The 72,089-nt window shown below is 38.0% G+C and overlaps 1 long non-coding RNA gene across 1 annotated transcript; it reads right to left on the bottom strand.

The window, feature by feature from the left end:
- Positions 1 to 30,472: 30,472 nt before the first annotated feature.
- LOC311444707 lies at positions 30,473 to 57,180 on the bottom strand. Its single transcript, XR_014698007.1, has 4 exons — positions 57,066 to 57,180; positions 56,898 to 56,925; positions 33,082 to 33,228; positions 30,473 to 32,142 (listed from the first exon to the last, which is right to left on the bottom strand). It is a non-coding gene; the product is annotated as an uncharacterized lncRNA (long non-coding RNA).
- Between the last annotated feature and the right edge of the window lie 14,909 nt (positions 57,181 to 72,089).

Below are 72,089 nucleotides of genomic sequence, written 5' to 3'. Positions count from 1 at the left end.
AACAAAAATCACTTGAGCATGAAAAAAGAAAAGAAGTTTTTTGCCAAAGTCTAATTTCTGTGTACCTTAAAACATATTTAATCTCTTGACTAAACGTACAAAAATGAGATAGTGGAAGCCTCTTTTTAGCTTTGGGTGCAAGTGTCTATTTCCAACTTGATCTTGCATTTTCACTGTCCTTAGAAACAAATTCTTCATGTTCATATTACAGGCAATTTCCATGTCTGTGCAGGAGGCTGAAGGCTGTCATACTGTCTAATTCCTGTCTAAATCCACATTGTATAAAAGGGATTTTTTCTATTTTTTTGTTTGCCCACTGAATTTTACCTTGAATTGATATTGTGTGCTTGAGATTGTGGTTTGATAAAGCGTACAGTAGACTAAAATCAACGTAAGGCTTTGTTTTCCATTTACAGAATGTGCTAAAGCAAAATACATGTGATATTTTATAGTTTATTTACATCTCCTATGCTTTCTGAAAAATAACGAGAACTGAAAAAAGAGAAAAATGCTGATTCTCAGCTGCTGATCCTAGTTCATGTGGCTTAGTAAAGATGCATCAGAAATAATTCTGGGGAGTTTGCAGGTACCCTTGTAATGATATATATATATATATTTTTAATGTATTTAGGAGAGAACTATATTATATACGAAAAAGTTTGTTTTTAATGACCACCTAACTGTTCTGTAATTTAGACTTACTGCTTCTCGCATGCAATATATTGTGATTTTAGTGATGGCTGTAGCATAGTCAGTCTCTAGTGACAGAAATTACTCCTGCATTTTATATCTCAGATTTACATGCCAGTCAGGTGCTCTGTTAGACAAAATCAGTTAGGTGCTACAGAATACTATGATCACAACCTGGCAAATACAAAATCATACATGCCACAATAAAAATCAGGTAGACTTGATAGAAAGATTCATATTAGTTTCAGGGTGCTTCAAATAAAAATAAAAATAAAAATAAAAATAAAAATAAAAATGCAACTGTTGGATCTTAAATGAAACTATGAGCACAGCTGTGGCAAAACTATTATTATAAACTGATTTTTTAAAACCAAAAGAACATCCTATAATTTTGGGAGTGCTTTACACTTGCTCACTGTGACATGGTGGGTTCCTTTTTAATAGGAATATCTGAACAGAATTTCATTGGGGTAAGGAGATTTTCTACAGTTGGTATGGCATAATACCATTATTTATAATATGCAATCTGTTTAGCAAACTGACTGACTTCACAATTAAATGAAGAACTTTACAGCATAAGAGATTTACTGATACATATATTTTCCTTCATATGTTAGAAGTTTAAAAGATTAGTAACTTTGCATGTTTACCAAATGGTTAATATAATTTATATGTGCACCAAAATGTTAAAAGAAATTAGTATGCCTAACTACCAAAGGTAAGAACTAAACTGAAATACTGGGGCACACTTTGGGTGGTTTTCATGTTGCTTTTGTTTCTACCTTCACTTAAAATTACATTATATTTATATATATATATACATATATATATATATATTTCTTTTTTTCTTGTCTTAGAACCTCCTCAGGTGATATTTTTTTTGGCTTCATTTCACAAAGAAATTAAAGTTTTTGTGATTATGCTGTGTACATGTGTGTGTATGATCAATGCCTGTGTCTGACTATGTATGATTCCTTCCCCTTTGACTCCGGATTCTGTTGCATATTTTCTGCTGGATTTGATAAAGAGAGATGTTTCAAAAATGCTAACAGCTTCCAGGAAAAAGTGGGTTGTTAAGATAATGAAGGGACTTGCATTCACAACCCACAGTGAGGGAAGGCTAATACTTGTATCTTTTGCATTACTTTACCCAGAAATCTGCACAAGTTAAAATTTGCTGTTCCCACAACTGTTTTTCATCATAATAGTGATAGAAAAATTGGTAAAAACTATTTGCCTTTCCATACTTCCTCTTCTTCTTCTTCTTCTTCTTCTTCTTCTTCTTCTTCTTCTTCTTCTTCTTCTTCTTCTTCTTCTTCTTCTTCTTCTTCTTCTTCTTTCTTCTTCATCTTTCCAGAATAAGAGACACCAGAAATCATCAGGGAGCTAAGAGCAGAAAATTCTAGAATCAAGTTCCTTCATATGCTAAAATATGCTTAATTTTATGTGATGCAAGTATTCTACTGGAAAAAAAAAAAAAAAAAAAAAAAAAAAAAAAAAAACAAGCAAATAAAGTTTGCATTTAGCATGTGTTATCATGGTAACACTTATATTACTGTTTCATATGACTGAATTGTTCTGGTCAAGAGGAATCATAAGCAGGCTGCTTGAGCCTTTTATTTCAGGATCCAAAGTTTGTGATATGTATTAGGAATCTTTCCATTGACTTCATCAGTCTTTGATTCAAGCCATGTTTATACTGTACATTCATAGATTAAACTCATATGTGATTTTCAATAAATGGCAAAAATGAATACTTAATCTGTTTCTACTCCAGAAGTTAAAATGCTATAATATCACAACAAATAATGTAAAATAGATGAACTACAAACCCTGAGTGATGCTAGGACATTGTTTTGTTTCCAGATAATTTATTTTTAAAGGTTATGTTATACTTTTGTTTGTTTGTTTGTTTTTTAAATGGTTAACCAAACTAATTTTAAAACAAGCCAATGCCATGCATGGCCATGCATAGGTTTTGTACTTACATTGGTGGTAGTTTCTGTGCGGTGTGGGTATCCATCCTACCTCCCACCCCCACTGCCCAAGGAGAATATAATTCATTTCAAGTCTGGAAAAAAGTTGTATGCATTACATGGAAAAAAACAACATAGTAAGGACTAGGAAAAGGGGAAAGACATGGTGCAGGTTTTCCTGGTCTATGAGAAGTGGCTTTCATGTCTGGATAAAGAATTTGGAAAAGGCGAATAACCTGCTTGTAGATTGTGACTCAAAACATGTTGAGTGTAGCATTAACAGAAAAGTTTCATGTAGACCATGCAGAGACAACTTACTGATTCTTCTCAATGAAACCTTGAACAACACTGTCCCTTAGCTGACAGACACTGATGATACAAATGCACCAATTCTACCTAATACAGCAAAGTGTAACACATGTAAGTATGCTAATATTTATGAAGTCAAGCCCAGAACTGTTTGAGTTCTGAATATAGATGGGGCCAGGACTGAATTGCTTGTGGTCTGCCTTCATGTTCAGCTCTCTCCATGCTGGCATGCTGCTGTGTGTGATGTGCCACTGACTCATCAATACAGACTTTCTCACCATTGAGATATTTCACATGATATCAATTTAAGGATTTGAGTACAACATCTGTGATCATGCAGCTTAGTCAGATCTCATTTAATTGTCCCTTGTAAGAGGGGATAAGTTATTGAGGATCTCTTTTGCAAGACAATCAGATTCTCCTAATTTTCCATTTTGTATGTATTAATGTAAATTGTTACCCCAGTTGAACAGTAAATTAGAAGGGAATATAATGTGAGTTGACAGGTGCTGTCAAGAGAGAAGGACTGAGCTGACAGGATTCTTACCTTTTAACCTTCTGGGCTTGGCTTTCAGCCATTGGTTGTATTGGCAGAAAGTCTACATAAAGACTGTGTAAAAATGGAAGGTCATTTCCAAGTGACTAAACTGTGTTTTTCACAGAGTCTCTGTTTCTCTTTGCAGAAAAAAAAACATAAATATATATATATATATATATAAATTATATATATACTGCTCAACGCAGTATAGGTATATATATACCTTGCATGTAGCTGGTGCAGACTTTATTTCATATCTAATGGTCTTCTCTCAAGATTCTTGGTAAAATACTGAAAGGAGCTCATCAAAAGTGTGTGGAAAGAGCTTCAAATTCACTTTTTAATATGTGAAACAGAGTCTTGTTTCCTTTTGTTTGTATTAAGAACTGACTGTAGACTGAGACAGAGTTCAATTTTCCTTGTAATTTAGGAAGATATTAAAGTAATAAAATAAATGTATGGGTAAGGAAAGGTATGTATTAATATTTACATTCATATAGACATATGAATACATCTATTTAAATCTTTTATCAGTTTGGACTGGTGAAACTTCTAATACCCATTTTATTAATATTGCTTTCTGCATGGTTCCTTTTTTTACCTGTGAATTTATGATATACATTCTCATAGCAAATAGATCTGTAGTGAAATTACTTGTACATGTTTTTTCTTAACAGAATAGTTTTTCTGTCTTTGTTTTTCTCCTTACTTGCTGTTTTCAAACCACCTGGTAGAAAAATTAGTAGAGATTGTGAGTCCTATTTTCTAAACTGGAAATTTCCCCCCTAACCCTTGTATTTCAAATCTCAGTTGAAGTCATGCAAATCTTTAACCATCTGCACCTGGAGTCCCATATGGCTGAAAAACTATTCAATACATAAATGTCAACACATGGTCATTCTTTGGGAAGTCTGAAAGCTAATTTAGGTTTCCTTGGAAAATGATAAGTTAAATGATAAAAAAATCATACAAGATAGTATTAGATTCCTCTGCTGAATGTCACCATTATATATTTATAATATTTTCTATTTAAGCTTTCTCCTGTTCTGTTGCTGTAGTGCTTACTTTTACTTTTAATGAAGATAACTAGGATCAAATAAATTCTTTGCCTCCTTTCCTGTGGTGGATGATTTAGTGTTGACACGTATCAAATTGGCCTGTTTTGCTCTTGCTGACTAAGCATACACTTTTTCCATAGTCTAGTGATCTAGAATTTCTTATGATTGAAATGATAATGAGTATTTATAAAGCCCATAGAATTATTTTTATAATGAAAAATGATAATGAGAACATGATGCAGTACACAGTCTCTATTAACAGAGTGGTGGAAGAATACAGCGTGTTAGCTTGATTGAAAAAGAGTTCTGTTCATGCATTCACTTTTTTTTGCCTTTAATATATTTGGCCTATGTTACTGATATTTTAATATTAGCATCAAAGACCTTAAGTCTGATAAATAACTAGGTTTCAAACAAAAAAATCAATTTTGGAATACTGTGCTATGGAAGCACATACATGTATGTACTGTCTCCTATATCTTAGGCAGCGATTGCTTCTCCTGCTTATGGACTGTATAGAATTTTAAATCCTCGAAAACAGTGTTACAGCAAAAATATAATTCCCAATTGTTTCTGGATTTTTATTGTTTTCTTGACTGACTGGAAATAAATCTGAATTCACATTCCATGGGAAGGACTTCTTAACAGTAATGACAACAGTTATACTTATTTAAAAACAAAGTACAAAAAAGATATTTCCATTTTTTTTTCAAGGAATTTGGAGAAGTCAACATGACCTTTAGTTTGGTTCTATAAAGCATTTTTAAGGCAGAGCAAATAAGGAACTGGACAGTAGGAAGAGTAGGAACTCCCATGGATGCTGGGGCTCATGGGCTCCAAGCACTCTGCTGCTCACACAGCCATCAGATCTGGAATAGCATCACAGCCTGGGAAGCCCAGGATCCCAAACATTTTAGGGCTGTGAGCCTAAGACCTAGGCTTCCTAGGAAGAAGTATGCTGGAAGTCCAGACTGGGCCCCCCACTGTACCTAAAAGTTGTAAACTGCGGGGTGCTTGGTATCTATGAGACAAGGAGAGCCTATGCTACTTGAGAGGTCAAAAGCCACCATTTCCAGACTCCCAGATCCTGAAATAGACCTCCTGATGCCCAAGGAAATGGGCATCTGGAGGACTGGCTGCTGACGGTGTGATGAGAATCTGAAGAATGTTGTGCTTCTGGTGAATCCCCATTTTCTATCAGAAAAGTGTTCTCTGGAAAATTTCTGGGCAGCTGTAACTCTTCTGCTGATGTTCTCTTTTGAGATACTTTATTTTGAGGTAAACAAACAAAAAAAAGAAGCTGTGTCGATTTTGGTCCTGAGGTTGCAAACTAAAACACAGAAAGATTGGGAAACCTCCTCAAGGGGTACATTTATTCTCTGACCTCCTGTATATCTGTTTCCACTAAAATCAGTTATAAGTTTACTGTAACTATCAGTGATATTAGCACTGCATTCATAAGAGGAGATAAATTTGTGTATCAGTAGGAGTGAGACTGGGGGAACAAGACCTGAGAGATTTGGAGATGGTTGCTGCAATTATTTTCTTCAGTAGCCATGTGCTTAACTGTAGGTAAGCAATATACTAACTTATGTCACATTTAAGCAACTGTACAGTGTTTTCAGGATTAAGGCTTAAAGGAGTATTCTAGTTTCTGCACTATGGAATGGCAATGTTAATTAACAACTATATTCCTCGCAAAAGTAAGCAGGTTGTATGAAGTCATATTCCTGAAAGGCCTTAAAATATTTTCATGGGGTATTATAATACGTTTTAAGTAATCTCTACTGTTGCATCCTCTTGCACAGAAAATTTACATGAACTGATTTTAGCCCTGTTCTTGCATTTGTGATAAGAAGTAGAGGCCACTACTTGGACCATTTACCTCTTATGGTCATTAATTTTTGATTCTGAGCTGTGAGTCTCTAAGCTTTATTTATTCTTTTGGCCTCTGGTATTTTTGCTGCTCCAGCTTATTTTTTATTTTTATTATTTTTAAGTCTCCAGTGTACTGGAATACAAACTCTGCAAATTCATCAGGTTATAATGGATGGCCAGGAATGATTAATGTCATGTGTTAGTTTTGGAGTGGTTTTGGATATAGATACATTGCAGACTGCAGTGTTTTGTGGAAATTTAGATTGAAGTGCAGCCTGCCTGTGTCTTCCACATATTGTTTGCTGTTTGTGGCTGATTAATCACATCTATTGCAGCTGTCACACTGGGGGATTTGAAAAAATCATGGACTTTTTCCTTTTTTCCCCTTTTTGTAGTGCCACAGAACAAAATATATTTGAACAAAATGTTCATTCTGTCTTCTAAATGTCATTGAAAGGTAAGATGAATTGACTGTATTTGCTATCAGTACATTTAAAGTTGGATAATCTAAGCTTTGTCAGTAGACTTTACCTATTCTATTAAGAGCAAAACCTGGAATCCTTGTTTCCTTCATTATCCACATTGAACTTGCAGAGATATTCGTGTAACTGAAGGAGTTGTATCAGATTTTTTAGGCAGAACCGGGGATAGAAATGGTGCCTATGTTTTGAGGGAAGTACTGTGTGCAAGCTATATATATATATATATGTATATATACACTATATATTAGATACAATTGTTATTCCTTTTCCAGAGTAGTTACTATTAATGTTGTTTTCTGGTTAAGTGATAAAGCTGGGGTCACAAGTAAGTGCTTTTCATTATACTTAGATCCTTATGTCCTTGAGGCAGTTAGGCATCTACTGTGTGTCTCCACAACAGTTATCAAAGCAGAAGAACAGCCACTGGAATAATTTACTGCTTTTGTAAAACAACAAAAAAAATACAGTGAGTTCTGTTAGGTTATTTCAAAATGTCTTTTAGATCTACATATAAAATCCCCTGCTGGACTACAATCTTGTGTTTCTATATTGCTCTGAAGATATTCTGTTCATGCACAGACACCTTCTTGTTTTGAATCCCAAGATCCTCTTTGTCCCATGAGTATGGTATAAAGAGAACCTGCACAACGAACAGGTTAGTTTTGTGTCTTACCCTCAGGATATCACTGCATTCCTAGTCTGTTCCTTGAATAATATATCAAAATCCTTTTGACGCAGCCAGTTGTTCGCATAATCATATTTTATTTTTGGACCTCAACATTACTTAAAATTAAACAGTGTCATCACAGGTAACACCAGCAAGATGTGGCATATATTGTTATAATTACAAGTGAAATCACATTTTTAAAATATTTTCCTTAGATATTTTAAGTATTTCTACTTTACAAACAAAAGATGATGGATTATATTATAACTGGACAGGAAATGCCCTCCTCATCTAGTGAGTCTGGCTTTATGCTCTCTTTATTTAAATCAATCATTTTTCAAAGAATGACGAACGGTGGAGGTTGAATATACCAGAGATTTTTTTAACAACTTTGGCTTCAGATACTGTGTGTGAAATTAAATTTTAATGTCTTTTTAGATTCAAAGCAATACTGAATGAGAACAGACTATTTGTACTGGAAATGCTTTACCCCTGGTTTCTGGGAAACACCCCCTCACCAATCCTCTCTGACCTTGGATATATCCAGTTCTTGTTTTTGTCTGCTTTATGAACTACCTCTTACATATACAATGGTTGCCTATGGTTATCTACAACCTGAGTGTTACATAAAGGCACAGGCTTACTATATGCTGCCTTAAAGCTCAACATTATTTCTTAGTAGGAAAGATTTTCAAGAAATTATCATAGCTCAGTATTTTAGATAGTTATTGATAAGCATCCAGACTTGGACATGTGGACTAGAATACATTAGAGTTGAAAGGAATGTCCAACCACTAGAAAACTTTTGAAAAGGTTGTTTGGAATTTTGATTCTGAATGTCCTCTTTGACAAAGATGGGAGATACTTGATTTTCAGTAACTGCATTCTTTGGAAACTAGACTCCACTGAAAGAGCTTCAAAAAAGCATGCAAGGTCCCTTAACAACGTTGAAATTATTGGCTATTTTGTTTAGGCAGAGAAATATTTTAAATTATTGAAATTATTATATGTGCAAAATGATACTATAATATTTGTGAAGACAGCATTTGTTTCTATAAAGACAAATGGCATACTTTGCACCTGCTCTTGCAAATGAAACCTAAAGCTCCTTTTACCTTCAACAAGGAAACTACTCTTTCTCTAACTATATATAGAAGTGTTTTTAATCAAGATAGAAGCCAAAGAAAAAACATCATTAGTCAAGTATCAGGATCAGCAAGATATCTCCAAAGAAATATCCTAAATTATTTGATTTCTTTGACCATTCTGGATATCTTGTATCATTCCATCAAAAGTCAGTCAGAGGTTCATAAAGCCAGAGAAATTATCTGAACTCATTTGCTGATGAGTCTTTGTAGAAGTATGAGTACATGTACTTGGAAACAAAGGAAAGAGGCAAGCAGTTTATTGCCATATTGTCACTAAACACTGTATTTTTTTGATGTTAGAAGATTAGATGGTCATCACTTAATTAAGATCCCAAAGGTTAGCAGTGAGAAACATGAGTTACATTTTTCAGCTTTCTACACAATATAGTTGAAGGCAATTGCTAGTGGCCTGGCCTCATCCCTTTGGGATTTTTGATCTATTTCCAAACCCACTGCATAGCCTTGCAGTCTTTGAACTATATCAGGCCTCAGACAATATTAACTTTTCTTTCTGAGCAGTAAATTGATATTGTGTAAGAACATCTTGTAGTCTCCACACAGTATCTTGTAATTCCTAAAGAGGGGGATACATAGTAATGACTGACTTTAGAAAAGGTACAACAAAGCTTTAAACAAAACAGCAATTGGTGAAAACTGTCTCTCTGTGTAAATTCTAAAGCCCATTGTACCTTTCAGAAATGACAGAACACATTGGAATTAGACTCTGTAAACTCAAGACTATTGTTTATCCTTGAAATGCAACTGGTGTGACCAAAGAAGGATTAAACATGTCTTTTCTTGTGTTACTGTTTCAGACATTTTGGACTGAATTAGCTTTTGGCAACAGTGAGATTTACTAGGGCTCTTTGGTCTCATTTACTTGATGATTTGCTTAGTACATACCTTTGTTCTTTTCTTTCTTGGTGTGCTGGTTACTTAACTTCTTGTTTGGTCAACAACAAAACTCTAGATGGTATCTGAAGGCCAGGATTTTTACTTTTTTATTATTATTTTTTTTTAACATAGTATATAATGGAGAAAAAAAGGCTGCACCTCTGTTAATGATTCATCTTTGTTTTCTCATGATCAGCATTAATAAAAAAAGGAGGAAGTTTAGGGGTTGTGTTATTATTTAATACCAAAATTACTGGGGTTAAAAATAATGCATGAGCATCTTTAAGCTGGAACTGGTTGGTGCAATAGTTCACAGTGCAGTACTGCAGGATTTTCAAAATGGCTTTTTTCTTAAAATGTCTTTTCTGAACTTCTTAATACTGTGTGACCACAGTGACCGCAAGTGACCACAATACCTTTCATCTAAGATGAAGTTGTACTTTATCATACAGTTAGTCGGCCTTACACACCAAGTAAGATGTTTACTAAGCCCTATGTTTATTAAGCCCATACTAAATAGGGTTTAACAAAGCCCTATTTAGTAAGACAGCCTCTGTACTGTAAATGTTTCTTCATGAATGAGACCATCTATGTCACAAAGCATTGTTTTCTACTGCACTTCTTGTGCATTGCTGTTTTTTGCTTTGTTCCCCACACAGGTAAAATAAGTTAGAGACAAAGTCCCTGCCTAAATCTTCTTCACCTTCAATTCTACCGTAATTAGAAACAAATGAAAGATTCTGGTAATGCAAGTGTTTGGGCAAAGCTGACATGGAGAAAAGATAAGATATGCTTGGTTTTCCTCATTTTCACCTGTCTCTTGCCTCTAAAATAAGAAAAGAACAAGATGGGTGGTGTAACCCATGGTTAGTAATGTATCTGCCTAAAACGTGAGAGTGATAGTTCTGTGAGCAGACTCTATATGGGAAAGAGGAGACAAGCACTGCTGAATTTTCTTTTCACTCTGAAACACAACTGCCCATGCATTCTTGGTAACACATTTTAACACATTTGTCTGTGTTCCCCTTGGTTTTAAGCCATTTTCCAGCAGTGCTAGAAGAGCTTATGCAGTTAATGTTTGGAAAGCAGCAGAGATCAGAACTGCACCGTTTGTATTTGTCATTGGAATAAATCAAGTGATTTTCAGGAGTAATGACTATGGAATTAAATTTTACACTATCACCTTGTATTTAATTTTTTTAAAAAAATCATACTAAGAGATCACTGAAAACTTGTCTATAAAATATATTCTGTCTGTATTGTAGGACATGAAAAACAGAGATTTGAAAAGCTTTCTTACAAGCAGACATATTACACCTGCACACTGAAGTCAAATCAATGACTTCTTACTGAACTTAATGATTACTGAATGAGATTCTAGTAGAATATGCACTTGTTCCCTAGAAAAATTGCAACATGGAACTTACACTTGTATTACAGTGTTTAAGGAGTAAACACTTGTGTGCCTCTTTATAGTCTTTGTGTTATCTCAGAGGAACAGAGACTGGGTATGAAAGTGGATCTTAGAAGAGACGTTCAGGTGAAGCTCTTACTTTGTGGTAGGAAAGGGGATGTACCTTAGCCAAATAGGTCTAATATTTGAATGAGTTTAATATATCCTGTTTAGTCAGTAAGATGTACATCAAAATCATATAATATAAATAAAGTATTTCCCTTTCCCTTTCTCTTACTCTCTCTGTAAATTGGTAAATGCACATTTATTGCTGTCTGAATATTGGTAGTGTTCTGTTTTCAAAGCCAAGTGCAAATATGTCTTTTTTTCACTGCTCTTTTTCTCCTGCTGTCATGTGTCATGAACTGTACTTTTTAGAAAGATGTAGGGCACACATGGGACACTATAAAGAAGTATATAAGGAAGCAAGTCATTTTACATGACCTTTAATGACATAAGTTTTGTAGGGACTGCATGTAGTTGGTCTATTTACTCCAGGGATTAGTTACTCTCATTATGCAAACAGTGCAATGTTGAGAAGCTGAGTCACTGAGGAAATGGGGCAGGTTTTGAAAACTGATCTCTTGCCATTGACGTACATGTGAGAATATAAATGTTTTTGTTTTACGGGAATAGAACGTCTTAATGAAAGGAGTCGGAAGGAAATCCAACACAATCAGTAGTACACATCACATTCATTTTTTTTGGTGTGGCTATCTCAGGAATTCCACACGTACCAGTTATTTTAATTATAAGTAGAATGCGCCATTCAGACCATAGTCTGTTACCTATTAAAAATGGTACGTTCTGAGATACACCCCTCCCACTTTCTCTCTTATTCAACCAGCAAAATTAGGTCACTGGGTAGCAAAGACCATAACCACAGATTCTGATGTGCCTGCCTGTGAAAAATTCAGTCTTCTCTGAGACTGCATTTCTACCAGCTGAGGGTTTCACATTTGCCAACAAGCTGAAGGCATAAACAAACTTTTCTGGGAGGAGATAGTACTACACACAGCAGAGTTAATGGATTATTTTCTGAATGGAATATCAAACATCAGTTTAAAATATGAATATCTGTCATTACAAATACTAATTCCCCTTACTGCATATGCAGAAAGAGAGACATAATAAGAAAATGTATTAAACAAGGTCATTGTGAGGACTCAACCACTATAAGTTTTATCCCCCGTTCAACAGAGAATTCAAACACATGTGTAAAGTCCAGTCTTTTTGGAGGATGCAATTGGAAAACATGACATTATTTTGCCCACTTCTGTGTGACTACGGTCCTTCCCAATAGCACTACTTTCCCAGTCACAGGATATGTTGCAACAGTATTCAGCTTCCCCAGCTATCCTCTTTCCTCTGGACATGCTGCCTGAGAATTTTGCACAAACACTTACATCATCAGAAGTGTTTATATGCTGAATTGCCACTGATGAAAGATAGAGAAGAAGTTTAGACTGGCCAAAGCCTTCCATCAATATGAAAGTTAACGTAAAATTTTTTTTACAAGAACAGTGAGGTAGAGCAAGAGAGGAATCAGACACTCTGGACTGATTTGCTTAGTAACCTTAGAAAAGTCTCCTTATAGGAGACCTTATATAGGGTCTCCTATACTTCTGTTTTCCAATGGGTTCATTTTAAAGCTTTAAAAAAACTGAAGAACATTTTCTTTTTTCTTCATATAATGGTGGGAAAACCACCCCAAATGTCTCTGTGGTTCTATAGAGCGAGATACAGCTGAAAATAGTTTCCAGAAAAAAAAGACAATTTTTTTCCCCAGTGCTTTGTATTCCTAATTACATTAAAAAAGGGAATTTTGGTTCCTTTCCTGTTTGTTCAATTATTTTTTCATTATTTCTACCCTATATCTACAGTATGCAGCATTAATAATTGTTGATGATTTTGGATTAAATATTATGAAAGTAGCTATCTACCCCTGATGCTTTTGACCAAGTTTCTGCAAAGGAAAAAAGTTTCTACTTTAACTGCTTCAAAATATGATTTGGCCACTAAGTGAAGAGGGGAAGAGAAGCACTCCCAGTTTGCTTTGAAGACTTTGATGTGGAATATGCATGGCCATAGGAAAACTGAGATTGTGATTGTGGCTTCATGGGACTGGTGGTTTTCATGTGGTTTTCAAATTTTCTGTCATTTTGAAGACAAGCTGTAGCCATTAAACTAGCCAGAAGGGCAGTGCCAGGCCACCTCTCTCCTTGCATGGGAATCATCCTGGCCTTGTGGTTCCAGGAGAGGTTCTAGCTATGCTGGCAGTACTAGCTGCCAGATTTCTGTCAGAAATCAGGCTACCAAAGTGTGAGAAAAAGGAGGAGCTCTCACAAGCTTTAAAACAGAACTGAGTTAAAGCAATATAGTTATTGTGGCAGTAGTTACAGGCAGTAGTGCTGATACTCATATGTTAAAACAGTGATGGTTTCTAGACCATTTTAACTGTGATTCCATTGACATTTGCAGCTGTAAGATCAAGACTGAAACAGTGATCTCTAATACTGATATTCAGAAAGTACTTCCCAGAGCAGCCCAGCCTGATGTTGGCCTTAATCACAACAGTTTAGGAATATCTGGACTCTCCCTTGTGCTCTGAAAGCCTCATCCAAAGTCTGCAGAAGTTGTTTCATTCTGGAGAATACCATTAAAAAAGCTGTTTCCTTAGTTTCACCTTATCCTTAGTATTACAAACGATTACTTTCCTGTTAGGTCCATTTTAGCCCCAAGGATTGGATTTGCAAAGCAGATTTGGAAGCATTTAGCAGCTTACAGGGTTGTATAAATTGTTATCCTGATAAGTGAGAAAGAATTCAGGAATGGCATGGAGTAAGGAGAGAGGCCATACTTCTCTAAACATGACACCAGCAATACATAGTAGTTCATGTGAAGTATCTGGCTGCATGGACCTTGCTCTGTGTGGTTAGTGGAAATTTCTTCAAAGAAGATATTACTTTTTTGAATAAAGAGACAGATTTCTTACCAAAAATTGGTATGAATCAGGCACAAGAAGGACCCTGGAAGAAACAGAAAACTTCAAAAAGAGTTTAACTGGGCTACATCAATGGTCAGAATAGACATTCAGACTCTTACTGCTTATCTTTCGATGAAATCAATCTGCAAAATGTACTCTCCAACAAGATCTTGAACGTGCTGAAAGTTGGACACTAACTGGCCTCAGGCTGAGCCGATGTACAGTGAAGGAACAGCAACTTTCTCAGAAAAAGACTGTAGTAGAATTTGAACATTACTGAGAAAAACAAAACAAAACAAACAAACAAACAAAAAAAACAACCTTGGACTTGAAGTTGCTGCATCCTTCATCAGGCCTGTCATGTTGTCTAACAGTTGCATCATGCATATAGGGGGCAGGTACATCATGTATATGGGAGGCAGGTACAACAGCTGGATGCTGTTGTGCTAACAGGACAGTACATTTCCTCCAAACAGTGATATACCTAGAAGCTGCCTCTAACCTGAATATAACAGCCTTTTCTTCAGTTTTGAGTGTCTGCAGAAGTGTGGGTGAAATATTTGTCTACTACCTTAATGTCCCTTTTCTCTTGCAGTGGCTATGTTAACGTTTTTTCACTTCTCCACTCCAGTAATATCTCATAAAAAAGAGTTCTGCCTTACTGCATTATTTAAAAACACAACACTATGTTTCACTGGTAAAAATGAGCTCCTTCCCATCCTACAAAGAGGAGGGAGTAGTTACCTGTTTTTCCAGCGAAGATTCTTGATCACTTGTTACCTGACTGCAGGTAACATCTGCTGACTGTGGTCAGTTTTGCAAAGCATGCACTGACAGAAGTGTGCTGCTGGGCATCAGAGGGGCCATAGGCTGTGATACTCCATGGGAGAGGTTAATTTGGGTAGCGATGAGCCAGACTGCAGGGTTGCTTTGCAGCTTGTGTGGGGTTCAGGGCCACCACTGCTGATTTGGTCTTCACACCTGGGCAGGGACACTTACCACTGGTCCGGCTTAAGCTGCAGCAAATACTGTATTGTGGGTACAGAAAGGAATTGATTGTTTCATTTGTTTTGGTATCCTGGAATGCAGAAGAATTAATTAATTGTAGTTTAAAAGTGCTGAGCTCTCCTGAGACTTAGATTTGCTTCTTCATCTGAATACTTTCCTCTTTAAAGCCTCTTTTCCTGAGAGTGTACACATTTTTCAGCAACTAATATTTTCCTTTGCATAGCTATATATACACTCGTTCTCCACGTGCTAAAGAAACACGTGCCCAAATGAAACCACACATATCATTTAACTCAAAATACTCTCCTGTGTACATCTGCTTCTCATTAGTTTTTCCTTCTGCTATATACATAGTTTTTGCTTTAAGAAGTGTCATTACATTAGTTTGTATTACCGTATTATTTTTCACTCAGCTGTGTAGCAACATAGTGGCCAAATACTTCCCTTGGAATTACATGTGTTTTTTGGAGGGCAGCACTTGGCCATTGCATTCGTATACAGCATGCATACCTGTGTATATTTACACATTAAAAAATGTATATTTGCACATTAAAAAAGTATCATTTTCAACTTGTGTTTTATGCCAATATTCAGAACAAAATATTGTAAACAAAATGCAAATGTGACATGGTTTGTACCTGTATTCTTTTAGTATGCACATGATTCTCCTCTACATATGGACATGAGAGAGAAACAAGTACAGTACTTTCAAGCCGGGACATCTGTGTCTGCTTGAGCTATATATCTGCCCCCAGATTCTTCTTCATTAAAGTTTTTTAAACACTGCAGATCTCTAAACACCTGCATAACTTTTGGCTGCAAAAGAAGCTGATTACAAGAGAAGTATTTCCTCACCATTCCTAGCATAATTTTCTGAAATCTGCAATAACTAACCCAGAATGGGGAAAAAAAAAACCTTGCATTATAACAATGACTTTATACACTTGTCCAGGGGAGCACCTGGACTACAAAAATCAATTTACTGCTCAAGGTAATAATTGTAAAAATCAAAATGCATTTATAGATTTCCAGTTCTGAAATATTGCTTAGAGTTTGCATGTGTTGCAGAATAAAAATACACACTACATTTTGCATTTACTAATGTTAATTCTAACACATAGAAGTTCATAGACAATTTACTGATATCACATTTCTGCAAAATCTTGTCAATGATCTTTTTCTCATTTCCTCTTCATATGTGTTGACCATTTGTACTTCCATAACTCATTAAACTCTTTACCTGCAAGTTCCATTTTATATCATAGTAATCTAATATGCAATCCTAGATTGCACAAATTTATGTGATAATCATGATAGACATCTGCTGACTTTATTCGCCTGAGTACCTAGGCCAGCTACATGTGTTATCCCAATGCTTGAGTTCTCCATCTGTTTTCTACAAACCTTTCACCAGCTGTATTCCCTAAATCGTGCTCCAAATTACTACATACTGACTGCTGTAGGGTGAAGGAAAGGCCTGCCTCCCTGCCTGCTCAGCAGTTCCCTCTTGCCAGAAGTGAGGATCCCCTGGGTTTCTGTCTCTGCCTGCTCCCCCTTTGAGCTCTGGGTTCCTTGTGTAAGTCTTGGCAAGGTTACCATTGCATGGCCTTGACTTAGGAATTGGTGACTCAACCTCACCACCAGGTGACTTGACCTTTCACAGTCACAGGGAAACATCCAGAAGAAGGAAGCTGGTTCCCATTCACTGCATTGCTGGCCCACCCCAGATGAGAGCAGCAATGAGGCACATGCACAGATTAAGGACCATTATCACACAGCATGCTAGCTTTTCCCACCGCTGCCATGCCTGAGATGTCAAAAGACAGGAAAAGACATTGCAGGATACAACTGTTCTTGCCCTCCAGTCTCCTGGGACACAGCCAGGGAAGTGATGCTGTCTGAGTAACACAGAGGAGTGGAAGAAGGTAAAAATGTGCTCCAAACATGATTCTTCAAAGAGTCCTGACCTTTGTGAAATAACACATTGGCCTTTAAGCCAAGAAGTCAGCATGACCATGATTTAAAACTTCATTAACAATATGGTATGGTAAGTAACAGTGTCAGAATGTATGACAGTATTGTGTTATTTAATTCACTGAATATTAGATCATCTCAATAATTCATGATAGCATTGTTTGTCATAAGTAAAATGGGGAAAATTTTTGAGAGAGAGCACCTTTAGAAATTTTCTCTTTAGAATAGCTCTTTAGGCTTGTATTTGTAATACAGGCTTGTATTACCATAAAAGTTTGGATATATATTTTCATAAAATCAAAAAAAATATTTTTCTTATAAACAGTCTAGTGTGAATTTTGAATATAGTTCATTTCAAGACTTCACTTCTAACTAGGAAGTAATCTGAATGCAAGTTATTTCAGGTCAGTTTGTGCTCTGCATTCAAAAAGAGGAGGAAAATGTATAATGCAATTATTTATTCTGAAGTTTTTGCTTAAGTCTAAGTGTACATATCAGCTCAGGGTTTTCTTTGAGGATTTCCCTCATAAGGATCATTAACTAGTTTAAAAAAAGAGCATGTCCTTAGTCACACAATTAAAATTTAAAGTAATATTTAAAGTTTACTCTGTATTTCTTCAAGAAAATGAAAGCTTTTTTTTGCAGTAAACTAGGATGTATATGCCAATGTCTTCATGGTGATTTATAATCTGTGCCTTGTGTCAAAAAATATGGCTTGTGAAGGTTAGCATACAAAAATTCAAAGCAGGATTTATTTGTTTATTTTTTTCAGTCAGAAGTGTTCATCCTTAAGTCAAATAATATTTTTATAGCTGCTGGGCAGGACAAACTGTTTAAGTTCCAAATGAAATTTTAAACTTAGTTACAAAATTTGACGGGGTATATGTTTTCAAATTGGACACATGAAGCACCATGAAGGGTAGTTTTGCACTATTTGTTAAACTCTTTTACATCTTTTTTTTTTTTTTTTTTTTTACATTTTTCAGTAGGTGGTGCCATAAAACATTGTGCTATTGTGCCATGTAAACAAAAAATCATGTACTAAAAGCTAATGACTTCTAATCTCATTAATGACATTTAATCCAAATTTATTGTGATTTATTATATGGAAATATTGCTATTTGAATATGAAAAATCAAGTCCACAGAATTAATTTTCAGAGTTTTAGGTGGGCTCTTGCTATGCATAAATTTCAGAGCCTTGTAGGGGATTAGTCATTAGCTTGTGGTCTAACGCAGTTTTACAGAAATTCTTAACTGTTTTGCTGACTGCATGCAAATACTCACTTCTTTTGCTGAGTAAAGAAAGGAGATGTTAGCAGATTCAGCACTTGCATAACACATGTTGACTCAGAAGTCTAAAAGGTTTAGAACAAAGAGCATTCTTTATTATAAAAACATAGAACAAGACCACGTGTTTTTTTATGTATAGGGAGAGGAAAATGGTTGTACTGTTATAAGGTGCAATAAAGCTGTGGTATTGATTGTTGTCAATGTAGCATTGTCTATTGTCAATGGTACAATAAGCTAAATGGGGTGATTAGAAACTGCAGAGAAAGCAAGATAAATGAAGTACAAAGATATTATTTGGCTTGTTGTTGGATGCCTTTTCAAAAGCTCTGGAGTGGGCTTTAATAGTGTCAAAATTTTGGTGGGTTCTGAAGACCCTTGAAAATAACACTTTAGATGCACAAAAGATGGTATGTCTATACTCCTGGATTCCCCTGCATCTTATTAAATCTACCTATCTACTTATCTGCCTATATTCATGGGTAGTTGTATACATTAGATGTATACACACACAAAGGTATTTGTTGAGCTGCAAAGCATACCTCCCATTCTTGTAGAACCTATTTCAGTCTCATGCTGGGTGCTCAGCAGAGGGGAGTGCCTGCAAGCTCCAGAGAAGGGTGTGAGCCAATGTCTAGAGGGGTTTTGCTAAGGGTTAAGAGGATCCAGAGAAGGGCTGAGTGTCTAGAGAAGGTCTGAGTGTCCAGGGAAGGGCTACAAAGATGGTGAAGGGCCTAGAGGGGAAGACACATGAGGATTGGCTGCAGTCACTTACTTTATTCATCCTCGAAATGAGAAGACTGAGGGGAGACCTCATCGTGGTCTACAGCTTCCTGATGAGAGGAAGCAGAGGGACAGGTGTTAATGTCTTCTCTCTGGTGACCAGTGATAGGACCCAAAGGAAAGGTGTCAAGCTGAGACAGGGGAAGTTCAGGATGGATATTAGGAAAAGGTTCTTAACTGAGAGGGTTGTCGTGCACTGGAACAGGCTCCCCAGGTACGTAGTCATGGCACCGAGCCTGTTGGAGTTTAAGAAGTGTTTGGGCTATGCTCTTAGCCATATGCTCTGAAGTTTTGGGTAGACCTGTGTGGAGGCAGGAGTTGAACTCAATGATTCTTGTGGGTCTCTTCCAAATTGGGACATTCTATAATTCTATGATCTCTTTCTCAATGGGCTCCTTCATTTCCTGCATTTCCAGGAGAGCACAAGGTACCTGGAATGGTGTCCTAGAAGGGGAGAAACGAGCTCCTGGCACCAGGATGGCACAGGGATGGCTGAGGGTAAGCTACTGCAAAAGCATTGTACATGGCTGGTTGATCTGTCTGAAGTACAGTATGGGAGCTAGATCTGATGAGTGCAAATCACAAAGAATTGATTTTCTTTGTGAGTCACTAGGGCAAAATTAGTTTCATCTTATGTAGCAAATCACAGAATCATTAAGGTTGGAAGACACCTTCAAGATCATCTGGTCCAACCATCACCCCACAAACAATATCACCCCATTAAACAACGTCCCTAAGTGCCAGGTCCAGCCTTTCCTTGAACACCCTCAGGGATGGTGACACCACCACCTCCTTGGGCAACCTGTTCCAATGCATGACTACTCTTTCTGAGAAGAAATGCCTCCTAATTTCTAACCTAAACCTCCCATGCTGCAACTTGAGGTCATTCCATCTAGTACTATTACTAGTTACCTGTGAGAAGAGGCCAACCCCCAGCTCCCCACACCTTCCTTTCAGGTAGTTATAGAGAGCAATAAGGTCTCCCCTGAGCCTTCTCTTCTCCAGACTAAACAACCCCAGTTCCCTCAGCCACTCCTTATAGGACTTGTGTTCCAGACCCTTCACCAGCTTTGTAGCCCTTCTCTGGACACACTCCAGGGCCTCAATGTCCTTCTTGTGGTGAGGGGCCCAAAACTGAACACAGTACTCCAGGTGTGGCCTCACTAGAGCTGAGTACAGGGGGACAATCGCTTCCCCATTCCTGCTGGTTATACTATTCCTGATACAAGCCAGGATGCCATTGGTTTTCTTGGCCACCTGGGCACACTGCTGGCTCATGTTCAGGTGAGCATCGATTAGCACCCACAGATCCTTTTCCTCTGCACAGCTTTCGAGACACTCTCCCCCAGGCCTGTAGTACTGCATGGGGTTGTTGTAGCCAAAGTGCAAGACACAGCACTTAGCCACCTTGAAACTCATCCCACTGGTCTCTGCCTATCAATCCGTCCTGTCCAGGTCCCTCTGCAGGGCCTTCCTACCCTCCAGCAGATTGACATTACTCTCCAACTTGGTGTCATCTGCAAACTTAGTGAGGGTGCACTCAATTCCCTCATTCAAGTCATCAATAAAGATATTAAAGAGAATGAGCCTCAACACCAAACCTTGTGGAGCACCACTGGTTACTGGCCACCAGCTGGATTTCACTCCATTCACCACCACCCTCTGGGCCTGGCCATCCACCCAGTTTTTAACCTAGCAATGAGTGTACCTGTCCAAGCCATGGGCTGCCAGCTTTTCCAGGAGAATATGGTGGGAGACTGCGTCAAAGGCCTTGCTGTATTCTACGTAGACTATGTCAACAGGCTTTTCCTCATCCACGAGGTGGGTCACTTGGTCATGGAAGGAGATGAGGTTGGTCAGGAAGGATTGTTTTTCACGAACCCATGTTGAATGGGCCTGATCCCCCTGTGGTCACATATACATTGCGTGATTGCATTCAAGGTGACTTGTTCCATCACCTTTCCTGGCACTGAGGTCAGGCTGACAGGCCTGTAGTTCTCTGGGTCCTCCTTATGACACTTCCTGTAGATGGGTGTCACATTAGGAAGCCTCCAGTCATCCGGGACCTCTCTCCAAATGAACATGACCACTGATAGATGATGGAAAGCAGCTCAGCCATCACATCCACTAACTCCCTCTGCACCCTCGAGTAGATCCCATCTGGCCCCATGGACTTGTGACAGTCCAGGTGTAGTAGAAGGTTTCTAGCTCTATCCACCTGAGTTGTGAGGAGGTTATTCTGCTCCTTGTCCCAGACTTCCAGGTTCGTGAGGCTGAGTACCCAGATGATAAGTGGTCTGGCTAGTAAAGGCAGATGCAAAGAAGGCGTTAAGAACATCAGCCTTTTCCTTATCCTTAGTAGTAATGAAAAAGGGCAATGAAGAATTTAAGGCATCAAGAGAGATGTGTAAGGTTCTGATCCACCTTTTTTCATTTCATAACCAGAAGTGTATTTTTGTAGCAGGCATAAAACTTCTTTGATGAAAAATATTGAGTAGGAGAAGATGAAATACCAATCATCGATTAATCATTTTGTGCTAATTTTGCCAAACTCGACAAACAAGGAAAATGGAATTTAAAACAATTTTGAGGAAAAGCAGAACATTTCATTTTATGAACTTTAATTTTGTTTTGAAGCAATTGTTTATTTCAAAATCTTTTAATTTGATTTAAAGGGGAAAACAGTTTTAAAACTGTCAACATTAAAATGAAACATTTTGTTCAACCCAAATGTATTTAGAAAGTCCTTTCTTTAGAAATTTTGAAAAGGACTGGCTTTGGTCCAATTGAATACATTTTTTTTCTACTTTCTCAGAACTGCCAGCTAATCAGAAATATACACATATGCCAGAACTTTGGCTTTTAAATAGTGGATAAATTCCTGAAGATAGCAGTTAATAAGATTACGAGGTAATAAAAATGGCAAAGTTGCAAAATTAAGTGAACACCTTAATTTTTCCCAGAGCATTTAAATAGTCGTGAATGTGTGTATTAGAATGTGCAGGGTCAGAGAGCAGCGGAATTGTGTGTCCTTTAAATGACTTTAGTGAGAAGCCCAGAGCTTTTTAAATTATTTATACTGCTTTGCATCTTATTCTTTTATTGCATTGTCTTAGGAAAATAAATAAAAAAATAAACCAAAAACAAAACAAAACAAAACAAAAACATAGCTAGGATGAGCACAAATACACAATGTTCTCTCAATTAGAAAACATTTTTTTCACTAACCACTTGCAGACACATGAATCTAAATAGCACATTTTCAGCTTGAGTCATATTCAGAAGTAGTGTAAGTTCATTACACTTCATGCACATACATCTGTACAGCTGCTTCTGGACGTCAGTATTAAATACTGTTTACAGTATTTCCTATGACAACATTGCTTACTGTTTTATCTTCCTTCCTTCCTTCCTTCCTTCCTTCCTTCCTTCCTTCCTTCCTTCCTTCCTTCCTTCCTTCCTTCCTTCCTTCCTTCCTTCCTTCCTTCCTTCCTTCCTTCCTTCCTTCCTTCCTTCCTTCCTTTTTCTTTCTTTCTTTCTTTCTTTCTTTCTTTCTTTCTTTCTTTCTTTCTTTCTTTCTTTCTTTCTTTCTTTCTTTCTTTCTTTCTTTCTTTCTTTCTTTCTTTCTTTCTTTCTTTCTAATAAAATAATAATAATAATGTATTATTATTATTATTATTATTATTATTATTATTATTATTATTATTATTATTATTATTATTATTTCTATGGGTAACTTCCTTTAAGGAGGTGTGGGTTTTTCTTCAAGGAAATGAGTAGAGGAGATGTCTGGTTGCTAGTTCTATATTGTGGGTGTACCACAGATCCCCTTTATTAAGTCTCCTCAAGGTGAGACGTGATGGTGTCTCAATTACTATAACAAAGTGGAGCTCTACATCATTGTCCTGCTGAAAACTAGCATATACTTTATGTAATATTTATTTTTAAAACTTCTGTCCTTTATTCTTGCCATCCTCACACATAACTTAATTTTTATTATCTAATTCCAGAAATAATATATCAGCACATTTCTTTCAGATTTTGATAAATGGAAGTGTGTCATATATTTTACTGGTAATGTAGACCTTTGAGTTCATGATTTATCCACAAATCAATGTGAAAACAAATTAGCTTGTTAGTTAAATATATCTGTGAAATTTATATTGTGCATTATATTTTTTTTTCTATTATTCCAGCAAGTTGGAATATTTTGAAGATTCTTTAGGTACAGTTTTGTAAACAGGTTATAAAGAATTTTAAAGTTATTGTTCATTTTGAATATTACTTTAATAGATTTATTTTAATTAAAAATGGCTGAATAAGCTGAAGATTTGGTATTACTTTTTTCCTAACTGCTGAAAAAATCACCATTATGTGTAAGAAATTATTCATTGAATCCCACACTTCCAAAACTTTTTATAGCATCTTAGATTGGGTGTTGTTTTCACCAACATCCAATACAACTATCATGGATAAATGAGTTGTCCATTCATTCGGTACAGCCATCTCCATTTTGGTGAACGTGTGTTTTTTGCAGCAGTCACCTTCTCATGTTCTAGCAGACTGGATGATCCTGACAAGACTGTTTTTGGCTGTGTATGCCTGAATCAAAGACTTTTGACACAAAAGCTTTTCCATTTCTTAACAAATGGCAAATATCTGTTTGACTCCAGTAAAGAAATTTAACCTTTTTTTTTTTTTTTTTTTTTTTAAACAAACAAAAAAAAAAAACACAAACAAACTGGTTGCCTCACCAGTTACCAGTGGTGCTCAATTTTTATTTATTTATTTATTTATTTTTTACAAGAAGCAAGAAATTTGAGGATAAGGACAGCTATGAAGATGGATTTATATTTAGGATGTTAGAGATGTGCATTTAGTTCCTCAGTCCATCATATATTTCAGGTAAGATTTTGCACAAATGATTTTCATCACCACACTATGACATGCCAGAGGCACTATAAATTAATTACTCTCAATAAGTCCTTTACTATGAGGATGACAGAGCACTGAAACAGGTTTCCCAGAGAGGCTGTGGAGTTTCCTTCTCTGGAGATATTCAAAACCTGCCTGGATGTGATCCAGTGCAACGTGTTCTTGGTGGCCCTGCTTGGTATGAGGATTTGACCAGATGATCTCCAGAGATCCCTTCCAACCTTAAGCATTCTGTCATTCTGTGATTCAGTCTCCAGCTAGGTAAATAATTTCTTTGAGTGTTCTGGCCTGCACTGTGCAATGTAAGGACATTCTTTGTAAACATGTAGAGATCACTGTATGAGTGAGAAGATCACCACAGTTACACCATGAGGGATCACAGAATATGTGCACTACCATCAGTCTTCTGCTGGGAGCTGGAATGACAAACACCTTTTGAGCTATGTACTAAGAATATTTTTCTGTTTTGGTGACATTCATCTAGCCAAAAAGTAGACCTGCCCATACATGGACATTGCTACTGTAAACCAGATGTAGCAGAGCAAACAAGGTCTGGGAGCAGCCTCAGCCTTAGAGAAAATTCCTTCTAATGGCTGTTGGAGGATTAATATTAATTTAAGAGAACTAAATCTCCAATGACTTCCTTCTCATGTTGTTATTTTTATTTAAGTATATTCTCTTAGCTTGGATTAGGAGAAATACCAGATTTTAGGGACTTTCAAGGGTGGTTTTTGGCATGTCTATAATCAAATTTCTCTTTACTGGTGCTCACTCTAAGTATACGCTAGTGTGATGCCAGCATTTTGTCCTTTCTGCAGTGTGATCTGTACATAGTCATTTTATTAGTTATGGTAAAAACATGTGTTTTTCTGTTTTAGTAGGAGTACAATTAACATCGTAAGAGTGCTAACAGTAAATTGCTCAGATTTGCCTGAGCATGTGCCTCTGACTCAGTCCAAATACTGACAGTAACAAAACTGTAATCATTTGCAGGCTTCAGATTTGAGCAGAGGGAATCCCACTCTTATGACTGCAAATTATAACTCCATTGGACCCCAGGGCATGTAGAGAAATACATTGTGCTCAGTTCTAACATCATACAATTTCAAGAGCATGTATTGACACACTGCAGCTGAAATGGATGTGCTGATTTGACAAGCATTTGGGAGGGGAGCTGCCACAGCAGTAGCATTAAGCATAAGAAACAAATACAAGTCTGGCTGTTAACAAACTTTGGGAGATAGGACATTTGTGTTCTGTGCCCTGTATATATTTGTGATTGCATGTAACCTGTTTTTGAAATCTTGTTACTATAGTTGAGTGCTTGGTATCTGGTTATGAAATCTTTTCAGAGATGTCTGTATATGGAGGAATTTGATGTAAAATTTTTATTTTTAACAATGAAAAGTGGATGTCTGTTAACTTTTGTACTCTGATAACTGCAGTAATCTGGGATGAAAGTGTTAGCAGCACTTTCTGTACCTAAACTATATCAACAAGTGATCCAGCTGTTCCTGACCTGATTTACTGCACTAAACAAGCAAAAGGAAGAATTAAAATACAGTAAATATTAAGAATTATCTTTGAGCCAGTTTTCTTGCAGAGGCATAGAGCATCTCCAGAAGACCACAATAGCTCAGAAATTTTGAATGCAACTCTTTCATTTTCTGGGAAGTTCTGCATAAAAATAAATGGGACAAAAGGTCTGTAAGTCACTGTTTGCTGATAAGTCTCTGACCATGGGGTAGAATTTCAAAAGAAAGATAAGAAACTTTGATTGCCAAATCCTTTTGAAGAGCTGGAGTTAGACAGCTTGTTCTTATTGGAAAATGGCAGTGATAATACTCACGTTCAAATGCCTCTGAGTCACTGTTCTCCCATCCATTGCTCAGTCACAATATAAAACATCATGTCAGTATTCTTCCTGGCTCAGTAGGCTTCCAGGGAAATTTGGTTTAATTTTCTCCTTTCTGTTTTGTTTCCTGCCCATTGGGTTGTCCTTCCCTTCCCTTCCCTTCCCTTCCCTTCCCTTCCCTTCCCTTCCCTTCCCTTCCCTTCCCTTCCCTTCCCTTCCCTTCCCTTCCCTTCCCTTCCCTTCCCTTCCCTTCCCTTCCCTTCCCTTCCCTTCCCTTCCCTTCCCTTCCCTTCCCTTCCCTTCCCTTCCCTTCCCTTCCCTTCCCTTCCCTTCCCTTCCCTTCCCTTCCCTTCCCTTCCCTTCCCTTCCCTTCCCTTCCCTTCGAGTAACTTAAAAAAGTGAGCTGTACAGCATGGATTTTGTAAAATTATATTTTAACTAGGACATTTTTCAAGTGGTAGGGAAACTGAGAGAAACTAAAGCACAGGGATGTGCTGCATGCAGGGTTGTGAAAGGGACTCCAAGAAGTTTTCTATCCATTAAATTATTTTAAAATATGCAATGCATGTTATTACTTTAAAAATTTTGTTAGAACCAGTATCAGATATATTCAAACTCTAATAGTTCATACTACAGGAAAAACAAGGCACTGAGAGGAAGATTTACTGTGAATATAAGTTGTGAGTGATAGAATTAGTAAAACCAAAATGTGAGAGCTTTAAAGATTGCAGATTGATTTCTTCGTCTTCCCCTTAACTACATGTTTAATATTATTTTATTAATAGTCAGGTTGAACAAGCAATAGTACTTCGACTCTTGTTATTAAAAGAAATGGCAGTTTATGGCAAGTGTCTCAAGAAATGTGAAAAAAGGAAATGCTGCAGGTGTTGCTCAGAGTCCTGCAGTGCACATACTTACATCCCTTCAGCAGCTGGAAGGGCATTTCAGGGCATCCTGAGCACAAGTCTGACACAGAGGCTAGAAATTTGCAATCATAGCACCTTGGAGGAGAAACACATACCAGCTCAGAGTAAGGACCTATTTTTATGTGCCTTTAGGCAGCACTGTATAGAGATCTTAATAAGGTCTTTATGACTTTTTTGTTCTGAGCACACAGTTAAGTATTAAAATAGAAATTAATTGTTTTAAGCTCCCCATCTGTATTTTTCAGCATTCATTTACTTCATACAACATTGCATAGTTTAGTAGGTTCCCTTTCACCTCTGAGATTAAAAATTGATCCTTCAGCCTCTCTTTAAATTTTGGGCTGTCTTGCCTCATAGTCCTTATTTTTTCTTTATGAGATACAGAAGAAAAACAGAAAAAATGAAACCACAGAATTAGTGGAAATGACTGAGGGGAAAGACATCTCATTTGATCTTGGGTGCTTACAAGGTGGATTTCAGCATCCTAACCAGTCAAAGGAGAGAAAAAAGTGATGTTAAGATTTCTTTGACCTATTTTAGACATTTAATGAAGGATAAGATGACTTGTGGCATACACTCTGCTGACTGCATTAAGTCACCACTATTTATAAAAGGATCTTAGGGTGTTTATTCATTTAATCAGATGAATTATCCTGGAAGTAGTGGTTAATGGTTTTCCAATGAGTAAGGAAGATTTGTCTCTAAACCTCAGTAAAGAGTTGCGTAGTATAATGACTAATCTCATTAAATTTACAGTACTCTTTTATTTTATTTTATTTTATTTTATTTTATTTTATTTTATTTTATTTTATTTTATTTTATTTTATTTTATTTTATTTTATTTTATTTTATTTTTTTATTTTCCAGATCTACTCAGCTGGGTAAGTAAGACAAAAAGATCAATTCCACTAGATTGCTTTCATCAATGATAAACAGAAAAACAAAGCAAAATAAAACCACCAATAAAGGTGTTTAGGTGTTTGAAGAAGGTTATTAAAGGTATTTAGGACCAGGAAAGAGTCAAAAAGTGCCTTAATTTTGACTAATTGTCATGCCAAATAATTTTGGCTAAATGAAAGCAATTTCTAAGAAAAAAACAGTGAAGTTTTACCTCAGAAAAGAATCCTTTGTACAAGAATTTTTGATGTGTTTTAAACACTGTATTTAAACTTTGTTTTCAGCAAAGCATAAATGGCATCACTGTAATATATTCATAAATTGATTTTATAAGTATAATCAGAGTTTATTAGAGAACTATACTTCTGGGGCATAACAGAACATAGGCATGGGAATTAAAAAAAACCAAACAAACGAATATGCAGTGACTAAGTTATTTGTTTTTCTGTATAAATTGCTTTTATTGCATACCACTGAACTCCTATTTTCTCTTTATCATTATGTCTCTCTCTCTTTATTTTTTACCTTTTTTTTAAAGAACAGCAATAAATTATCTATCATCTATCTGGCTGTCTATCTATCTATCTATCTATCTATCTATCTATCTATCATCTATCTATTTTACTTACAGCACTTGAAAGTTCTCTGTGTTTAAAAAAAATCAGTCTTTAATTCTTTTCTGACTATCACTGTTGTCCCCTGGCTTCCTGAAAAACATGAATAAAACCATTGGGCCACATCATAAAGTACTTTATTTCTGTGGAGACATCATTTTAGTGTTACTCAGGGTAAAGTATGTTTGGTATGTTTGCAACAGGAGGTATGTTATCTGCTTTATCATCCCAGCAGTTAGGGCATGGCTTCTAGCTCCTTTGAGAACTAAGTTTAGTTAGACTCTTTTTGTGTTAGGGACCAAAGTCACATACAGTGCAAGTAAATAGCTACATATAGAGTTTCTTCCTCGATACTTTAACCTTTTCAACAGATGAAACACTGAGTAACTTGTGATAGCTATGAAGCCATTGTTACTGTCTCAGAGCATAATGTTGGCTTCTGCTTATGTTTGTTTCAGATTCTATCCGCTTGTATATCAGTAGAGACAGAGCCTTGTGGTGTGAAAAAGTCTGGTGGTTGGACAGAGTTTTGAAAGTGCCTGCTATCAGCTTTATCACTTCACAAAAGAAGGAGTTGAAAGAAAGCAGCAGCTTTTGTAAGTGTTGCTGATCTTTGATGTTCTGGCTTACCTGGCTTCCCAAGGGCCTTGTCTAAGTGTCAGTGTCTTTCTCTCCTGTTCTTATTTTACCAAGTGTATTTTAGAATGAAAGGGAGTCAAATACGTGTAGTATAAAAACAGAAGAGGAACATTGTCTCTCAGATGTACTTCAGGGAAGCCTTACTTTTAATTTCATCATAAACAAGAATACCGGAAATTGATATGAACTGGAAAACCTTCTTAGCCACCCATACAATGCAATTAGGCAAGAGGCTGTTAAAGGATCTGATCAATTTTGCTAAGATAATTACTAAGATAATATAATATCCATGGTTCTTAGCTAACTGAAAAAGGTGAATAGCACTTACTGAATATCCACAATCAGTTTGAAAACACTATTGAAACAAACAAGTGCAGCTTGAAATAATTTCCTCTTTATGAAGAATCGTATACAATTTAATAGAAAAAGCAATTTAAACATTATGAAGAGTTCAACTCATCTGACAGTGTTTAGAAGAGAACTGCTTATATCCCAGCCACAAAGTCCTTCAAATTTCTTGACAAACAGTCTACTCAAGATAAATATTCTACTTTAGGTAGTACAGGCTTCTGCAGTAATATCCCTCGACATGATCACCCCTCCTATATCCCCATGTCCCTCCAGTTCCTTTGTACTTAAATTTTAGAGGGGTCTTTCCATTTCAGCTGCCACATGTATGTTGAGCTAAGTTGCAAATTGCAATTAGTTTAAGTTTGCTAATTAAATTGTTTGGTTGTTCTTTCTGCTGTGCTTAGATCTGATACATGCCTTTGATGGAAGAGTGTATGCAAGAAAAAAGGCAAACAATAAAGAAGGCTGTACACACTAATAAAAAACAAAAACAAACAAACAAACAAACAACAACAACAACATCAACAACAACAAAACACAAACAAACACAAAACAAAGCAAACTAAACCAAACCAAACTAGATAAATGAGTAGTGTACTCCAAATGAAGCAGTAAGACTATCTTTATTACAAAAGACTTTCATTAGGTTGTTCCCTGAATGGCAGGCCCTACAATCCAATGAGCAGGTCATTGTACAGACAGTTGCCTAGAGAGTTTATATGGCATTGCTCATATTGATTTTTTTATTATTGTTATTTTTTTTTTTCCTAAAGGAAGTGAAGGCTTACTTTCTGGCATGACAAAAAGAGTACTGCCACTTCTGCCTCTTTTCTCAGTAATGATGTTGCTATCATAGATGAACAATTAAGATAAAAAAAGTTGCAAAATTCTTGTGTATTGACTTTCCTTATATCACTTCTGCTCCCTTCATCTCCCAGATCTCCCAACTTTTTTTGCAAGTGAATATACATATGCTTATATATATGTATGTATCTATATCAGATAGGGTATTAAAGATGGCTGTGATGGGAGTGCTTAGAAGACTGACAAATTAAGCCAGTTTTAAACTGCAAACAAAAACAAAAACAGACCGCAAACAAACAAAAAAAACACACAAAAAAACAACATGCTAAATTAATTTATTAACAACACTATTTTTGCTAACGGTTCATTCACACACATCATTAATGATCACTGTTGCACATACAAAAAGCCTGGGCTTTAACACGCATAACTTAAATTGGCTGTAACCATGATGCAGCTGATGCAGTACAGTTAGTGTTGGCAACTGCCATCCTTGATGTCTCTTAGTCACGGAGGTCCAGGTGATCAGGCTTGGAGCTCTTTAATAAGCAGCTAAATGGGCTGTCTTCTCTCTTTGTCTTTCATCTTCACAACTTTACAAAGAGCTCATTTACTGTGTTGGTTATACTATTTTACTATGCTCATATTCAGGTTCAGGGATAGCTAATATTAATTATATCCTGATTAGTGCACTTATAATTTCTAAGTGTCAGAGGCCTGCATTTCAGGTACGAACCTCTTCACTTCAGCTGAAGGGACAGAGCACTATCCCACCCTGACAAAGCAAACAAAATGGACACTGGCACCTGAATCTGCTCAGGCCCCTGTCCTACCACATTGCTTAGGGTAGCCCAGAATGCACTAGTTTAGTTTAATCTCAGATCTCCTGTCTTGAGTCTTTTATGTTTCTTAGATTATAGCAATTGCCTACAGCAAGGTGAGGGTCTGGACTCCCTCCCTCCTGTGGAGGAGGGATGTGATGTGGGAAATGCCCAATGGAAAATAGAAGTTTTTTTTTTTTATCACTGTTATTGCCTTTGTAGCTCCTTCTTCTTTCCAAAACTCCTTACAGTCTTGCTTCCAGGAAGGTAGATATCCTCATTGCTATTGAACTGAGACATCACATCTATTGCCTGCCCCAGGACAGAAAGAAAACACATGTAATAGTCAAGAGCAGGTACCATGTCTCCTGTGTCCCCATAGCATCACTGTACAGCCCACACTTGCTTGCTTACTGATGGGCTGTGAGTGTGTTCCCAGGATGTTGTCTCCTGCTGATGGATAGGGAAACTGTCCATGGAAGAAGTTGTCCAAGTGTTGTAGACATCTGGATAGCCTTCTCTGCAGATTGCCAAAGAGTCCAGCATTTCCTGTTTGCGTGCTGTACATACATATGAGGACACCCTGAAGTTGCTCTGTACTTATGGTGTTGCAACAAAAAGCATATTTGATCTAGTGTCTTCTGGGATGGCTTGTTCCTTGAAACTAAAACCAGTCTTTTTCCAGGGTATTTTTCCAGGCATTTTCATGATAGTTCTTCCATGGCAACTGAAATAGCTAAGAAGATCAAACAGAATAATCCAAGTGGAGGGATGAATGGCAATGTCTTTGTTTAATAAAATTCAGAGTAGTACTGCTGGAATCTGCGTGCTTCTAAAAACACTGGCATGGAGGAAGTCTCCTTCCATACATGGGCACATGTACCCGGGGTGCCTCAGAGCTGTCTGGGAGAAGTTACACAAACAGGACCATTCTGTGTGGTCCCATTTAGGGCCATTCTTTGAGTGAAGCATGAACTCTAGTGGGTTTCTGAGTTGTGTTCAAGCACATAGCTGGTAGAAGTGAAAGCATGAAGGTACACAGTTTGTGTGAATGAGTCTCAAAATCACCCTGAAGGAGTCATACCCTCACAGACTGCACTAGCGTTGGGACTGATCATGTTGCAGCTTTGTCATTTGCCACTTCTAAACACCAGTGTTGTTGTTAATCTCCCAAGACAGGAACAAAGATATTAGGGAAAACATTAGAGTCCAGCAAGAAGCAAAGTTAAATAAAATCAATTATATTGTCTATGTGAGACAGCTTATCTCTAAACAGTTACATCTATGTATAAATAATCAAAACCATGCCAGATCTTTTACAGACTCTTCTGCAATTGGCAGGAGAAGTATCTAATGGATAGTAATGGATAGAAACTGCTTATTCAAGCTGTGCTTTTTTTTTTTTTTACATTAATAAGACATTACAGTAAATATTGACACAAAAAAGAACATTATTAACATTCCTCTTCACCCACATAAATCTGTCTTGCTGCTCTCCCTGAAATGGACAGATTCTTAAACTATTCTTAAGAACCAATTACACTTGACGTAAAAAATTTGTATGTGTGACGCAGTCTATGCATTACCCGAAATTTTTAAGGAGCGTTGGCACCTAACCTATGTTTCAAAGTAATTAAAAGACTGGTGAAAAAGAGTCACTTTCTTGCCTCAAAGAGCAGTAATGAGCAGTGTGAACCCTGAGGACACAACTGCAGCATTTTCTTAAGGTCTGCTTTGTAGTGCCTCACTATCAATTTACTCTGCATTTCCGAGATATAAAGTATCACAGAATCACAGAATTCCTAGGTTGGAAGAGACCTCAAGATCATCAAGTCCAACCTCTGACCTAACACTAGCAGTCCCCACTAAACCATATCCCTAAGCTCTACATCTAAACGTCTTTTGAAGACTTCCAGGGATGGTGACTCCACCACTTCCCTGGGCAGCCTGTTCCAATGCCTCACAACCCTTTCAGTGAAGAAGTTCTTCCTAACATCTAACCTAAAACTCCCCTGGCTCAACTTAAGCCCATTCCCCCTCGTCCTGTCACCAGGCACGTGGGAGAACAGGCCAACCCCCACCTCGCTACAGCCTCCCTTGAGGTACCTATAGAGAGCGATAAGGTCGCCCCTGAGCCTCCTCTTCTCCAGGCTGAACAAGCCCAGCTCCCTCAGCCGCTCCTCGTAGGACTTGTTCTCCAGGCCCCTCACCAGCTTCGTCGCCCTCTCCAGGCCCCTCACCAGCTTCGTCGCCCTAATAATAAAGTAATAATACAACTGTGCTGTTTGGCTTCCCTTGAAAGACCTTGTAAAGGCATGTGACATAGTATAATTAAAAAGCTGAAAGAGAACTCATTCTCATAGGTATCATTTAATTAATTCAGCATTTATATTTGACTTCTGCCAATTTGAAAATATAAAATTATTATTATTATTATTTTTTTAGTCTGTGAAAGACATTCATCAGTTTGATCATACTGATACAAGGAACAGATGATTACTCCTTTTCTTCATTTCCTCCTTTGAAATCTGACCTCTTGAAAGTCACCTGTGTATAGATTACAGTTAGACATTTTCACGGCTTGCCCTGGGATTGTGTACACAGTGACTCCAGAGAGATGTTTCCTCTACTGAGAACAGTGCATGGTCTGAACAAATCAGGGCATTATTGCATGGAGAGATGGCATGGAGGGAGTGTTCAAAGAAGAGGCTAAAGAACAAGGACCTAATAACTCTACACCTATACATCTCAAGAAAAATAAATCTGAGGCATGGGTGTTTTTCTGTCACAGAACAGATCTAGGTCCTATTGTGGCCCCATATAACACATGCAATCTGAAAAGGGCTTAAAGACTAAATGGCTTCTGTGCACTTAGTTCTTTTTGATCTCAAGCAGCAATGTTTTGGATAGCACAGCCCTTAAGCTATGCTAGCACATGGCAGATGAATGGCACCCCAGCTCATCACCTATCTGGGAGGCGGTATCTGAGCTTGCTCTCTCCATGGGCTTCTTCTGGACTTCTCCACCCGAGTCTCCAGCCTAACTGAAGTAATTCTTTCCCCATTGCCTTCAGGCAGACTGCAAGTCATCTTGCCTTCCTAAGTCCAAGTCAGCTAACCACTCAGCTAGGCACTGTGGTGTTGTGCTCATCAGTGCCTTAAAATATTTTAAAATGGAGAACCATGCAAAAGGCTGAGGGAAGTTTTAGAAATGCTTATTTTACAGCAGTTCGTGTAATTGTTCTCACTAAGAGGTATCCAGCTGATTTGAAATATATATTATTTATTAGACATTCTATGTGTCAACAAACAAAAAGAACCTTCATCTCCGACTTTATATTTTAACAGATAAAATGTGTTATTTTGTATAGTTGATATCCATATTTAAGGCCACTGTCAGACATAGGCAGTGAGAGGAGATGTGGCAGTGGGAAGGGTTGCAGGTGCATCTATGTCAAACCAGTCAGCACTAATATTGAAGCATTTATTTCTCTGTCATCTTGCTTGCATTCAGCAGGTGAACCCATGCCCTCTTGCAGTTGCTGTTTCTTTCTACAGATGGAAAGGAGGAAAGCTTGGCTTGAGAAAATCTGCATGATGAACAACGGCTAATTTTGGCACCTCCAATGAGAGCTCACTGTTTCCCTCAAGCCTGTCATCTCAATTAGAGAGGCTTAGTAAAAGCTTAAGGGACTCCTTTCTCCAGGTGGAGCCAAGCACAGGAAGCCAAGCTTCATGGGAAGGAAAGCATCTCTAAGTAACTCAGCAGAGCCTACGTTGTTCCCAGCAGCCAGATATGTGTTCATACTTTGAACATTTGCAGTTGCTGGGGAGTTCACATGGTTTGAGTTTGAAAGAATAGTTTGTATTTTCTTAGTCTGATTGCTGATCAAACGTACTTAGAGTTCTTGCTTCTAGCAGTGGCAAATTTATACACATCTGAAAGGAAGATGAGCTGCTTTCTCACTATGACAGGCTTGAGACAAAGCTAAGAAAAAAAGAAATGCAGAGTGCTTCATTAGCAACAGTGATCAGACCCACTGTCTACTTACTCAATTATACAAAATTATTAGGAGGAAAACTGTTTCTTGGCCTCCTAAGTAGGTAAAATTTAAGCCCTGCAGCAGGTTTTAGTCTCCCATTTTACCATAGTTTGCATAGCTTGCCAGAGCTTGCATTACTTTTAATGTTATTGCTTCCCAGGCAGTCCAATGCAGTTCTTCAAAAACCCTCCTTAAATAGTAGTGTCCCTGAACCAGTGGCTTCCAGGTTATGTAGAGCAGAAAGTAAGCTTTATTTCAGGGGTACTGTGATATGCATCTGCCAAGTACTTTTTTGTTTTCATTATGGAACTAGAAAAAGGAAGAAGTTTATAATGTTTCCATTGTTCTCCATATTTCAAAATTGGAAAAAAAAATGCTTAAACCTAAGTAACTTACTGGAACTTCTATGTTTGAAATGTAGACTGTGGGATTTAACCTTCTTGGTCAAGTAAGCCACATGGCAGTGTTTACTCCCCAAATGCTTTAATTGACATTAGTGCATGTGTGAGTATAAAGGATTTTTCAGTGATGTCATTGCAAGTTGCTTGGCTGAAAAATATTCTCTGGCAGTACTAAACAACACACTCACACAAAAAAAGGGTATGTGGGATGTTTATGTGATCCTGCAAGTCTTTCATCTTAAAAATATCAGTTTGCATTTTTTTCCTGTTACACATTTACCCATAGACAGTTCAAATTCTAAGAATAATTTCATCGCAGGACTTGTACAGATGTACTGTTCTGATCAATTCAATTACCGAGACGCCATGTATAAATGGATTCCATTTTTCCTCTTTTTAAGCCTCTTTGCATATATTTCAATAGCACTATCATAGTGTTTAAATAGGTGCATGAGAGGAAACCTTAAATTTAACTAGAAAAACTAGTACATAATTAATGGCTTTCTCAGTTTTGTTGACTGGACAGTGGAAAAGACAGACTGGTGGTGTGAGAACAAATATTTTAAGGATGGGATAAATGATAGAGATAGATTTGTATGTCCCTGTCTGTCCCCCTCCTGAGCTGTTGCAATATTTGTTCTTTCTGAGTGTTAAGGAGACCGTGTGGTGCTCAGAAGAACAAGAGGGACACGGCTTCAGAGATTTTCCTGAAGATCATGGAAGACCTGAGGCAGATCTTGGAAAGGAGGTCTCTCAGAGGGTTATCTCCTTTTGTAGCCATCAGCTCATTCATCCTCTCTGCCTGCCTTGTGACTGTACGGCAAAGCAAACAGGAACAATGTGGAGGAGGAAGGTGGGTGCAGGCAGGAAAAGCTTTTTCCCACTTCAGATCATCTTTATTTTTTACTGATAGCTAGCTGTTCTGGAAAAATAATTTTTGGAGCTTGTACAGCAGCATGAACCACAGAGGTATTAGCAGTAACATGTCCCCATTCAGAGCTGGTGCACCGATGACAGTTCTTTGGCAAAACAGTGGACCCCACAGAAACCTGCATTGGCAGCTCACATTTTGTGTTACTACTGTGTCTCAATTTTCTGTGGTTTGCAAGTCATTTTAATAACTCTCAGCAGAGTATCACTATATGCATTATAATATGAAGATCATGCGTATTATTCTGAGAAGAATTTAAATCCACAAGTACTTTGTATCACTTTGTATAATTTCCTGAAAATATGTGAAAACCAATCAAATTACTTTTATGAATGTGCAGTCTTAATGGGTACCTCTTCAAAGAGAATGGAGGAGTTCTGCCTGTTTCATTCTGGTCTCATTGTGAATTTCGATGTATTTACATTACTTCACACTAACATGGGAAAATATTTTCCAAGACAGTGTGGTTTGCTATCAGGTTAAGCATGGAAGCAAAAGAAAAACAAAACAAAACAAAACAAGGCAAAAGGAAGGAAAAAATAAAGTAACGTGAGGAGGAATGACTGAGTAGTGTACGATATTAGTGACAGCATTCTGGTTGATAATGCTCTGGCCGTACAAATATTCTTCTGCCTTCAGTTTGAGATATGAGTGAATGGAGGGGAGAACTATAGTGATCAAGCTACTAGTAAGAGGAGAGAACTGAAAATTATTTCAAGGACAGATGGTAAATTTGTAAATTTAAGACTTTTGAATTTTTCTGCAATTCCTCTGAGTATACAGTAACACTCTGAGGGTAAAAAAAAAAAAATAATAAAAAATGTTGGGCTTTATTCTTGTCAAAATAAGACAATATTAAGACATTCACTAGGATAAAAGATTTTAACACTGAAAATGAATTATAATGATGTCCACCTTCTACTGCTAGAAAAGAACTTACATGCATATGAGTTTAGGTCCGTATGTGGCTATACACTGAGAAATAAAGGATGTATTTTTGAGGCAGCCTTCACTAACTTCTAATAACATTGAATAGAACTTAGTATGACTTGCCCTGAGGGATCCAAAAAGCCTGTCAGGAACAAACTTCTAGTAAGCTCACATGTGTATTGGCAGGCTTGTTTTCAATAAAATTTAAATGTCAGTTGTTGTTCCAGAACAGGTGGCACTATAAAAAAATTGGCTAGGGGAAATGAATGCAGCTTACAGGGAAAATATCCACTTTCGCAGATTGGGAATAAGAAAGAACCTTCACACAGCTGACCTGTGAACTAGTGGTACTTTTTTAATGTGTTTTCCTTAAAATTGCTTTGAGAAGTTCATGCCTACAGATTTTCCCCTGTTACTGTTTGTTTTTATCTTTCTTTTATTCCATAGTTCAGTGCCTCAAAGCTTAGAAAGTGAGATCTGAACCATTTAGGAGTCTCTGCATGTGCCATTGTGGGCACTTGGATCAATGATGTGAACAGATTTGTACTGCTGTTATTCTGTTAATCACAAATGAGCTGCTCTGGCTTCAGCCTGAAGCAAACAAGGTCAGGATGGGGTCTGCAGTCTTCTAGTACCTGTGACAAATGATTTACTGGTTGGTTTACCAGTATAGTACGGATTTCCTCTGGGTTTGTTCTTCTTGTTTTATTTATTTGTTTGTTTGTTTATTTGTTTGGGAATTAAAACAGTAATAGACTGATTACTTAGCTTGATTCAGCCCTTTCTCCAGCAGTAATAGATTTTCTTTGGACTGGAAAAGGTGAATAACAAATCGAAGCCCTGTACTCATGGTGATAGAAAGACTGTCTTCAGATCTCTATTTTTTTTTCTTTTTTTTTCCTTTTTTTTTTTTTATTTTATTTCTTTATTTCTTTATTTTTTTAATAGTAATTTGCCAATACAATGCTATCTTTTAAACATCAAATAAATGGTGCACACTCAACATGTGAAAGCTGATTGCACCTTGCACCTCTTCTACTGTATCCTTCAGGCTGTGTCATGCAAAATGTACTCCAGAAGACAGTACAGATGAGTAAAATAAAAACAAACATATGAACACAAGAAATTAGAAAATAACTAACATATTTTCATTTTCATTTATTTCTTTATTTATGTTACCATTTTTCACTGTAGTGGAGTCAGAATGACTTCTGCCTTACCTGATCTTCTCAGAGTAAAGTGCAGTTGCCCAGACAGAATCAGTCTGCCTTTATACCAGTGAAAAATATTCTCATGACTAAAGGTTTGCAAGACTCCTTGAAGTAATCAAATCTGAAAAATTGACCAGAGATTTCTCTGGAAAACAGGCCTGTTGTACAATAGCTTACCAACCTTGAATCACCCCTTAGCATCTGGGGGCCATCTCTGTCTTACTGGTACAAAGAAGAAATCATCCTACATTTCCTACACTTTTTTTTTCCCCTAGCATTCCAGTGGTTCATAGCATTTGCCTTATGAAACAGAGGTGTCTTCAGAGGCTTTGCCTGACCAGGAAGCAAATGCAGTTAATTCAGTTTCTCTGTACCACCCTTACATTACTGTGAGAACATTACTTCAGAACTGGAGGACATGACCCTACGCAGTGCTACACAGTGCAACATAAATCTACATGTGTTACTTTCTTAGCATGAAGTAGGAGAACTCCTAGATGTTTGGATACTTAAATTTTTACTGTCTTCTTTTTCTTACCTAGAAAAAAAAAAAGAAAAAAAAAGAAAAAAAAAAAAAAAGAAGCTTCAGTTGGTCATTCAGACTTATTCACTTGTCACAGCAATTAAACTGAAAGCTGCTCAAAGTTACAGAAGAAAGCTATTCCTTGTGCTTTGCCTGTTTCATTTATGCATGGCTGGCAAGAAGTCTTGCTAATTGAAACATTCATTTAGGCTCTTTGACACCCTTCATTCCCTTCCTGCCTCCACATCCTTTGAGAGTGAAATGACATCTGGGGTGTGGGTTCCGTGTCATTGGTGCCAGTGCACTCCAACCTGCAAGCAAAATTTAACCTTTATCAGGTGCTCCGTTTATGGTTAGTAACAATAAAAAATAGTCCCGGCAGGAGTACAGGGAAAGCATGCATAGACCGTATAATAGACCACAAAACACCCACAGTGGGCAAAGCTCAGGAAATTCCTGACCTTAAAAATGGCCTGTTCAGTTCTGTGTAAAGAAAAAAAAAAATAATTCTCTCCCAGGCATTAAAATCAAGATTATTAAATTTAAGAGTAGGTTGTTCTCTTTCCTTGCATTCAATTGCCTTTGTCGAGTAACGATATATTCTGGTTCCTAAGAGCACACCACTGTTTACTCTGGTTACTAAAGGAATAAATTGTTCTAAGGATGCAGATGTCCAAGTAGTTAACATTACAGCCTACAGCTATTGCCAAGGAAATAGGAAAACCTGAGTTTCTCTCCTGCAGAACTACTTTGTTAAGCTATATTTCTTACTTATGTCAGCCTTAGTTTTCTCCTTTTACACAACAACCCTATGTGATGTTAATGGGTGCTGAAGCCTGTGTTCAAAGGTCATGGCTGGTGACAGTGCATTACATTTGTATGGCATAACATGTAAGCAGAAGTTCTTGGCTAAGATCTTCAGAATTGACAGTGTCTGTAGGAGACCTCCACTGTTGTTTACCCAGATTCAGTCCTCTAAGAACAGTTAGATTTGAAATCTAGGTATAATTTCTGAAGATTAAACGTCTTGTTTAACAAATAAATCAATATTTCAATTGAAAATCACTGATAATCATACAAAAACATTTGTAAAATTATACCAGATGAAGATGTCCTCTCTATACTAGTGTTTTATTTAAATACTTATGAGATTATATATATTTATCATAATATATTTTAAAAATGTTATTATATGATGTTTCTATGCCATTAAACTTTAAAGTGCAGGGACTTTTTTTTTTTTTTAATGGCAATAGGTACACTGTCAAGAAAATCAACCCACCCGTGAAAAAAAAATATTCATTTAGCTGTAAAAGATATGAAATAAATACATATGAAGATATGAAAAAAATACATATAATGAAAAATATTTGTTTTATGGTTTACTCTGTGACAGTTTGTGTAAAGGCTTAATATATCCTTTGTTCAGTTTGTTTGCTGATTTTTTGCTGTTAAAACATGCAATAAATTGACATCATCAGTAGGTAATAATTAAAAAACATTTTTCACTTTTTTTTTCTGATTTTTCCTTTTAATACTTAGAAGAAGTTAGCAGAAGCCTTTGTATTTAATATTGTATACATATAAAACCTATCAAGGTATTTTATATGTTTCATGCATCCAAACTTAATTTATGTTGGCATTTGTTAGTCAGGTGTCACTGTGCACCAGGAAAGCTCGATTTCCTTTCATGGTCACTGTGAGTAATGCAGTGTCAAAGGCAGAAAATCAGCAGCAGCAACTAGACTAAAACAGGGAAGAATTTTGTCTATTACAAAGTACTGGAAAGGCAGGAAATTTGAAGTTGAGTCTAAAGCTAAAATATAAACAATCAGAAAGTTAATATATGCTTGGATCTCTGTTGAAATATATACACTGTTAGAGCTGAAGTATGAAAGGAGATTGATTCTTCTCAATTTTTATAGCAGCAACCGGAAATGGCCTGGGCAAAACACTGGAAATGTAAAAGGAAAATGGAATCTATGTTCAAAAAACATTAAAAAAACTGGTCTCTGTTCATGGGAGTTCAGAGCCTCAGAACAGGGGACACAAAACTGAGTGTGCTCAGTGCCTTCCCTGCCTTAGTGGGGCTCCAGGCTCTCAAGGTAATACATTCCCTTTTGATGGAAAGCAAATGTTCCTCTATGTGATCTTTTTGATTCCTCTCATCTCCAGGGCTCCCTAGAAGAAGATGAGGCAGGATGAAGGCAAGAGTCTGCTGACAGCCATGTTCTGTGTTGTGAACTTTAGCATTCTGCCCATTGAACCAACAACACCAATGTCTACCTGCCTATGTCTATTGCTATATATGACCCTTAATACCCAGGACTCTGTCAGTGGCTACTATTTAGAAGTCCAAGAATTCATCTGTAGAGTTGGAAATTTATTTTTTTTATTATTATTTTTTTTTATTTAAAGCAAGATGACCCATTCAATATAAAGGAGTGATCTTGTTAGCTCAGCTTCCCCTCTGCACATCTTGTCATTTAGCATCAATAACAGGCTCCACTGAGGTCTCTAGGTCCAATGACAAGAGACTTAAAAAGCTTGTTGTGCCTAGAAATTCACAGAATCACAGAATGATTAAGATTGGAAGGTAACTTTGGAGGTAATCTTGTCCAATCCACCTGCTTAAGCAGGGCCACCAGAACCAGGTGAGAACCTTAAGCAGGATGATCAGAACCATACTCAGATGGCTTTTGAGTATCTCTGAGGATGGAGACTCCCCAACCTTTCTGGGCAACCTGTGTTAGTGCTGTGTCATACATACAAGAAAAAAAGTGTTTCCTGATGTTCACATAGAACCTCATGTGTTCCAGTTTGTGCCCATTGTCTCTTGTCCTGCTACTGGGCATCATTGAACAGAACCTGGCTTCAACCCCTTTTGTACCCTCTCTTCAGGTAAATACATACAACATTAAGATCCCCCCAAAGACTTCTCTTTTTCCAAGATGATCACTCCCAGCTCCCTCAGCCTTTCCTCACAGAAGAGGTGCTCTGGTCCCTTCATCATCTTTGTGGTCCTTCCCTGGACTCCCTAGTAGCTCCATGTCTCTCTTGAACTGTGGGTCCCAGAAATGGACACAGCACTTCAGGCCTCACCAATGCTCAACAGAGGGGAAGGATCAACTCCCTTGACCTGCTGGCAATACTTTGCCTATCGCATTCAAGAATACCACTGTCTGTTTTAGTGGTGAGGGCACACTGGTGTCTCATATTCAATGACTTCTGAGGTCAAATTTAGGAGACATATTAACTAAATCGATTTTAGAGACATTGTCAGAAGGTTTTCTCTGCCTTTGCTGATAATAATAACCTGTGGGAGAAGAAGTCCCACCTGACAGAATAGTCTCAAAGCCTCCATGTCTGGCCAGCTGAACAGTTCATTCATGTCTATTTTGTTGTAACCACTGGAGTTAATAACTCATGATTTCTTCAGAAATTTTTCTTCCAGCTCATCAGCAGTTTCCCTCAAATCCTACTTCTAAGAAGGGAAGATAGAGCAGTTTTAATTGCAAAATACTCTGCTGCTACTCACAGAACCAAGTAATTGCTGAAAACAATTATTTACAACATTGCTTGTAAAACTTGGTGTGTTGCCAGATGGTTTGTCCATTTCTGTCCTGAGACTGCTCAGACTGTGCAACATTTTGCAATGAGATAAGAATGGTTTAGTGCTCCTTCTGTGGACTCTGCTGTCCAGACTGTTTCCACATCACACATCAGTGGTGCATTCTTGTAGATGTATGCAGACAACCATCTCTAATATCTGCCCTTCCTATGGGGCTGTTGTTATAATGCTAGCAACCCAATTCTCTATTATTCTTTAGTATTGACTCAGTTCAAAGCTGCCATTTTCTTGTTGCTTTTCTAACTGCTTCAAGTCTAGAATTACTTTATCTCAAACCCTCTGCTAAGAGTACTAACTTTCAAGGGCCTCTTCTCTTGTGAGTAGCTGAAACATGAGGATCTAAGGCTTCAAGCCAGGCTCAGGTTTTTGTTGTGCTGGTATGAATGGAGCTACTCCAGTTTTAATCAGTGTAACTAGGGGAAACATCTGGGCCTTCTTAGTTCAAATTTCTGGGAGTCATACTGGAAAGCAAATAAAAGACCGTCACTCTGCTCTGTATTCTCTTCTGGATTTGAATGGTTCCGATGGAATTTTGAAAAATGTTCATTGGTGGTTTTTAAATTATAAACAAAAAATTCATTTCTAGGCTTTGTAAATAAAGAGCAGATATACTTTAGGGAAAAACTGCAGGTATAGTGACTTCATTTAGGGTGCTCAGATGAAGGGATGATATAACAGTTATTAGCGAAATAGCCTTACCTCATGGGCTGCATATACTTAAAAACAATCATCCAATTGAGTATCTCACTTGAGGATATGAGATAAATGACACTAGCTAACTTTCACAGCCAGTGTTTGATGCACCTTCTGCTGCAGATAACCGGTTTTGGAATTCTTAATCTTAAGGAGACTAGATTTGGAGAGGTGATATAAGGGATATCAGTCCATATGGTGTAATGTATATGTTGTTGAAAAACCTGACAGAAAGGAATTGGGAATATTCACAGGTCATTTCCCCTTAGAGGGAAAAGGTTTTGGAGTTATGAATGTTATTTCAGATCCCTTCTTCCTGATCATGTGGTTTTGCTCAACACATAGCTCATTTGTTTGGGTAGCACTTTGGTTGGCAGAATATATCTTTGAGCAAATGTTATTCCCAAAGTCGGGGTCATGATCTTGGAAGTGCAAGTGGAAATGGGGTCATGGGAAAAGCTGAGAATTGCTGAAATGTGGTGAAGGCAAAGTAATCTATACATGTTTACGTTAACAGCAACTACAAAATGGTTCCCCCAGGAACTCAAATGAAGTTATTACAAGGGATAAGCAAGATGGAACTAACAATGTTTAGGCCTGCTGTTCTTCAAAAAAAATAATTTAAAAAAAGTTTAGATAGTCCATATCTTTTTAAAATCTAAACTACATGGTGTTATACCCTTTTAATCCCAGAAATCAGGCTTTCTGGGGAAGTTTCCTTTGAGTGTACATGGAATATTCCTCCTTTCTATCTAACAAGATAGTGTTAAAACTTTCAAATATCATGTGTTATGATATATCAGAGATGTTAAAGTATATTTTTATCTTCATTTTTTTAAAAAATAATTATTTCCATGCATATGTTTGTTTATTTTTCAGCAGAGGACTTTTCCAGACCTTAAAGTTTACTGGTAGAAAAACTAAAACTAGAAGGGAAATTTGTTGTTACAGGCAAAATCTTGGGGTTGCCTGCTGTGTACAAGTCCTTAGGCCTGCAGAAAGTCTTTCACAGGCGTAGATCTGCATACTAGGAGCTTACAGCAGTACAAAGCTAAGCATCTGTTGCATAAGTTGCTGCAGAAGTAGGGTTGAGCTATGTGATTGCCTCAAAAAATCTGGCTGCCACAGGCAATTTGGCAACTGGCTTGAACACCTGAGTGCCAGATAGATTTGAAGGCAGCTGCTCTGTTCATCCTTCTGCATTGTATGACACATGGCAATTTCTCTCAGGAAAGGCTATTGGAGATCTTAAGGCAAATCCACTGCATCATTCTGTTTATCCCTGCTCAGTTTAATGTTCCCTTTCCCACATATGGCAGCGATTGTGCTGACAGACTGCATATGATGGAGCCCTTGGCTCCAGTACTCAGCAGTAATTTTCTGGTTGTTAATGAATGTCCTAAACGTTTGATCAGTATTTTGGTCAGTTGGCTTACCTGTCTGATTCAAGTTGAGTACTGCTATTGAATTTTTATGTTTCGATGTCTCTTCAGCCTACTTACATGAATGGTATAAAGCTTCTTAAACAACATCTTTGTTCTAGCTCTCTGTTCAGCATGTTTTCAAAGGATATCAAAACTAAACATGAACAAATAGTAAACAATTAGTACTTAAAATCATGATTTCAGACAGACTCCTATCCTGAAAACAAGCCTGCAATTGCCCAATGAGTATGTGAGTCTTTTTGTATTGCCCTTTGTGAAGTAATTGCATGATTCTGTGAAAGAGATCGTTTTTGTAGTTAAAATGATATAATTTATAGATAGCTTTTATCTCCTGTAAGATAGAATATATTTTTATACAGTAAATACTTTGTTTATATCTGGAAGATTTTATTCATGGGTGACCTCCAGCCTCATTTTTTAAGTGAAATGCAAATTCTGCAGAAGTCAATAAAAATTCTAAAAAGTTTGGAGGACCAGAAACCCCTACAACTTGAAGAATTCCTGTGTGGGCAGCTTTTAGTGTGTAAAGGTGAAAGTCACTGTGATGTCCCCCTCCCTCTGTGCTTTACAATGCTGGGGGAGTGATAAATATGGGTTGGAAGTAGGAAAGCATGAATAACAAATGCACTGGGTTCCTCTTTCCAAGTTTCAGAGAAAACCTAACAGAAAAACCATGCAGTACTGAACAACAGCACTACATACTTACAGCTGTGTTAATTTTTCTTTGTGTTGTACAAAAAAGATGGATGTCTTTAAAATGACATATCTCAGAGCAAAAAAGAGCTAATCCTAAGTAGGACCTCATGATAGTCCTCCAGTAAGCATCTCTACCCCTGTTCTTGTCCAGATAGTTTGGGTGGGATGATTTGAGGTGCTCTAAGGCTGGGAGATGACTGGAGGTGTGAGGAAGGGGAAACAAGGCAGCAGTTTGGTAGCAATTTGGGTATTTGAGAGAAGCACTTCAGGACCAGTGCAACGTTTTGGGTGAAATCAGGTGAAATTGATTATTGAGCTACTGAAATGGCATTACTAGGCTAACAAGTTAACATTAGTGAGCTTTCAGACATCTTCCTTGTTTTTCTTCAGCTAATTTTTTTTTCAAGTTATCTCACAGCCCCATGAGGTAGAAATTCTGCTTCCAAATGAAATCTTATTTAACAGAGCACTTAGTAATCAGCAAGATGTGGATCACAAAATAGTCCAAATATATAAACTTTTACTTTAAGTAGAATACTTTTAAAAGCTTCCAGCTATAAGAAAACAAAACAAAACAAAAAACACAAACAACAACAACAACAACACAATAACAAACATTATAAAAAGATCCAGTCTTTGTGAAAATAAAATTTAAATCCTCGGCTTCTCTGTTTTTAAAATATTCTTATTTGACTTTTGATGACATTAAGCATCTAATACAAAAAACTTTTTGTCTTGTATTTCCATTTAAACATAGTGATATCTGTAACAGACAGAAAGACCCCATATTTCCTTTTTTTTAAACCTATTATTATTGTTATTATTATTATTATTATTATTATATTTAATTCAGACTGAAAAATCATCAGGAAGTCAAAACTGCCTGCCTTAACCAAGTCACCTTGTGCTCTGTGTGACTGGCAAGTAATACATGGGGTACTGTTTAAACTGTAACCTTTTCTGCAGATTCAGTCTTGCAGTCCCAACAGGAATTAAGCAACTGAAACCCAAACTCCAACGCCCACAAGGAAGTCACATAAGTGATGTGAGCATCTGAGTGACCTTCATGGATAATGCTGCCCTTGCCAGGGCAGGGGTTGTATTTCATTTTTAAGCTGGGTAGCATGTGAAGTAGACTGGAAAACAGTGCGAGCAATAATATATGAAAAATGTAAATGCTGAAACTCTGCACTACTCCTATGAGGAAACTCAGCAATTGCTTATGGATTCCCATAAACTAGACTTTCTGGTCTGTATCTATGCTAGCTGCCCTTATATGTTATATTGTCCAGGGACTGAACTACACTGTGTGGTATTTGTTTTGTTTTGTTTTGTTTTGCTTTGTTTTGCACTGAATGAATCTAAGGTACAGGCAGGCAGCTGTTTTCACCAGTGTCATGTAACACTGTCCATGTCTGTATTAAAGACAGAACATACTTGCCTTCTCTGTTCCCTTTCCCACCCATCAGTCAGTCAAAAGAGGCTACCATACCTCATGACAACCAAACACTGCTCCTCAGTATTTCCAAAAATATCATGTCAATGTGCTTCTTAGGATTGTTTTCAGCAAAAATTTCACAGAATCACAGAATCACAGAATTTCTAGGTTGGAAGAGACCTCAAGATCATCAAGTCCAACCTCTGACCTAACGCTAACAGTCCCCACTAAACCATTTCCCTAAGCTCTACATCTAAACTTCTTTTGAAGACTTCCAGGGATGGTGACTCCACCACTTCCCTGGGCAGCCTGTTCCAATGCCTCACAACCCTTTCAGTGAAGAAGTTCTTCCTAACATCTAACCTAAAACTCCCCTGGCTCAACTTAAGCCCATTCCCCCTCGTCCTGTCACCAGGCACATGGGAGAACAGGCCAACCCCCACCTCGCTACAGCCTCCCTTGAGGTACCTATAGAGAGCGATAAGGTCGCCCCTGAGCCTCCTCTTCTCCAGGCTGAACAAGCCCAGCTCCCTCAGCCGCTCCTCGTAGGACTTGTTCTCCAGGCCCCTCACCAGCTTCGTCGCCCTTCTCTTCACCCGCTCAAGCACCTCCATGTCCTTCTTGTAGCGAGGGGCCCAAAACTGAACACAGTACTCGAGGTGCGGCCTCACCAGAGCTGAGTACAGGGGGACGATCACCTCCCTAGCCCTGCTGGTCACACTGTTCCTGATACAAGCCAGGATACCGTTGGCCTTCTTGGCCACCTGAGCACACTGCTGGCTCATATTCAGCTGACTATCCACCATCACTCCCAGGTCCTTCTCTGCCTGGCAGCTCTCCAACCATTCCTCTCCCAGCCTGTAGCTCTGCTTGGGGTTATTGCGCCCCAGGTGGAGGACCCGGCACTTGGCCTTGTTGAACTTCATGCAGTTGACCTCAGCCCATCGGTCCAGCCTATCCAGATCCTCCTGCAGAGCCTTCCTACCCTCAAGCAGATCGACACACGCACCTAACTTGGTGTCATCTGCAAACTTACTGAGGGTGCACTCGATGCCCTCATCCAGATCATCGATGAAGATATTAAAGAGGACCGGCCCCAGCACCGAGCCCTGGGGGACGCCACTAGTGACTGGCCTCCAACTGGACTTGGCTCCATTCACCACGACTCTTTGGGCCCGGCTATCCAGCCAGTTTCTAACCCAACAAAGCGTGCGCCAGTCCAAGCCACGAGCAGTCAGTTTCTTGAGGAGAATGTTGTGGGCGATGGTGTCAAAAGCCTTGCTGAAGTCAAGGTAGACCACATCCACAGCCTTTCCCTCATCCACCCAGCGCGTCATTTTGTCATAGAAGGAGATCAGGTTCATCAAGCAGGACCTGCCTTTCATAAACCCATGCTGACTGGGCCCGATCGCCTGCTTGCCCTGCAAGTGCTGCGTGATGACTCTCAGGAGGATCTGCTCCATGAGCTTCCCTGGCACTGAGGTCAAACTGACAGGCCTGTAATTTCCCAGGTCTGCCCTCCGGCCCTTCTTGTAGATGGGCGTCACATTTGCTAGCTGCCAGTCAACTGGGACCTCCCCCGATAGCCAGGACTGCTGATAAATGATGGATAGTGGCTTGGCCAGCTCCTCTGCCAGATCTCTCAGTACCCTTGGGTGGATCCCATCCGGCCCCATCGACTTGTGCACATCTAAGTGCCGTAGCAGGTCACCAACCAGTTCTTCATGGATAGTGAGGGCCACATCCTGCTCCCCATCCCCTTCCACCAGCTCAGGGTACTGAGTATCCAGAGAACAACCGGTATTGCTGCTAAAGACTGAGGCAAAGAAGTCATTGAGCACCTCCGCCTTTTCCTCATCTCTTGTAACTAAGTTTCCCCCCGCATCCAGTAAAGGATGGAGATTCTCCTTAGTCCTCCTTTTTGTGTTGATGTATTTATAAAAACGTTTTTTGTTATCTTTAATGGCAGTAGCCAGATTGAGCTCCAGCTGAGCTTTGGCCTTCCTAATTTTGTCCCTGCACAGCCTCGTTACATCCTTAAAGTCCTCCCTAGTGGCCTGCCCACTTTTCCAAAGCTTATAAACCCTCTTTTTTCTCCTAAGATCAAGCCACAAGGACGCTAGCCTTGTTGTCCCTGCCGATCCTAACCCGAAGGGACTCGACCTTGTCATTTCCAACCTCAAGTTCTACAACCTCGAAAGACTCTCTAATATAGAGAGCCACACCACCACCCCTTCTGTGCTGCCTGTCCCTTCTGAAGAGCTTATAGCCAGGCATTGCAGCACTCCAGTCATGAGACTGGTCCCACCACGTCTCCGTGATGGCAACCAAGTCGTAGCCTGCCTGCCGCATGATGGCTTCCAGCTCCTCCTGTTTGTTACCCATGCTGCGTGCATTGGTGTAGATGCACTTCAGCTGGGCCATTGCCTTATCCTCCGGCCTTGCCATTGTTCCCCCTGGCACAGCCCCAATAATCCTAGCTTCAGCCCCATCCCCCTTCCTACCTGGTTTAAAGCCCTCTCAATGAGCCCTGCCAGCTCCTGGCCCAGGATCCTTTTTCCCCCAAAAGACAGGGACCCGTCTGTGGCCATCAGGCCAGGTGCTGAGTAAAGTGCCCCATGATCAAAAAACCCAAGATTTCTACGTTGGCACCAGCCCCAGAGCCACGTGTTTAACAGGTGGGCTTTCCGTGTCCTCTCTGAACCCCTCCCTGCCACTGTAGGGATGGATGAAAACACCACCTGCACTCCCGCTCCATCCACTAACCGACCCAGTCCCCTAAAGTCTCTTTTGATAGCCTTGAGGCTTCTTTCTTCGATGTTGTCACTGCCCGCCTGGACTATCAAAAGAGGGTAATAGTCAGAGGGGCGTACCAGGTTGGGAAGCTTCCTGGCAACGTCCCTGACCCTGGCCCCAGGGAGACAGCAGACTTCCCTACGGGTAGGGTCAGGCTGACAAATAGGGCCCTCAGTTCCCCTAAGAATCGAGTCTCCAACAACAATAACCCTCCTGTCTTTCTTGGTGGAGGCAGTCCTGAGGCGTGGAGTCGACCTCCTCGCCCTAGGCATCCTCCTGGAAACATTTGCTACCTCTTCCTCAGCTACTGGTCTGTCGAGCTCCAGGGCCTCAAACCTGTTGCATAAGGGCACCTGGGAATGCGGGGCCGGAAGGGGAGGGCGTCGCCTGCGATGTCGAGCAGGGACCTGTTTCCATTCCTCCTCAGCTCCCAGATCCCCTCCCTCTGCCCGACGGCTACAGGGCAGGGGGTCCACCCCCATTTGAGGAGTCTCACCTCGGTACCTCCCCTTGAGGCCCTGCAGGGAGTTACTCCACAAGTCTATCTCTTGCTCACACTCCCTGATGGCCCTCAACCTCTCCACCTCCTCCTTGAGCTCTGCCACCATGCGGACCAGGTCATCCACCTGCTCGCACCTCACGCACGCAGTTTCTCTGCCTCCCGCCGATGGCAGCAACAGGTTCAGACACTCCTTGCATCCGGTGACCTGAACTGCGGTATTTTTTAACGGGTAGTCGGTCTGGGTGTGTACCGACTTCCTGGAGAGCGCGCCGTGCCTGGTGGCGACCATTATCACCTAGCTATGGCTGTTGTTGAGGAGGTGTTGTTTGTGTGTAGGGGGAGCGCTCTGCCCTTCCTGCGCGCCCTGCCTGCGCGAGCTGCCGCGCTAACTGCCGCGCCACTCCCTTCTGACGCGCCACGCCCTGTTTGCCCGCCCTGTTCGCCGCGCTCCTGGCCGCTCGCGCTCCCTAGGGGGAGCTTTTGAACGCCTGGGGAGAGGGCGCTGCCGGCTCCGCCTTCGCCTCGTCAGCCTCCCTCACGAGGGCTGCCGGGTCCTGGCGGCTCCCTCAAGTAGGCTCGATGCCGGAAAAATTAGCCCTGCCTGGCCCGATCCCCCGCTCCGCTGCAGAACGCGTCTGCCCCGGAGCTGATCACCTCGGCAAATGGCCAAAATTTACTGAGGATTTTCTTGCCATGTCAAAATCCTGCTATTCATTCCTGAATTTTTGTTATCCTTGGTATCTGTTCTTGTTCAGGTCTATATACTGATTGCAGTAAACCAATAAAGGGTAGTTTCAGCAAAGCTAAAGGTGAAAGCCAACAATTACAGGTGAGAAGGTGAAAGCCAACAATTACATTTGTATCTCAGAGACAAACCCAAAAGTGACCATTTCTGTTGGTTGTCGTACACATTGAGTGTATGGTACGACAGGTGAAATATTCACTTCATTCATTCACATATGACAGATGACATGTCAAGCAACAGAGACACTTACATTGGAATATATGCAGGCTGCAATGCCTGCACTGATGGGGTGACTGAGACACTAAAGCCTGTCATCTGTACCAAAGTTGAGGTGAGCATATTTCCCCAGATGAAGCAAAACACTCAAATCCAGGTGAAAACTGGTTTAAAAACAGCCCTAAACACCAAGGACTTCTGCCCATGCAGAGAAGCAAACTCTGCAGGCTGGCTAGATGAGAGCTCTCCACTTAGCTGTTTGGCTCCAGGCCCATGTAACCATGACATGTATTCTCGGAAAACTCTCACTTTTAAAGGGCAAAAAATATCTGAACACTTTTTGTTCCTGAAATTTGTGCCTTTTTTATTAATAAGTATTTTATGGCTTATCTCTGTGCTTGTCTGACTTTGACCTTTCAGTTACTAATGACATAATTAGTCTTTGAACTTGTATATCACTTCACAGCTTCTCACTTTCCCACAAAGGCACTGGTGCTCAGTAGTATTTCCACCTCTTCCTACTTTTGTGTCCCCATTTGTGCCTCCTCAGTATAGAATAAATTCAGCCAACACAAGCATAGTTTATACCAGCTGATTAGCCTTCAGGTTTAGGATAAGGAAATGCTTTGATACAAAGTTCTGATTTTCATCATTTTTTAAATGTTTTGTGGGAAATAAAATTCTTTGCTGGTTTTTCAGTTACACTTTGTAAAACAAAAGAGAATAGTTTAAACAATTAAGGTATTACATTTAAAATTTATTCCTTCTTTTTGAACAGTAAAAGCAGAGTACAAAATAAGTCTTAAGGTTAATTGACTTCAGATCAGGTAACATGACTCAAAACAAAAATCCATATACTTTTATCCAACCTTTTTCAGAGAAGAATTCGGTAGATATTGTTGTGAATCTCTGTGAGAGAAGGTCTATTGTCAGAGGAAACTGCTTCCTCATGATATTTATGAAAAATACAAGGGAAGAAAAACAGCAGCAGAACTACACTGTGACAGATTTTCATAATCCTGACCATCCAGAAAGATAGGACACTGTCATCTACAAAACAGATGATAATATATGAGAAGTTAAAGAAAATGACCTGTCCTCTCTTCTGTAACTCATATTTATCCCAATTTTGAACACAGAGCTACAAACCTATGCCATGACAGGTTTGAGAGGTCGTACGGCAACAGACAAGGAATAAGAGAATTAGATTACAGAGGCTCCACATCAGCTTTTAAAAATTGCTATTCAGGAAAATCTTAAACATATGAACATGACTAGTTGAAAGGAATGCCTCTTCTCTTACTAAAAGGGTGCCTCTATTTTTTTGAGCAAGTTGTAAAAACTAATGGCATTTGCTGGACTCCTGACCAAGCACAAATAGTACTCTTCTTGTTTGAACACATGCAAATGAAATATTTAAGGTATAAGAAATTTGCATACGTGTAGGAGGGAAGAGTTTCTGGTTTTAAATTTCTGATTTTAAAATCTTTTTAAAATGTAATTGCTTCCATGTAAATATGTTTATTTAAATAAATCAAATCTTTTCCACCCAAACTGATAAATTCTAGATTTGATTAACATATTAGCCCACAGTTTCAGACTTGAGGCCTAAAATAGCTTTTCATGCATGCATCAAATTAAATGTCTGATGAGCTGACTCAACAGACATTCTGAGGTAGCTCCTTTCACTACCTTTGAAAATAGAGTCACTTAATTAGGTCTTAAAATAGAGAACAAGGAATTTAATTTCAAGCACAATGGCAATTATCTTTAAAATTATTTAGCTCTGTAGCTGATTCAGATCAGCTAGTTTTTGTAGATTTAGACTCAAAAGCATGGTGTTGCTCAAATATAAGTAATGAGAATTACAAACAAACCTTACATTCCAGTAGAGTTATCATCAGAATGAAATTTGTTTGATTTTTTTTTTGTAAGCTGGTCTTTGAGTGAAAAAATCCAGTTTTTCTCTGTGTTACTTTAGCTTTTTTTTTTTTTTTTTTTTTTTTTTTTTTTTTGCTATAATGCTGTTTGATTTTTATTTTGTAAATAAGTTATTAAGTTATTTATGAGTTGCTATATTGTAATTCAGAAAGAAGTCACAGTTGTGAAAAACAATGGAAGTCAAAGGTACCTGTAGAATGACTGCTATGACTGTATGCTTATTTGTGGCATATGGCTTAACCACTCTGTGTCTCCATGCCTTGTGGGGTCTCAAGATATGTGGAAGCTCATTTGCTACCACAGCTGTATTTTTATTACTGTTTCTGCTTTATTATACTAAATATAGAACATTCAATACATGAACACTTCCTGTTCTGCTAAGAATTCATAGTAATTTAGAATTCTTTTATGAGCACAAATTTTACAAACCATGCTGCAATTTAGCAAGGTATTTGAATATATGTCTCACTTAAACATGCAAGTAGCCTCGATACTGAAGTGCCTTAATTAATCAAGGTACATGTAAAGTACAAGGAGAGTCAGAAATACGAGAACACCCTTCAAGCAAAAGAAAAATTAAGTTTTCGTTGGAAGCTACTGTACCCCACGACATTTTTCTGCACACTGTTGGCAGTCATTTGAAGTATCTAAAGCCCAGCAAATTTTCAGAAATTGAATTTTTCTTTGGAGGACTTCATTTTAAATTAGCAATATCCCTATCAATAACAGTGAGCAATCCACAGGCCTGGTTCCAAATTCTATGTTTTATTTGGGAAATATATTCAATACCTTCTTCTCACTTATTATGTCTGTCTTGTGGTTGTACAAGTTGTTCATTGAATAAAATAAGTGAGGCAGAATATACTTATTTTATTAGCAGTAAATGCCCAGTAGGCAAATTTCAAGTTGTAATTGTAATGTATACTGAATGTGCATAAAGGCCAATATTCACTTGTATGTTCAAAAAGTCAAGTGTGTAAGTCCTCTTCTGGGACATTTTTTGTTGAATATAAATATAAATATAAATATAAATATAAATATAAATATAAATATAAAATGCATATTTTTATATATATATCACTTGGTCAAGGTATAAAACAGAACACATATATATGCATACATAACATTTATACTCTATGTTATTATCTATAATATAGCATATATACAGTGTTTTATATATATTTTGTATAGCATATATATTGGTTTGTGTATGTATATATATATTTTATTCCTGGTAAAACATTTAGAATCCATATTTAGAATAATTCTGATTTGTAAACAATCGTTGTTGTAGTATTAATATGTTATATAAAACTGTACTATATTATAGTTTATTATATTAAATATGTTGATATATTTCACATAAATTCAAGCAACTGTATTTATATAGACATCAACATCATCTAGAATTATCATGATCACAAAAATGAACATGTAAAATAGACAAAAGTAATACAGAGATGAGGCATCTTTAGGGGCCAGTACTTTCCATTTCCATGACCAGATCATCCATCCCTTTTACCAAGTCACACGAATAAGACAGAAAAGGCCATAAAAACTGATAGCAGGTTTTGTCCTGCTGCCTTGTGACTTAACGATTCACAGGAAATGCATTCCAAGTGGATATTCAAAAACAGTATAGATATCAACTCTTATCAACATTTTCAGAGAAAATAAAGTTTGCTGTCTTCTCAGCTGTTTGGACAGCCTCTAACAATGTTTGTGTGAAAAGCATGAAGTGTTCTTTCTCAGTGCATTACATCTTGCATGTTTTTGAAGTTTTTGATAAGACCATTACATCATCAGCCAGATGATGCATGTATTTCTTCTGAACGTAGACTTTTTCACATTTACTCGTCTCAACAGTATCACCAGAGACTTCAGTGTAAATAAGTGCTCCATGATTCTGTTACACAAGAGTCAGAGGTTTCACCTCCTGACATTGCAACCCACTGAGCAGAAACTGCCCAAAAGATTCAGCCAAAAAAATGCTTCAATAGTTTTTAAGTTCCAAAATATTATTTGCTACACATTCATTTTATTAATTATAACCTAAGTACCCCAATTTGGGGATGTATTTCACATTGTTCCATGCTCTGGAATGCATGTGGACTGAGCCTCTATTTCCCTCCTCCCTTTTGTGCCCTGGAAATAGATAGGAATAGGCCAGTGCAACAACAGATGCATGTTAAATATGTTAGGGGTTGTTGCTGTTTTGCCAATAGGAGCACAAGAGTTAGATAAACTGCTCCAAACCATTGTGCTCCAAACCAAGCACAGAAACTGTCTCATGGCTAAAAAGATGGATGTTTCTTAGATTGGTTTCCCAGCAAAGAAAAGACTCACTGTACGTGACACAAGTCTTTCCTTGTTTTCACTTGAAATTAAATAATCTCCTACATAATGCTTCTGTGGCAGATACTGTATTCTGGGATTTGACGTTTAAGAATGCCACGATGATTAATGACATATTCTGCTAGGAGAGCACAGTGCCATAGCATTACTGCCAATTCTCATAATTACCTGCAATAACTTCCCTTAAATCCTGAGCAGTATTTTTTTTTAAATGCAAAAAACTCATTCAGTCATAGAGTAGGTCTATATTTATTCTGCAGTTCTTAGACAGAGAAGTCAGATGAGTTTCCTATGACTATTTTCTTTAATAACATTAATTGCTTCACTTAATTATTCTGCCTGGTTGAGAACAAGCCTTTTCTGATTCACATACTGTGTGTACTTGGATAGGGTAATATTATTAGTAACAACCACAAAGTAGTGCCTCAGATCCTGTAAAATATTCATTCACTTTTATCAAGAAAACTGGGTGTAGAATAATAAGAAGAATTAATCTTTCCTGTCCTCTGGTAGTGGGATTTCAATTTGGTGCTGATGTCCTGCAAGCAATGTAATCTCATGCTACATTAACTCCTGACATTTTTAATATTGGCAAATTAGTCTGTAAACAAGAAAGTTAACTCTTCAAATAAAAATAAAATTTACTAAATGAGTAGATTTTTCATTTTTATAATAAGATACTGATATATTAATCCATCAGTTAGGTAGTGCATAGTCTATACAATGTTATCTCTTCATGTATATTTTTAAATGTTTAAAAATGAGAAAGAGAATGCAAGAAAGAGAGAAAAAGGGAAATAACCTATTAGTATTGAATTCAAAAATGAGATGACCAGTAGTAAGGTAGTTGAGAACACCGGAAAAATGAAATTCAACTCTAAAGCATACATGTAACTAATTATTCCAGCAATAAATGAAAATAAGAAAAAAAAATGCTCTTTTCCTTCATTTTTTAAGTTATTTATAACTTAGTTTAATTTTAAGCCAATGAGTAATTCTACAAAAGTTGTTAAGATTTCATAGTGATGTCAGCCAAATGTACGTGAACTGCTTGCTAGTGTGTACTACTGACATTTTCAGAGATGCATCAGTCGTATCAGTGTGACAAAAAAGCAATTTGCCACAGTCTTGGAAAGTTTTCCTATATTATAAATATCCTTTATCCTTAACAGCACTTGAGATCCACTTTAGCAAGGTTAGTACCTCAGCAGGAAGCAGCTTTCTAAGGAAAACATTGTTTCTTTACTTGCATAAAGTGGACTCAGGATGGAGAGAAGTCAATATTAAGATTTCCAGTAACAAAACATTTAATCATGTACTTAATTTTAAGCAAATAAATATATCACCATTTAAAAATACTTACAAAATACCTATACTGGTAAATTCTCTTTTTATTAATTTCTTCAAAGACATGATTAGTGCTTACCTTATCCCTCCAATGTCCTCTTGTTATTCTGTCAAAAAAAAACAAAAAACAAAACAAAACAAAAAACAAACAAGCAAAAAAACAAAACAAAACACCATCACCAACAAAAACAAACAATAAAGATGCTAAAATACATAGTATCTGTTTTTATCTGAGGTTTACACATACACATATAATAATACTGTAACCGGTTATTATCTCACTTTCAGAGTGATCAGTGATGAAGTCAACAGGGCTAGTTTTTACATGGATGTTTTCTTGTCAGGGAACTTATGGACAGATCGAATTACTCCTTAACTGTATCATGTTTACTAAAAGACAAATGTGTGGCAAAGCTAGATGCTGCTTACAGCTCTCAAATTCAGATAGGCAGTGTGTTTCCGCCTCAGTTCAATGCACTCTGGAGCATGTCTTTTTAATGTTAATAAACTTCTCCTTCAAGTCACAGATTTTATAGGAGTATCCTTTCTAATTGCATGCTGAACTTTTGGTCAAGAATACCAGCCGATGAAATTGGTGCCTTTTGTATCATGAAATTAAATCTTTATACAAAACTGTCTATATTCATAGGTACTATATCAGTGGGAGGTTCACAGCTATTATATGATAATGGATCTTTTTGACTGTATGGACAGGTCTAGCTGGAAACTTTAGTCCTACTTCATCTATTTTCTTCTTGTGTTTGAAAAGGCAATATTTAAAAGGGAAATATATGTTGTGATCAGTCATTTCTGTTTATCTGATTATTTTTAAGTGATTTAGTGGCACTCTGAACATGATTGGGTTTTGTCTGTAAGAAGGGATGAATTGTAGTGGTCATAAGCTTGCTCCACATTATGTTGGTGAGTCATAGAATTATAGAATATGCTGTGTTAGAAGGGACATATGAGGATCATTGAGTCCAACTCCTGGATACTCACAGGATCACCCAAAAATCAAACCATATGTCTGAGCATTGTCCAAATGCTTCTTGAGTGGTCATGGCTCACTGCCATGACCACTGCCCTGGGGAGCCTGTTCCAGTGCCTGACCACCCTCTGATTGCCCTTTCCTTAACCCCCAGCCTGACCCTCCTCTGTCCCAGCTCCATGCCGTTCCGTCGGGTCCTGTCCCTGTCCCCAGGGAGCAGAGCTCAGTGCCTGCCCTCTACTCACCTTGTGAGGGAGCTGCAGGTCACCATGAGGCCTCCCCTCAGCCTGGTCCTCTTTGAACTAAACAAACTAAGCGACTTCAGCCACTCCTCATATGTCTTCGCTCTAGAACCTTCACCATCTTTGTAGACCTCCTTTGGATGCTCTGTAATAGTTTTATGTTGTTTTTATACTGTGGTGCCCCAAACTCCATACAGTGCTCGAGGTGAGGCTGTACCAGAAGAGTAGAGCAGGACAATCCCTTCCCTTGACTGTTTACCAATGCCGTGCTTGATGAACCCCAGGATACAGCTGGCCCTTCTGGCTGCCAGGGCACACTGTTGACTCATGCTCAACTTGCTGTTGACCAAAGCCTTTCTGCAGGAATGCTCTCTAGCCTCTCATCCTCCAGTCTGTATATATAGCCAGGGTTGCCCCTTCACAGGTACAGAATCTAGTGCTTGCTTTTGTTAATCTTCATATTGTTGGTGATTGTCCAGCTCTCTGAGTTGTCAAGACCTTTCTGCAGGGCCTCTCTACCCTTGAGGGAGTCAACAGCTCCTCCCAATTTAGTGTCATTTGAAAACTTACTCAAAACACCTTCTAGCCCTACATCAAAGTTATTTATGAAAACATTGAAGAGAACTGGCCCTAAAATGGAGCACTGGGGAACCTTATCAGTAACTGGCTACCAGCCTGATGTAACCACTATTTGTTATCACACTTTGAGCCATGGTGAAGGTCAACAAGACTGTTTTTAAAATAGTTTAAAGCCACCCCTGCATACATCATGGTTTCTGTGAAACTGATACATAAACTCTGTTGCAAAAATTTATGTGACTTTACAAAATGGTTCATACATCCTGAAGCTGGTCATTATTTCACCTTATGTTGCCTGCTAATACAAACATGTACTAAGAAACCTCAGCAAGCAGACCAAAACCTCTCTTCGTCTGCCTCTGCTTTTCTCCTCATTACTGAACTTAGGGTTTATTTTTAACTGTATCTAAAAAATAAATTAATCTTCCATATTAACATATCCTCCTTGCTTACAACAGGAGTGTGGGGTAGTCTAATCCCAGAAGGTATGGGGCTGCTGGACTGCCATATGGATAAAATCTCATTTATGTCTCTGTCTTCTTGGCATAAAACAGGAAGCCAACCTACCCTTCCAAATCAAAAGGTCAGTGCCAAGAAGAATAGCAAGGAAACTCCTCCAGGCTTTCTGAAAAGCATCCAGAAATAAGGCAAGGCAGAAGTGTCAGTGATGAAATTACCAGCCTAGTAACATGGGTTATTTTTCTTGATATTGCATTATTCTTTTTAATGAAATGTTTTCACTTCGCTCCTTCACACTCGTTCTTTCCCTATTAAATTTTTTGGTGTCTCCCACAAGGGAAGTAATATATATGTTATTATTCTAAAACCAAAGGTGATTTTTAAGGTAGTTCAGCCTCACTTCATGCATGAAGCTAGAAAAAGGTAGTTTTTGTTTGTTCATTTGTTCCATACTCCTTCCTTCTTTTTATTTTTTTCTTATATATATATATATATATATATATACACACATATTTATTTAACATCTCTTGTCTTCTAGTGTCAAGGGGCAAGCAAGCTGCTGCATGGCATACACCTCTGCTGTGGGTGGTACCCTGACCGCTGGACTGCCAGTCCTGTACTATTGATCCATCTCCCATGACGTAAGGAACACATAGGAGATGTTCACATGATATCAGCTAGAGCTGTTCTTGGTATGCCAACCCATGCATTTGTATGTGGTAATTTCTCCAGTTTGATATCTTTGCAGCAAGCCAGGGAATGAAACGAGCATCTAGGAACACTCAGAACTAAGTTTTGGAACTCAATAAAAACAGTCCATGACCTCTACTCAGAGAAGTATCTTATTGTAAACCACATCCCCAAATATTCCAAACTATTTTATGGATTTATACCTAGGTCAAATCACTTCACCATAACTGTTGTTACAGCAAAATTATGTAAATATTGTTTTAGGGGACAGGAAGAAAAAAAGCGTGATTTCTTAGTATTTTGTACCTTTTGATAAAATGACTGAATGGGAAGTTCTTCTCATTCCCTGCAGGAGTTGCCATTGAGTGACAGCTTTGAAATCTGCCATGGATTACAGACTTGTATTTATGTCTTGAATTCATCACTTGAAAGACTACTTTGACAGTAATGGTGAATGTCACCACATGCTTTGAATAGGCAGTTTTTCTTAATGCTAAAGGAAGATGAGGTTAGGGAACACTTGCTTTTAAATGTTTTGAAGGAATTTGACATTTACTTCCTATGCTACTACGTCTCAATAAATATTTTCAACTCAACCACAAAGAGCTAAGTGGAGTGAACTTAAAAGAGTGAGACAGATTTGAGGTCACACAAAATAAGTACTTTAGTAACTAAGGAAGAACAAAGGGTTTCTTCTTTAAAACATGGAGTGGTTAGTAAGTTTAGATCATGTGAATCATAAATCTTTGGAAGAAGCTTGCAAATTATTATAGTGATGATTCAGTGTCCATGTCCTAATGAGAAGTGAAGCTCCATATTTTTTAATATCCACAATAAAAATAATGATTTTTTTATAAATTTTCAAGCTAGATATAAGCCCAATGGTTTTAATTCATGAGGAACTAATTAAAATGTAATTTTGTAACAATAATAATAAATATACGCCTTAAGTCTAGGCTTGTGGTTTTAATGTTTCATGATTTTCATACCTTTGATTATAATTAGGCCTGTAACCTAGGAACAAAACAAAAGGGAAAAAAAACACACCTCCACCCCCACCCATGCCCCCACTCCCAAATGTTTCCCAGCTGTTGAATAGTTCATGAATTTTGTCCCTTATAAATTCATTTTCCATCCATTCACTAACAAAAGCAATCATGGTAATTGGGCTGCTGCTGGCCTAATCTGATGTTAGGGGCATGGAAGAATCTTAGGAGACCATGCTGTACAGGGACATCATCATGGTTCAGCTGACTTTCTTTTTGTTTTGTGTTCAGGTAATACTACTTCCCATCAAATCAAGTAAACATATATTATAACTTGGAGAAGTAACAGTGATGTCTCCTTTTTCACACTGTGGCAGAATCATCATTTAAGAGTTTTAGAGCAAATGGGTGAATTGAATCTCTTTCTACATTGACAAGAAATTGATACGTATGTTAAATGTAGTTCATCAAGAAAACACTCTCAAACGGAGAGAATAGTTCTACAATACAAAAACATCTTTGACCTTAGTTTGTGATAGACTTACACCTCATTTTCTTCTAATGAAGACTTAGAGTAATTCTGTAGGAAATTCATTAATGAAATGTTAGTTAAATGCTTACTTTAACTACTATGTACTCTCTACATTTTATTGTGATTTTTCACTATCCCATATCATTGCTAGAAACAAAAAAACAAAGCAAAAGTAAAATCCAAAGTGATATTCTTTCTGTACATAATTCAGCGATGGTGACAAAAGACTTGAACAAATTTCTCAGCAAAATGGACATTTCTATTGGTATCAGTCTTTGAATCAAGGATTTGGATGCATACCTTGTAGGCAAAGGCAAATAACAAGATATTAAGCTTAAAATGGGCATAATTTGCTGAATGTTTCTGAGCAATATTTAACAAGAGATGGACTAACTGAGCTCAAAGTCTCCCTGGATTTAAAAATCAAAAGGATTAATCTTACCCTCATCTAGACATCAATGTTGCAGAAGTCCATGCTTGGGCTAGTTTCTCAGACTCCCTTTATAGCTGTCAGGAGGGTACCTCTACGTCACAACTCATCTCACCCTTATGTAGACATCTGAAATGATGCATATTTTTCTCCACTAAGTATAAAAAGAGTCTAGACAGGTAGCTCAGACATAAATGTTATATTATATACATCTAAAGTTAGGTAAAGTGAAATGAAATGAAACTGCAAAGACAGATGTCTTAGTAGTATGAATCCAGTGAATAGTCTTTAGAAAATGCTGAAAAGGCTCTGTTTAACGTTTTGTGTATACCAACAACATTGTTGTCTACCTAAAATCTGATAGTCTCTCTGAGCTAGTATATATGGGATTTCAACTTTCAGGTTTGTGGTCCAGGAGGAATGATATTTGCTGTGTAGGCCATTATAATTCTGAGTAAGAAATCACCCTTTAAAGGGAATGGAGGATTCAGACACTTGGTAGCTGAACACTTGCATTTCTCCCCTTCTCTGTATCTCTCCATCTCTTTCTTTATATGCAAGATTATGTGTACGGCTATCTGATGTGTTCATATTTTTTGCAAATGAGACAAAATTCTGGTGGTGATGGGTCCCTAAACAGGGGAAAGGTCATTGATAAATTAATGAAAAAGTAAGATTTTTTCACATAGCTCCTTTTTACAGAGACATAATATCTGCATAGAGCAGCAAACACGAGCACTTCTTAGTGTATGTTGCCAGTTGTCTTTGCTGCTGTCTCTGTGAAGATTGAACATCCTAGGAAAGCATTTAAGAAGCCATGATTGGCAGAACACAACAAGCAGAGCATACAGCACTGGGAACAGCCTGCCTTTTGAAGTGGTGTCCTAGTTGTCATGCTAGGTATCATGCTAGGGGTGCTCACCAGTGAGAGATGTTTCCCAGGATGGAAACCTGGGGTGGCTGGGGAGTAGAACACATTCCCCAGGACAGTGCTCATGGCACCAAGATTGCTGGAGTTCAAAAAGCATTTAAAGAATGCTCTCAAACGTATGCTTTGATTTTTGGATGGTCCTCTGTGGTGCCAGGAGCTGGACCTGATGATCTTTGTGGGTCCCTTCCAGCTCAGGATGTTCTATGATTTGATGATTCTATGAAACATGGGGGCTGGGAAAATTGCAGTACGCTTTACCTCTGCATCTGCTGCTCAACCCTAGCTGATATTTTTGGGCACAGTGTGTATATATAAAAATGTACACACACACACATATTTATATACATACTGGTCCAGGTCTGACCTAAGCAGTACCGTAGTGAGGGAAAGGAAAGATAAAGGTCCTGGAGATGTCTATTGACAGTGAACGTTTTCATCTTCCCTGCTAAAATGCTTCTCTGAATGAGATTTTGAGGTCTTATGTGGTTTGTCCTGCCTGAAGTTTGAGTGAGCTAGCTGATCTCCTAAAGTGCCTGGTGACTCCAGGATCCCTTTGTAGATAGCACAACAGTGATGAAGATGATTGATTTCACAAATGTAACTCATCTAGCCTCTGGGTGTATTTCTCCTAGTGCTTTCTAAAGAAGCAGGCAGCCTTCTGATGTCCAGGCCATTTCTGGGTCCTGATTATAACCTGCAGTCCCCAAAGCTCTTGTAAAACTGATTTGAGCCTGTGCAGATGTGAGGTGTTTTGATAAAAGGAAAGTTTTGTCATGTTTAATGGATGCTAGATGGCAGTATTGCATTTCTTAAACAATTAAAGTTTAGTTAGTGGAAAATATCAAGAATAACAGCACTTCTAATATCTGAAGAGCAGGACACAGTCAGTAATGAAAGCTTAGCTAGACTAAAAATTCATATAATTAAAATATTGTGTTTACTTAGGGGTTGCCTGGAACAGAAGATATATTATATTTTCTTCTTGGCCATGTACTTTACCACTCCATGTGAGTTAACTGACAATTGATAACAAAACTGCTCATATTTTATGCGTCTTCAGGATTAGGCCCTTGATACAAACCACTTTCCAGTGATTTATAGCAGCAATGAGGAACAGCTCTCTGGCAAAGGGGGTGGGTGAACCTTCCCCTACTAACACAAAGATCTAAATCTTGTGAGATTTTATTGCAACTGAAAGAGGGAGACTTGGTTATCTCAGTTCATGTTAATGGATAAGCATCCACATCACTGAATTCTTGATCCAGAAAAGCACTTGAGCAAGTATTTAGCTCTAAACATGTGTAGTTCATGGATTTAATAAGATTACTCATATGGTTAAAGTTTGATAGATAATTAAGGGCCTTTCTGGATCAGGGCCTAAAGCAATCATTGCAACTTGACAGTCTCTGTAGAGAGACCAAAGACTGAGTAACTGTGTTGACTAAGTTGTCCTCTTCTCCCTGGTGTCCATAGTGGCTTTGGGTTAGGACTGATACTGCATGATAATGTGGTAATGCAATTAGACTGACTCTCAGCTAAAACAAAACAAAACAAACAAAAAAAAACAACAAAACAACAACAGCAACAAAAGCAGGTCAGATGGGGTTCTCTATCTGGAGAATGGTGTTAAATGGCAGTTTTGGATCCCAGTCCCAGCCTTAGGCTCTGGGAACTGCACCTCTGCCTAAACTAATAGGCAGAGTTCAAAAGAGCTGAAAGATGCCAAGAGGGTAGGAAATCAGTGGAATATGAAAATCTAAAGATGGATGAGGATTGAATTTTCATGGGAATGTTTGCCTTGAAAGAGAAGTTAGTGGTAAAGTTGCTGCCTGTGTCTATTATATTTTTATGAGATATTCTGGAGGGGATGAACTCTGACAAAAGGTTGGAAGGTAAATCCTGCCTGTCCAGGAAAGAGCAAAAGTTCCCCTTACATTAGGAGGTGTGCCTGGGATGGTAATGTAGAAGAATGTGGAAACTAAGACAGTAAATGGGCTTGTGGGCTTGGTTATTTCTGTTTAGCACAAGAATCTTCTGCTGAAGAAAAATGTGGAGGGAGTGGTAGCTTCTTTTGATTGAAATATAAGATAATCTGGTCAAGTAAAGTCTTGGAAGCTTTTATTTTGTTGTTGCAATGAGTCTATTTTAACTGTAGGAATTTTTTCAATACTTTATTGTCTCCTGTAGCAGCAGGAACAAATGCAAATGTAGGCTCCAGCTGTGAGCAACAGTTTAAGCATACATAAAATAGGAAATCCTACATAAATGCAGGTTAATATTTTAAGGTTAATATTTTTAATTCATGATTTTACATGACTGTAAAATCAGGGCCTAGGCACAAAATATATTCTAGAGCTCAATCTTCCAGTATGTGACTAGTACAGAGGCAGTTGTTCTATATGCATCTTCATGTTGTTAAAATCAAACTTTAATCCTGTGGCTGTGACTGGAATGCTGTCTTTATAAACAAGTCTGGTGTAAGTTAATAGTGAATTAAAACTGTAGCCTGGCTGCAGTGTTGATATCTTGTTGGTCACCAGGTCACTGTTTTACATGTATGTTTAGTGTTGAATAAAACTTGATTAATGTTATTTACAGTATTCATAATAGATTTATAAAGTAAATTTACATGTAATTCTTTTGCAGGTCTCATCTGCTGGAACTCTTTAATCTCTGATAACATCAAATGATCAGCACTACAATAAGTCATACATTGTTTGATCTGGCTTCATTTTAGTTTTCCTTTTTCTCATACTGTGGAATATTTTTGACATTTGTTGAAACTCCCCCAAACTTCCAACTTTCCATTTGGAAATTGATTGAAACAACATAGTTTATTTTCAGTAGAAACTGAATTTAAATATGCCAGACCACATGTTTCAGGGCTTCTCTGATGTCTCCTAGGAGTCACTTTTCAGATAACCTGTGCTACCATTCTTCCATCTGGGCAAAGCTGGGCTGAATTTTCTGTATAGTTTCTGTGCCTCATGATCTTGTTGTACATCTTGCCTCATTTACTTAAGTAATTCAATCTTATAACACTTGCTGGGTGGGAAAATTTTTCATTTTTTGTAAGAATAAACATTCAGCAGAAAGCGGACACACATTTTGCAAAACCTCATAAAGTGAAATACTGAAACTGTTTTGTTAGAAAACATTTGACCTGATATAACAATCCCTTTAAAGCCTGAGACCCTCTTGACCTCCATTAGAAATAGAAACTTACAGAGAATTGATCCTTGTTGTACAATCAACATTTCTTTTGTCTTAGTCTTTCAATGGCAAGTTTCACAATGATGTCTTCTAATTGAAAAGTATTGATTAGTACTAGAGATGCTTGACTGTATTTTCTATCAACACAATGTTGTTAAGAAAATGACTGGTTAAAATAACATTCACACCCAGGGCTACTTCAGTTCATATACCTTGCCAATCAAGAAAAAATGGTTTCTTTCACTTATGTAAATTATTATATATATTTTTTTCATCTAAAGTGCAAGTCTGTACAATGCACATTGCCAGTTCTGTACAATGCATATTGCCAGTTTCTTTAGCTTGCATATAAGCACACAAAATATGCATGTAGGCTTATGAAAATATCAGTTGAGTTTACTAAATGGTAAAGTGACAGTTTCTAGTCTTCTGTATGAAATCTGATCCAAAAGTATTTACATGGTCCATCTGAGGTATACCTGGAGTTGTGTCTGAAAGTTAGTGTACTAATAACAGTGATGGTGGATTGGGGAAAATTGCTTATTTTTTTTTTTTTCTCCTAGTGATTGGTTTTCAACTGACCATGAAGGGAAAGCAAATCACTGAATATGTAACAGGGTGGTGAACAATCGAGTGTAGGACTTGTAGGCAAAATATTATAGCTACTGCTTTTTTTTTTTTTTTTTTTTTTTTTTTTGTGGTGATTAGAGACCATGAGAGATGCAAGATGCAACAGAAAGCTTGAAGATTGGGAAACCTGATAGTTTCATCTCCTCTTCTTTCATTATCTGTGACACCAAAAGAAGTGAATAGATGAAATTTTAAACATCGCAGAGTTGCTTGTGTCTGACATGTAAAAATATGTGCAAAAAGCTGGAACTCTGTTGGGAAAGCTGACATTTCCTAGTGAACCTTGATACTGGCAAGAAAATTGACAAAACTTTAAAAAGGGAACACTTAAAAATGGTTTCTCTTGCAAGAGATTTACTATATCTTTAAAATTATTCTGTAACTAATGATATGCCAAATGGCAAGACTACATTTAACAGTAAAAATCTAAGTGGACCTTTAGTTACGCTTTTAGTGCAAGATCTGGTACAAACTCAATTACATACCTCAATAGCATATCAAAACACCTGTAACTTGTCATTAATAATGCCGTCACTTTAAATCATTGAGCTGGAGGAAGATGATGGGGCAGTGATTTAATCTTTCTGGAAATAAAAAGTTTTTGAAGGGAAAATTAATCTCACTGTATGTGAAGATTTCATTTTCTGTTCTGAGTATAATAAAAGCAGCAATTTATTCAAAAAAGGTTCACAGATTTCTAAATGAATTATTGGAATACTTGCTTCCTAAGTCAGCTAAATGACTTATTGATTAAATTCATCACAACATGTTTATATATAATTTTTATTTGGTGAGTTATAGAAGAGTCTTACTAAATGAATACAGCCTGTTTTGTTTCAGAAGGACAGCTGTCATCACAAAAAAAAAAAAGAAAAAAAAGAAAAAAAAAAGATATTAATTGCAGAATTTAATTTAAAGAACAAAACAAAACAAATACACTTTTCCTTTAAATCAGACCTGAATATATTGTATGATTAAGGTTGATTAATTTTCTCTAAAGGACCTGAAATAGATATGCGTCTAATATGGCTCAAGTATATTTCATACAGTCCAAACACATAGCAATTGCCTCTTTTGTTTGGCACCCCAGAGAACATCAGAAAGCATTTCTTTACTGTGTGGCTGAGTGAGCAGTGGCATGGGCTACCCAGAGATGTTATGATGCCACCATACTTGAAGATCTTCAAAAGTGGTCTGAACATTGTCCTGGGTCGTGGACCAGGTAGCTCTGCTTGAGCAGGGGGACTGGATGACATGACTGCCAAAGGTCCCTTCCCACATCAGCCTTTCTATGATTCTGTTATCTCTGTGTGAACATAGCACAAGGAAGGAAGAGAAGGAGAGAGCTGATGAGAGAGGATAAGGGGAAACTTCTTGTGTTAGTATACTTTTTGAATATTCTGATCGTAAAAGTTAGCTAACAACCTGGTGCAATAGACCTTAATGGTATGCTGCATAGGACAGTTGTGTGCTAGCAGTAATGGAAGCCAATTTTCCCAAATGGACAAATTATGTTGAAGATGATCTATCTTGAGACCTCCATAGGAGAACTATTATCAGCAGACTTTCCAACAGTAAAAAAGTTTCTCCAAGATTTTGAAGTCTTACCAAAATCCAATGACTGCCTTGTTTCCTTACAAGCACTACTTTCCATTTATGGATTATTTTGGTGGTGCCAGTGTGGGTGAAGGGAGAAATATGTTTTCTCTCCTTTCCTCCTTGATTCTTCTTTTCCTTACAAGAAATGAACAGGGTGACTTATTTCCTACTCTGTGACTCTTGGTCTATGTTCAAGCTTCAGAAACTTAGCCACTTTGTCCTGTAGTTTCCTTCCAGCTTGCATGTCCAGGTTTCCTTCTTGTAGGTAGTGGATATGGTGAGCAACTATTTCTCACTGTGATAAGGAACTGGGATGAGGGCAGGGAACTTGGGAAACCCTTGGAGCCATAGCTGGATTGATGTATGTTAACTCATTTCCTCCTGCAATAGTCAAGAGCTCATGTTTCTGGAATGACTTTATAGATAGTTCCTCCATTTCCATACTGACAAGTAGGTTAGAAAAGTCCTTCGAGTCCTTTTCATGTGTCCTTAATCATCATGGGTGGCATGGGTGGTTTCCAATGTGTCCCTCCTCCCCCCATTTTTTTTTTAACTGATATCATGGTTATTATTTTATAGAGCAGTAACATCCTAAAGAACAAAACTAGAGTGTTACCATTGTCAGCTTGTCAATTGTCAGTGTCTTTTCATATTTATTTATTTTGAGCAATATGCCTTTTGTATATTTTTAAAACACGGTCTTTATTCTTGTTTAAAATAAGGTTACTGGTCTTTCAAATATGAGGAATTTCTTAGTCCCATCTGGGCTCAAGGTGTTAAAAGCTCTGCACAACAATCTCCTCTCCTACATCATTGCAATTTTCTAGCTTTAATTCCTATAATTTCATTGGTCCATTTGGTCAAGAGATAGTCTTGCATTCACCTGAATGTTTCGTTTCCCACCTCTGATAGGTGTGATGTATGTTAGCTGCTCACCTCACATGTTTGAATAGCTGAGGACCTTCTGGGGTGCACACAGGTGACCCTCTTTCCATCACTACCACCTCTTACTGTCCATTTTAGACAAATATTTTCTTTGGGGTTTAGAAAATCTATAGTGAGGTTCCGCTGTTCTTTCTCAAGAAAATAATAATAATAAAAGCATTTTTTTTTATTCTATAAACCGAAAAAAAACCCATACATTTCAAAAAAAAAAAAAAAAGGAAAAAAATAATTTAAAGGAGAGATTAGAGAGACTGAGTTGTTTTCCCTTCCCTTCCCTTCCCTTCCCTTCCCTTCCCTTCCCTTCCCTTCCCTTCCCTTCCCTTCCCTTCCCTTCCCTTCCCTTCCCTTCCCTTCCCTTCCCTTCCCTTCCCTTCCCTTCCCTTCCCTTCCCTTCCCTTCCCTTCCCTTCCCTTCCCTTCCCTTCCCTTCCCTTCCCTTCCCTTCCCTTCCCTTCCCTTCCCTTCCCTTCCCTTCCCTTCCCTTCCCTTCCCTTCCCTTCCCTTCCCTTCCCTTCCCTTATATTTTCATATTTATCTGTGTAAATTTAGTGTGACTTTTGTATTGAAATTATGCAATAATGCTGTATGGTACTTGCGTCTGATTATTCACTGTTATACTGAACTATTTTCTGTTTTTACTTTTATTTTTTTTTAATCTATTGAGATTGGAATTTCAGCAAAGGAAGTCAAACAATCATATTTCTACTGGATCCTGTGCGAGCACCCTGATTCTGGCATTCAAACTGATTAACAAAATAACATTTATACTAATTTCATCCAACTTCCTAATTTTTGCTTCTGTTTTTGTTGTTGTTGTTGTTGTTAGCTGTTGTTTGTTTGAGAAGGGTGAGACAGTTAACTACTGAGCTTTGGAATTATGATCTTTATTTTCAATCTATTTGTTCAAATTTCCCACCTGTATAGAAGGGTATTATGAATTAAAGTTTCAGTTTCAGTTGACACCTAGTTCATTACTGATGTTTCATTTTTCCTCTTGATTGTCTCAGCTTTCCTCCCCTTAGTCCCATCCTCCCTGCTTTTCTCCCCATTTATCTTTGTTATCAGATTATGGGCACTTCCTTGCCAGTTCCCTCTTCCTTCTCCTCCTGTCCATCTCTGTCCTTCCTGGAACTCTGATGCAATATAAATTATATACAAAATATGAGGGGAGAACACCATCAGGCGATCTGCAAACACAAATGGCAGCATGGCTGGCCCTTTTCCATAGAGCTATTTGTACACTGGGGATGTTTCTCCCCATCTTCCCCAGAGCATTGCCTGTTCTTGCTCCAAAGGGAAGAAAGGACACTTTGGGTCCATGGCTATAAAGCCTGATCTTGATGAAACAAAAGGGGGCAGTTAGAATAAGTTCATTGCTAAACCATATGGAACATGTTCTGGAAAAACAAATTGCATTAAGCTGGGGAAAATGCAGCTGTGCAGCTCTTTGGCACATGGAGCACAAGCCCTACCTGATGCCAATTCTGCTTTGTGTACATACTGTACAGCTGAGAGAGAACACATAACACATTATATGGTGTGCTGAATTATCACCTCGTTCAAATCTCTAGGCAGACGTTTAGCTACATGTACCCTTTCAACTCTGTACCAGGTCATGACCAGTAACAGAATGATACCTTGCTGGAGCCAAATGTGTTAAAAACAAAGTCAATCAATTTAATGTGAGTTGAAGCAAAGAGACAAGAGAAACAGTTTAGTTAATTACAAATTTTAAGTGTAGTTACTCACTGAAGACTTGAAGCTTGACTTACATTCAGGGTTGCTGCAACTTATTTATGGTTACAGAGCTGGCAAAAAGTAGCATAACAAGGTCAGTTGAAGAACATGGCCACCTTCAAAATAAGTTGCTGAAGACAACCTAACAGGGCAGACTGGTATTTTAGAAGAGGGTAAACAAAATACTTAGCATCCACATCAGGATGAGTTTTTGTTCTGAGTTGGTTTGTATTTCAGAAAACAAAAGCAAGATTTTGATGGTGACTTTGTCAGGCCTGTAGGCTGTACAGAAAAGTGCAGGTAGCTCATCATGTGAACACTCTGCTGACAGCTACAACAGCATAAACCACATCCTTTTTCTCTGACAGGCAGAGGGGTCCTTTCTTCCCTCTGTAGCCCAAGGCTTGCCAAGGAGTGATATAAGTAGGAATACTACATAACAGGGTGTTTTGTTAGCATCCTGCATGTGTTAAAGTTGCCAGTCTTACAGCTGTGAAAGAAAGGTTATTGCAAGCATTATGTACCAGCTTTGTCTGGAGAACACATTTTCTGCAATGTGTAACAACTTCATCTTTTAGCTGAGATCAGGAAAAAGTCTAATGGAGCCTCCAAAAGCTACAATTCAAGCAGAGAACTTAGTCTTTTGGGGAAAATATTTGTTAAACCCTCCAAGTGAAGCTTTCATAAAGTTCTCAGGTGAAGCTTTCAAGAGCCACAATAGTTTCAGAATCAAAATATTAAGGTCATGTATCCATACAGTTAAAACCTTTGCTGAGAACAAAGTTTAGATGACTAATATTTTTCCATGCTAAATGTAGGAAGGTGGAAACCACATTCTTTGCCACATATTGTTAGTACAAAAGAGCTGATGAAGCATGACCAATCAAGGATCAGAGAAAAAGAATACATAATGTTTAGAGGAGCCCAAGAGAATATACTAGTAAAGAATATGAGCAACTTCTGTTTCTCAGTGGATCAGTGATAGCATGGGATCACTATACTGAGAGTCTGATTAATAATTTACAGCCGTGTTCTATATTCTGTAGAAAACCATTTTGTATGAACTTGGGTTTCATTAATGTAAATGAGAAAACAAACAAACAAACAAACAAAAACAACCAACAACTCTACAATCATCTTTATTTAGAGACTAGTTATTTGTTGTTATGGAGGGTGCCTAAGCTTGGGTGGAGTGCTGGCTCCAATGCATATTTGCTGGTGGGGATATCAACAGTAAAATCTGTAGCAGAGAGGTGTGAATGTTCATGCATGGAATGCAAGGGAGATTTAAGAAAACAGTATTGTATAAAG

The sequence above is a fragment of the Aythya ferina genome (assembly GCF_964211825.1).
Source record: "Aythya ferina genome assembly, chromosome: 1".
Lineage (NCBI taxonomy): Eukaryota > Metazoa > Chordata > Aves > Anseriformes > Anatidae > Aythya > Aythya ferina.
This window is presented reverse-complemented; position numbering and strand designations above follow the sequence as displayed.